This window comes from Scomber japonicus, chromosome 12, assembly GCF_027409825.1.
Source record: "Scomber japonicus isolate fScoJap1 chromosome 12, fScoJap1.pri, whole genome shotgun sequence".
Classification (NCBI taxonomy): Eukaryota; Metazoa; Chordata; class Actinopteri; order Scombriformes; family Scombridae; genus Scomber; species Scomber japonicus.
The window spans coordinates 5681489-5753577 of NC_070589.1; the positions used below are offsets into that span (position 1 = coordinate 5681489).

General features: G+C 38.2%; 3 protein-coding genes across 3 annotated transcripts in view; all 3 read left to right on the forward strand.

The window, feature by feature from the left end:
* The first annotated feature begins 35602 nt into the window (after positions 1 to 35602).
* On the forward strand, positions 35603 to 49279 carry c12h5orf22 (chromosome 12 C5orf22 homolog). Its single transcript, XM_053329943.1, has 10 exons — positions 35603 to 35779; positions 38909 to 39054; positions 39530 to 39679; positions 39767 to 39900; positions 43475 to 43815; positions 44778 to 44840; positions 45405 to 45526; positions 47437 to 47503; positions 48668 to 48807; positions 49060 to 49279. Exons 1-10 carry the CDS (start codon positions 35711 to 35713, stop codon positions 49214 to 49216), a joined length of 1389 nt encoding a protein of 462 aa, XP_053185918.1. The 5' UTR covers positions 35603 to 35710; the 3' UTR covers positions 49217 to 49279.
* A 5010-nt stretch (positions 49280 to 54289) lies between these two features.
* LOC128368915 (uncharacterized) lies at positions 54290 to 61154 on the forward strand. Its single transcript, XM_053329834.1, has 7 exons — positions 54290 to 54442; positions 56308 to 56452; positions 56559 to 56654; positions 57954 to 58098; positions 58225 to 58370; positions 59807 to 59946; positions 60346 to 61154. Exons 1-7 carry the CDS (start codon positions 54343 to 54345, stop codon positions 60492 to 60494), a joined length of 921 nt encoding a protein of 306 aa, XP_053185809.1. The 5' UTR covers positions 54290 to 54342; the 3' UTR covers positions 60495 to 61154.
* A 6198-nt stretch (positions 61155 to 67352) lies between these two features.
* The window catches only part of LOC128369237 (actin-related protein 2/3 complex subunit 5-like), a 6647-nt gene continuing 1910 nt past the window's right edge, over positions 67353 to 72089 (forward strand). Inside the window, exons 1-3 of the mRNA XM_053330242.1 lie at positions 67353 to 67602; positions 70382 to 70455; positions 70787 to 70963. Coding sequence (XP_053186217.1) covers positions 67464 to 67602; positions 70382 to 70455; positions 70787 to 70963 — 390 coding nt within the window. The 5' untranslated portion in view covers positions 67353 to 67463. The remainder of the gene's footprint in view (positions 67603 to 70381; positions 70456 to 70786; positions 70964 to 72089) is intronic.

Here is a 72089-nt window from a genome sequence, read left to right on the forward strand (position 1 = left end):
AGCATCTTTACCATATCTTTAAAAACTTTTTTAAAATCATTTATATTATCTTTTTTTTCTTTCTTACTTTTTTATACATGGCAGTGAGTCTGAACCCCTCAATTCTAAGGTCAAGCTTCATCATTGCCACAAGAACTATACATAATTTATTAGCCTTGATTTCATTCAAGCCAGGTACATTAGAGAAATCACATAATAGACTCAATCTAGGGCTCTTTGAACTTCTACTTATTCATTCTCAGAAAAAGAGAGGCAGGAGGGTTGGGGGGTAAATCAAATAATGAATACAATTTGGGTTTTTTAAAGCAAAAGTCTCACAAAAAGGGGGAATTAATGACAACAAATGTATTAAAAATAAAAAAAGAATCTAGGTGTCTGGGTATTTAAACACAGGTGTTGAAGAGAAAATATAAGTAGAAATTGAGAAAGAAATTATAGATTCAAGTCCACCAGGTCTGGACTTGAGAGACCACTAATGGTATCTGCTTTTAGATTCCCCAGTGGAGGACACACTGTTCTCCGCTGTGTGTGTGTGTGTCTGTGTGTGTGTGAGAGAGAGAGAGACACAGACGGCCTTTGAGGGTAGTGGCTTCCCCTCTTTCTGCACCTCTCTGAATTCTTCATTCCTCCTTACACTCCCTGTGCTCATGTTAAATTATAGATAGTAGCTGCTGCACTCACTGTTCCAACTCATTCTACAGCTGTGCATCACCACAACCATTCATTCCCATTCATGTCAAAGACCCCTCAACTGACACAAATGAGACAACAGATAATGTTTTTGCATTGAGCTGTTTTAAGTGTATAAAACTCATGACCAAAACAGTCATACATTTTGTCATTGTGTTACTTATTAATGGAATTATAGTGAAAATAAATGATTCCCCTTCTGGCTGGGGACCGCACTTTGAGAGCCACTGCGTTATGCACAATGTGTTGTGAAAACAGCTTGAGTGGTGCTGCTCTGGATCAGTGGATGGATCAGTTGAGATTGTGTGTTGTCATGACCAACCGGCCACTTTTCTGGCATTCAAGTTCACTGCTTTATTCACACTGCTGCTGCCACCTGCCTCCTCTTCCCCGTTTAACACCCAGCTATGAGCTGTGCTTCTTCACATTTGCTCAAGGGAAGCCAGTCTAATAAAAATAATGTTCATTTGCATGTCCTATATGGATCAGGTCATGGCGGATGGTTGGATGTATAAAACATAGAACTTTGACACAAGAAAGGAGGTTTTACAATCCCACTAAAACTCTTGGGTGAGATGGTTTGAGTTAAATGTTTAAAAAGTCAATGTTGACATGACAGGAACCATGAGAAAGAACACGCTGACTTTTTCAATATTGAACAAAACTGCAACCGCAAAAAAAACTACAACCTTTCCCCCTCACTAAGACCAAGAAAGTGGATCACGTCACTCCTGTTCTCAGATCTTTACACTGGCTTCCTGTCTGTCAAACAGTTGGTTTTTAAAATACTGCTGTTGGTTTAGAAAGTACTGACAGGTTTAGGGTCAGAATACATTTCTGATCTGCTGCTACATTATGAACCATCCAGACCTCTCAGGTGGTCTGGGACAGGTCTGCTTTCTGTCCACACAGTCAAAACTAAATATGGAGAAGCAGCTTTTAGTGTTTATGCTCCACATATCTGAGTAGACTCTCTGTTTCCTTTTTCTCTGCACTGTATCTGCATTGTTAATTGTCTTCTCCTGCCTTCATTTAGTTCATGTTCATCTTACATTGAACTCTTTTAACCCTTAATTACTCATTTATATAAAGACGAAAACACATCTGCAACATTTTAATTCACCAAAAGTTGTTTAGATTTCTCTCAATCCACTTTTCTGTACATCACAGATCCACTTCTGACCTGTAGCAGGCTGTTTCAGAAGCTATTAGCATTATGTTTGTACCATCATTAACCCTCCTGTTATCTTGCTGCCGACTGTGCAACTTTTGTCCTCTCGGGACAAAATTGACCCGGTTTGGTTTGCCTGTTTATAAAGCATAAGGTATAAATTCTGTGTTAGACCTTTTAAGCACACTTCATTTCAACTCATTACCACAGGTTTTATACATATTACAGAAATGAGGTACAGTAGGCCTCATTTAAATGAAATTATACCTAATTTTTTAGTTAAAAATAAGCAGAAATCATGAATTATTTGAACTAGATTTAAGATTAGAGGAAACATTTGTTTATGGATTGTCACAGACTGGTATATGTCAAAGTTGAATCATTTTACTGTTTTGAAACCATTTAAATTTTTTAATGGCAGCACATAATCTCACTTGGTGTCCTCCTGGGTCAAAATCAGTGGCATAAATAATAAATCGACGGTGCAACTGGTGCAGCTGCACCGGGGCCAGATCCCGTCAGGGGCCCATGAAGGAAGAAAAAAAAGCAGCTGTCCAAATAGCTCGGGGCGGGTCAGAAAGGTAGGCTAACGCTGAGTGGCTGGTATGGGAGGAGGAAATGGCAATTTGTCCAATCACCTTGATAGCTGTCAGTCATGATGAGTCGCAATGACGTGATGATGTAGTTGTTTCTCCTTTCAGCAGGAAAAGCAAGTTGACTAGAAAAGGTAGTATCATGTTGAACAAGCCCAAACAAAAAGAAGGGCACAAAAGAGAAAGGGAAGAAAGAAGCAGGATGAGAGTAAAGCTAAAATGACCAAATTAGACACGTTTTTTACTCAAACCCAGACAACCCAGGCAAAAGCTAGCATCCCGCCAGAGGCTAGCGGTAGCTTGCCAGCTAGCTCCATCAATGAAGCGGCATTGACCTTACCGCCATGTCCCACTTCTCCGGAATCAGTGGACTGGCTATACTCTCTATTGAGAACAGCAGAGCTTCTCTGGACCCAGTGGACTGGCTATACTCTCTATTGAGAACAGCAGAGCTTCTCTGGACTCAGTGGACTGGTTATACTCTCTATGAGAACAGCAGAGCTTCTCTGGACTCAGTGGACTGGCTATACTCTCTATTGAGAACAGCAGAGCTTCTCTGGACTCAGTGGACTGGCTATACTCTCTATTGAGAACAGCAGAGAGGACTTTGGACCTGAGCAGCGTCGTAAATGAGCTGCTGAGCAAGGCCCGTAAGATGAGCTTCTAATGAGTGAGTACAGCTTCATTTTGTTATGAAGTGTAGCTTTGTAAGTGTCGGCTATATTTGAATGTTTGATAGTTTGGAGACATCATCAGGATGTGGTAGTTTGAGCCCAGGTCAGGCCAGGCTGTTAGATAAGTGTTGATATGGAGCTTCCGCTGCTGTCCGTGGTGCTGAAAGGCTGGTTTGCAGGATGAGTGTGTGGCCAGTCACCTGTAACGTTAGCCTACATGGTGACAATAGCAGTTCTCTCGTGTGTGTGTACAGTACAAGCGTGCATGCGCTTGTGTTTAGGGCGGGGGTCGGGGCACAAAAAACATTTTTGCACCGGGGCCTATCACCATGATGTTATACTGCTGGTCAAAATTGACCCGAGGACAACTGGAGAGTTATTGACCACCTACTCCAGTTGGCTGGAGGTGTGGCTCCCACCTATACCCACAGCCAACTATATATATTATATTATACAACTTAATGAATAATGCAAGTTCCCTCACCTGCATGTTTACCTGGAGTAATGTCTGCAGCTAGAAAAGACAGCATGAAAAGACAGTCTATGAACTGGAGTCTGAAGAGAAATGAGATTTCAACAGGATGTTTGTGAACAGAAAGATCTTATTTCCTCACAGAGTGAAGTGAAATGCAAACTGCAATCAGAGATGTTACACTCAATCTAGGCTAGGTGGGAATTAGTTCATACTAAAGCTTCCTCCATATTTGCTTTGACTCTCTGGTGTGACATAGTAACGGGTAACCTCTTTAGTTAGCTCTCTGCCAACTGAAGTCTGGAGTCCCCAATATGAAAGGTTTAAGGTTTAAAGACTTTTGGATTGATTTGACATTGCAGGGTTTTTAAACCAATTGTTTCTACCCAGTTTTAGCAACAAATGCTGACAGATTGTCTTCAGTCTGTAGTTGAGTGAAACATTTAGAGGCTGACTTCTAACAATACCAGCCTTTTAATGCCTTTAATGCTTCATTTCAACTGTCTTGCTGTTGAAATAAACTTGCATTGTCTTACCTGATCTTTACAAAGTCAAAGCTGCCAAGCCTCACACTTTGACCGTGGGACTCACACAGTTGACATTGATCTCACAGTCTCACAACACACATGCCTTTTCTCTCATGCTAATTTTCATCTTCACTTTTAAGTGCAAAATTTCTGATTTTTATGCAAAAGAACAGATTGGGGTTTTTCAGACAGGTTCAGACAGGCTGAGGCAAAGAGTGTATCTAGGTTAATGCAGCATTTTTGACACACACACTGTCCATCATCTGTTTGAACTGAAACGGTACAACAACAAATCATTGCAATGTGATAATTGCAATGCAATAATTTATTCATATTTGTTTACTTGGATATACCTGAGAGACTACAGTGAGGAGTGTTGGATGATGAGAATCTTTATTTTGAAGAAAATGATGTGTAATGGGTTAGTTTTACCTAATAAACATGCTCACAATGTCAATGTCAACATGTTCATGTTTAAAAGGCACCCTATTTGCTATGTTAACCATCTTGGATAACATTAGATTTGCTAATTAGCACTAAACACAAAGACAACACAACAGAGACTAATGTTGCCTTTAAATGATATTTCTCAAAGAAAAATAGCAGAGAGCCTTGACATTGTGTGAGATGACTGATTAAACACTTTGTAGGATTATCAGTAGCCTGGTGAAGCACTGGAATGCAGCTGCTGGAGTCTCTGTTGTGTTGACATGAATGGAACAGAATTCTTAAATTGGGACTTAAGCTGGATTTACATATTTGTGTTTCTCTATTACAGAAGAAACTGTGAAGTAAATATGTTAGATGACTCCTGCTCTGATTTCTTTTTGTTTCCCATCCTACTCCTCTCTGCACACTTGTCTCCCTTTCCCTAATTGAGCCCCCTGCCCCTTTCACTTTAACCCCACAGCTTGTATACACCTGAAACTGGACTGATAATCTATGTGTCTGTGTTTCTGTGTTGTAGTATGTTACCTGTGTTATGGCCTGCAGCTGGTCACTGACCTGTCTTCCTGCCCCTATTATAGCACTTACTGTTTTCCTGTGTGGACTGCTGGCTCCTTGCTGACTATAAGCCTATTACTTGGCAGTACATTCATGCAAAGTCCCTCTTTTTCAACCTGCTTGCAGATTGTGTGTCTGCAGGGCGCAAAATCAGTTATGGAACCTCACTGACAGTCTTTTACACATCAATGGTTTATCTCTGTTTTTGTACTCAAGCAGCAGTTTTATTTGATACGACTGGAATGACTGAGTTATTTTTGAAAATGGTCTATTCCTATATTTAAATAGAATCATGATTGTCACATTCACCATCCTAACCAAGGTGTTAGGATGCTAATATTTTCTAAATAACATTTAAACCTTACATACTGTTCGGGTCAATTTTGACCTGTTTAGACCTTTAATGACTTTTCCCAAAATGCACCCGAATGAAAATACAGTATATTACAATGTTATACTTTTGTATCGGTGCTGCAAATGACCATTGAGACTGTTCTGGGTCAAATTATCTCTGTATCTATCGCCATGTGTAATAATAATAATAATCATAATAATAAGATAGTAGTTTTTATGATGTAGCAGTGAAGACTGATGGCTCTAATGGTTCTACAATAAACCCCACACTTCCATAAAGTTATGCTCATTTTACCTTTACATTAAATACATTTCCATCATTATTGCTATGTTATATTTTCATGTCTTAGGTCAAATAGGACATGATATTGTGTGATAGGAGATGTTTTTTCTCCTAGAAAATACACTCTCTGCTCTCTGAAACATGAATCAAGGTTTAATCACATTTATTGATCAGTCAGATCAACATTTGGTATAGACACTTTTTATGAGGGGATTCTTAGACTGGGTCAAAACTGAACCATAACATACTGTGAGGGTGTAGAATATGAACAGTATGTAAGAGTTAACACAAAGTACATAAAGTATAGACTGATGATTTTCAATATTTTTCTTATTGCCATTAAATCTCTTGTCCAGAGCCAAGTCAACAGTGATTCTACTTTAATTTATTGTGTGAATCCAAAGTTTTTGTAGAAGCTATTATTTTTAAAATTACTAGTTTAGATCCCCTCACTTTTACCATGTCAAAAACCATTTGCTTCAATATCAAATAAATCGCTCTGACTTATTGGAAAAAAAACTCCAAATCAATAAAATTCCATCCAATGTTTCACTGCTACCTTGCACCCAGGCAAATCACCATAAATTCTAATAATATTTTGGCTTCTATGTGTTGGATTTTAAGTTATTTGCTATTTGAAATGTTTGTAAATGTGTTTTTTAGCCAGAGAGTATATATCAGAGGCCTGTGCCACAAAGCTATTACAGTGTTATCCAGCTAACTTAATGCATTTGCTCGCACACACTCTTCAGACCTACACCACTTATGAATTCAAGACTATTGCTTTTCATAAGATGACGGTAGTGTTCTCAGTAGCAGGGTTATGTGTGTGTAAACAAAGCCAACAAGATAACTGTCTAACAACATAATGAAGCTTTAAAACACAAGCCTCAGGTCCTGCTGATTCTTCATAGTATAGAAATGATTGGAAGATGAATGTAGTTTATTGGAGAATGCATAGAGGCACTTTGATTACAGTTGTCCTCTCCACTTTACTCACTGACATGATCACATTAACAGAAATTGGAATTGCATGCAAGCGTAGAGAGATTCTCCTATTTAAATAAAACAATGGGTGCTTATCATTAAGGATGGTTCTGAATTAGTCACTGAATCAATTTCTGGACTTTTAGCTTTTTAATATCTTGTAAAGACAGAAGAAACTGTAGCTCCTAATGCAGGTATAGTTTAATGGGTATCAAGAGTGACATTTCAAGCCTCTTGCTGTTCTTCAGGCTCAAAAAATCTGCCTTCACAGATTTAGTTCATTGGTTGAGCACCTGGCTTTTTATTCCAGATGTGCATGTCTACCACACAATTTTTTCAGCTTTTTAATATTTTCAAATATGTGATGTGGAGCCAACTTTCCTCTGGATGAATTTACAAAATGTACCCATAATAGCTAGATAAAAGTATCAAACCTGTAAAAAGACTACAATAAAGGAAATGACATCTACTCTGTTAAAATGTTTCTTGGGGACAAGCCCCAGACTGGCGCACCCACATTTTCAGTGCTTCCTACACCCATAATCCAAAGCCTGATATCCTACTCCTCTATGCTGCAGACCTCCATTCTTACCCAGAAATGATGTAAACATATCAAAGAGCCACATCGCTGTACTGGGTGACATGTTCCTTCACCCCAAAGGCAATGGATGTGGTAGTTTGTTAGAAATGGCTCCAAAGACTAATAACGGCGATCGCATTTCCAGTCTCAAGAGAGTAGTTCTGTGTAAGGCAGATGCCGATGTGCATGTGCAGGAGCGCAGTAAAAGACTGGTGTACAATGTAGCACAAAGACAAGAGGTTGTGATATGTAGGACAACCCATTGAAGCTCTGTAAACATGTTGCCTGCCTTAGAACTACTCTCCTGAGACCGAAAATGTGAGTGGTGTCATTATTCTTTAGAGCCATTTCTAAATAAACTACTATAGCCATTACCTCCAGGGCAAACCAACATGTCACTCAGTGTAGCGAGGTTTCTATTTAACATGTTTTTAATACCACACGGAGAAATAAGGTATATCATGCTTTGGATTGAACACACAGTACTTGTAGAGTAGATCAGTTCATTGTTGGTTTGGCTCTGCGCATAAGATTTGTTGACAATGAGAAAAATGCTCATCAAGTCATCTTGAGGAGGACCATGTGCCAAATTTCATGTCAGTCTGTCTCAATAGTTCTCAAACTATTCCACAAAAGAAGCAAATGTCAAACACATGGTGGAATCAAGGGAAACATCATTGGGATGTATCATCCTACAACCAAGAATCCAACCAGCCATTGTTATAAATGTTGGCTGGAAGAGTAAGAATGATGACCTGCTGGTGGCTCTACATGAAGAGTCAAGATAAAGGTCACAAAGTGTTATTTTCGGATTTGTCTTGAGACTAAAACTCTGGATTCATCCTTCTCTTATAATGCTTGTGGTATGATTGCTAGAAGTGCAGTACTGGAGAGAAGAAATGTGCACAGTGTCTACAGTATCTTGTTTTCATGCAATCCAAGAGGAAATTGTGACCTTGAAATCCATATATTTCATCACAGCACAATGGGAAATAACCAATTCTGAAAGGTAGCATAAAACAAAACCATTAACTGCAATGTATTCCATTTGAGTTCTCCATTCAAGTAATCGATTATTTAATTTAACAGCGTGCAAACATGCTCCATCTGACAGGTTATTGCACCAACAACAAATGAATTTAATCTCCATCTAATGTTTTTCATTTCCTCTCTTCTTTCCCTTTTTTGGTTAACAACTAACACTCCCTTTTATCTGACCCCCTCACCTCACCACCCCCCCCCACCACCCCTTTCATGGGTTTCCATCTCCTCACTCAGGGATGTACAATAGTAGAATGAAGCAAAAAACTTGTTTTATAATTGGGTAAGAGTTGTATTGTGTGAAGATACATTGTAAGTGGGTAGTTTCAATCTATTTGCAGTTTTATGAGGTTTTTTAGGTTGAGGTTAAATCCTCAGGCTAAACTAAGTGTTCTGAATGAGTAGGATCTTTTTCTATTGATACTTATAACCTGAGCGTAAACTGAATGTCATGCTATAAATGATGTGCTTGTTGGATAATCCAGTGGTGTCTGAGGACATCATTTAGAACTTGTAGTACCATGCAATCTGTATCAGGATATTCTTTATGGATGAGGAAAAACTAAAGGTGTAAAAACATGCAGAATATTGTGATGGTAATGTGATCAGATAGATCAGACTATATCTCTAGGTGGTCAATCTCAACAGAAGGTTGTGTTGATCACTCCATATGGTCCGACAGGATTGCAACCAAGAGGGGCCATACTATCTTTTTTTTGTGATTTTGTAATATATATATACTGTTTTCTAATATTTATATACTGATGTTGGATGTCTTTGCTAAACATGGTCAAAGTTTCAGAACTTGAGGGTAACGTATGAAGAAACAGCCATCCATTCCATAGAAATGGTTGCTAAGGTCTCTAAGGGTTTTCCATGTGTTGTTTGATATTTCAGATTTTGTCTCAAATGTGTACAGATGTATTTGAAAAGTAAAGAAGGAGAAAAAGTAAAATCCTATTACTATATATTTCATAGTTTGTTAAGTGGCGAGAAGTTGGCCTTAAAACAGCCTCTGAGACAGGGAGTGTTAAAGAGACAGTAGTTAAAACGGCCTGGTTCAAACTGAGGCTGAATTGATGGGCTGCATAAAAACCCAGAATAAGAGAAAGATGAAAAAGGTTTTTGAACTGTAAATCATGCAAGTTATTTCAGTAGAGCCCTAGAATGTGAATACAGATGTGAAATGTTCTGATATGTTTTGAAACAAAGTTGCAATGACAATGCCGTACTGGTCAATTTTCATGGGGGCTGTAGTTTTTTTTGTATGGTCACAAAGTAAATGTTATTGAACTTTTTGAAACTTTTGATAGCAAGTGCTATAGTGGATATTGATTTGTTCTACAGTATAGAAAGTAAAACCCAAGAACACCTTTTTTCATAGAGTGACTGATGAGAAAGAAGACAATGCTTTGAATTACAGACACTAGCAGACTGGCCTGTACGTGACATCATGACATGGCATCTTGTTAGATGTCGGGTAAGGACAACGGCAGATGAGGGTACACAGAAAGTAGAAAGTTTGTTTTATCTATAGTTGATGAAACCCATCTATCTTGAGAGTTTTCTTTGTTGAAATCATTAACAAGGCTAGACAAATAAGAAATGCCTTCGTGCCAAGTGCATGTTTTGTGTTTTTTGCGAGCACTGGATGTGTTTTCTTTCAGTCCCGTTCTTGGTCCCCTAAGATCTGTGACAGCCTGTTGTCTGGCTAGGACTGCTGCTCTCTGATCCACTGGCTAAACACGTTCACACATCCAATGTGCTGTGTTCACAGCTGCTCTGGCGTGGCCACATAGAAAATTGGCTCTGATCAGCCAGGCCTGAAAAGGTTCAGAAGTTGAGATGTGTCCAAAAAAACGCAGGTCTCCTTGAGGCTGTCTGTCACCATCCAAGCCAAGCTTTTATTGATTTGTGGTATTATCTTTCATGCTTCACTTGACATTTGTGGGGCATGGTCAAGTGTAAAACAGAAAAAGTCAAACTGACAAATACACGTTCAAACACACACAAGTACACTAACCATTTAAGAGACTGTACACCCTATCCTCTCTTTTCATGCTTCTAAAATAAGTCAACAGACTAGATAAGGATGTTGCCCTCTGAGGTATATCAACACACACACACTCTCACACACATACTCAAACACACACACACACAACCTCATGTCAGACACTGCATAATATAAAGTCTTGACATTCTTATTGCCATGAGAGTGCACATTTGTTCACGCACAAACACTCCCCAACAGACACACCATATGCGCATATACACACACTTGCACACTCAAAACATCCACACACCAACCCACCCATTCACACTTCTCAGGAGCTGTTATGCCAGCCTTGTGTGGGCTGTGCAGCCCGGAGCTGTTTGTGCGTCTTCTTGCTCTTCAGTCCAATCCTCACAGCCTCTTCCTCCTGACTGCTGCATCCATCCAAAACACAGATAACCCAAACCTCCAAACTCAAAAATACAACAGTTGGAAAATTTACAGTAAAGTCTGAGTCAAAAATGTCACCGAGACATTTTTAAGTTTTTTTTTTATGGCATATCTGCATGAATAAAAGTTTGAGTTGACAAAATACTCAACTCAAACTATTTCTACTGTAGATCACCGAGGAAGTTATTATTGAAGTCTTTTAAGGAGGGAGAGGTACAGAGTTCTGTCTGGTTTAAGGAAGGAAAAAATCTGACAAACTATAATTTATTTGAGATGTTTGATTTTGCCTGACGCTTGGAAACAATGATTCCTCTGTGAAGCAGCATTTATGCTGTAGTGTTTATTTTTCACAGCTGGTCAGCACCACAGTGACGGAGTCCATCAGTATAGCTGCAGGTCACTCCCCATGCGTCACTGAGTGGTGCTCAGTCACTGTCCCCTGGTGAACCCACAACCTTCACGTTATACAAATCATAGCCACAATGTCACATCTGGAATGCTGTAAGAGAGGATGCTAGCAGAATTTGAGAGTGTACTTGATCTTAAATCAACCCAGTAAATATTATTCAACTATAGATTTGTCTGTGCAGCTTGAAGCCGGATGGCAGTAAAGTAAAGCCCAACAAGTTGTTTAGACTACATAGACATATTATCAGTTTGAAAAGTAGTTCCAGCAACTCTGTCGTTCATTAAATCAATCATCAATTAATCAAACAGTTTTTATCTACACCGATCAGCCAAAACATTAAAACTACTGACGGGCGAAGTGAATAACATTAATTATCTCGTTACAATGGCATCTGTCAAAAAGGTGGGATGTAAAAGGCAGCTTGTGAATAGTCGGTTCCTGAAATTGATGAGTTGAAAGCAGGAAAAATGTTAAAAGGAGAGTGAAAGGATCTGAACAAATTTGGGACTTTGACAAGGGGCTAACTTGTGATGGCAGGATGACAGTCAGAGCATGGTGGTGTTTGGTCTTATTGGTACACAGTGGTCACTACCTACCAAATGTAGTCCAAGGATGGACAATTGATGACCTTATGACAAACCTTGGGTCTGGGTATTCATGTGGGTGTTACTTTGACATGAACCACCAAAATATTGTTGCCAAAACGCACCCCTTCAAGGCAGCAGTATTACCATGAAGGGGTGTATGTATCTTTTGGAGTCTATGACGAGTCAGAGGTGTTTTGGTGGCATGAAGGGAGCCTACACAATATTAAGCAGGTGGTTTTAATGTAATCGCTGATCGGTGTATATTTAGCGCAGTCACATTGCAGGTCTAGACCATACTTAGGTCTGTCATAATAACTACTTTTGTTGGACGATAAATTGTCTCAGAAATAATCGTGATAAACAATATTATTGTTATTTGAAGAGACAGAGAGGAGAGAGACTTATAGTAACGACAACATTGTTAAATAATAATAGGAGGCCGAATAATGATATCAGCAGCAACACCTGTGAGTCTAGAGAGCACAACGAATTCTGGGGAGGAAGTTTAAGTTAGTGAGATGCATTAATGCTACATGAATGTAAATGGATGGAGAGGTCAAAGTTAATGAGAGTGGCGAGACTGAACCACAACAGTGAAATTGTTGGCTATAAAACCAAACCAATTAACTGAAAGATGCTAATTCTCAGGATTGGTCACCATAAGCTACTTTCCCACTATATATTGCCATTTGATCCATTATTAATATGAATATATTGATTAATGCAGCTTTAACTGGCTTGGAGAGGACTTTGCAATCAGAATCCACCCATCTCACATCCTGGAATTGACGCATTAGCCTCTAAATTAATTCCAGTCTTGATCTGACTCATTAATGTAAGACTTGCAACCTGACTCATACCCATAATCATCAATTTGTTGCTGGCATAGGTAGTACAGGCTACATCTTGGACATCATTGTACTGTAGAATCACTTAACAGCCCAGAGAATTAATGAAATGATTAAAAGACAACCCAAAGGTATGTACAGTTTGTAAAAGCGACTTCCTTGGTTATGCTCACTTACGATTCTGGCTGGTTGGTTCTGTTTTGTACTAACCAATCAGTGATGTGTGACTGAGAGCTCCAAAGTGTGCGAGTAAGTTTGACGAGCTACAAATCTTAACATTCAGCAAACTGAAAACATAATTATACACTACACCCACGCAAATGAGGTCTCAAGCAATCAGTCACACTAGATGATAACAATAATAACATAATAACCAGTAAGAGTGGATTGGAAAGTAATTAGTCCCTTTTCTCTAGACAGCTCCAGTCCATTTGACCCTATCTTGTTGAACTCACTACCTTATAATTGGATTGGGAAAACAATCCTATCGCAGCCAACATCATCCATCAGTGACAGTACAAACAGGAAGCACAAATGTACTGTCTGCCTTTTAGTGTGCAGTGGGAGGCTTGCACAGTTTCTTTTAAGTAGCTCGTAAGGAGTCACAGAAATATACATAGAATTGAAAGGTAGGGAATTTTCTATAATAATAGGAAACAAGCTTACAAGTTTATTCAAAGTAAACAGTGTTTAAACCCCTCTTTGTCCAGAGAGTTTGTTGTTTTGTTGAGTCTTGGATATGCAGAGATGCACAAACACGGTTAGTTCCAGTTAAAATGTTCAACAAACATTGTGTACAAAGCTTCCTGTTAAGACTAAATCACCACCCCTGCTTTCTCACGTCTTCCCAAATTTGAGTAATCTCCCTTAAATGATGACTTTAGTATTGTTATACCAAATAGTGTAACAGTTGTGTTAAAGTACCAGTGTGTGGGATTTTGTAGCATCTAGTAGTGAGGTTGCAGATGCTCTTCCTAGTGTGTTGGAGAAACTACTATTGACCTGCCAACACTATTGTTTTCCCAGGTTTCTATTGTACTGTCTGGAAACTCACTTAATTTGCATGACCCTCCACCTTTTATTATGAAAAATCGTCATACATGCGGAACCATGAGTTTCATATGTTTGTCTGATGTTGCCAGATCATCTTTGAAACACAGGCAACAACCAGCCAGTAGGTCCATGTGGGCCCCACATGGGTTACATGCAGGCTACGTGGGTACTGACTGGGCATGGGCTTGAACGGGGCAAATCGTGCAGGTCCCACATTGTTTCAGTAACATGGGTGACATGTGAAGCCCATGTGGGATGGCTAAATGGACCCCACTTAAGGTCTAGCCTGACTTAGACCCCATATGGGCAAACATATGGGACCTACATGGGTCTCACCCAGTTGGGCCCCACTTGAAACCCAGTCAGAACCCACTTAAAGCCCATATAGGCAAACACAGGTGGGGCCACCATGGAAACTTCAGACAAGACACATGGACATGCTGGCGGGGCAAGCACGATCCACACATTTTATACAATTTCAACTCATCTGTCACCACAACCCAATTCAAGTTAGTCTCTCTTCCCGTCCTCTGTCCTCCTTCCTCTGCTGCTGATTTTGGTTGTACAGCTGGTACAAAGGAGGGGCCTTCTCACCAAAAACCGATTGAGGGGTGCCACAATTGAGACCCTAGTGTTTGTCTTCTGGCTGGCAGGTGAGGCAACATACAGGGTGATCTCCAAAATGTTGCTCATTCCATTATCTACTGCATCATTCACAGAGTCACTAAGTAGGTGGTGGCCAATTGCCACAACATCATCCACCTCCCCAGACCGCAGAAGACCTGGAGGCAGCATCCAGTGGGTTTGCAGGGCTGGTAAAACTCAGAACCTACATGAAAGTAGCTTCACTGACACCTACATGATGATTCAAGAGTGCTCCACCACAGTCCATTGTAGGAATTCACTCTACCCTCCTCCAGGACATTTTATCTTCGCACCTGTGCCTCCAACACCCACTCCCCCTTGTAACTCCCTAAAAGAGGCCAGCACAAAGTGTGAAAGCCCAGCATATCAACAGCCATCATTGTAGGGCACACTCCATAACGGAGCATGCTTTTAGGATGATGGAGACCAGGTTGTAGACCATCTTACTGCAAGCACTGGAGGTGCACCAGATCTTTGTACCTCACATAAGTGATCACTCAACAGGATTTTTTTCCGAATACTGGAGTGCTTTTTACCATTTCAGTTTATAATAACATGTACCATCCTCTATAACATCTGCATTGGAGCTGGTGACATCATGGCCCCAGAGGATGAGCCTGATGGAGAGTTTGGCAGTGGCAGCGGATTAGGAGGGGAGAGTGGTTTGGAGACAGTCAGTGATTCCCCCTGACGTGACTAGAGGTGTCTGAGGTAGTCCCTGACCACCACTATGTTTAACAGGCAAGTAAAAGAATTGTAATTGTGCCTGTTGAACTATTTTGAGGTGGTCAAAATAAGGTTGTGAAGCAGTCTGTTATTCTTGCCCCTCTCTGAGAACAACCAATCGACATGACAGCCATCATTGATCGATTCAGCCCTGATAACCCAGCCGATTGACGATGTGGTTGATAGTGAAGAGATGGATACTCAAACACACTCTCGAAATGATGTCCCACTGACAGAAAGCAGCCCATCCAGGTCCAGCAGGACCACCAGGGACTCCCTGCTCATCTGAACGCATTTTCTGAGGCATGATATTTATAAAGAATTTAAGACTTTCTGAGGATCTGTTGACACCCTGCTTATCCACTTATGTACTTTATGTGTGTTGTAAATAGTTGTAAAGATTCTTCTAAATTGAATAAACAACATATTTACCAATTACTTTATTTTAATCCCTTAATTCAATATTTTATTTTTCAACTAGTCTCTCAATTAGAGAAGAGTCTGTCCATTCTCTGTCTCCTCTGCTTCTCTCTGCAACCTCATGTCTGAGCTGAGGACGCTCATCCTCCACCCCCACCCTCTCTCTCTCTTTCTCTTAAGTGGCTCTAGCTGGCTTTCCTCCTCCTCCTCCTCCTCATCCTGTCATCTTGTACTTGGCCCACTTGTGTCCTCAGGGATGGAGGCAATTAGGACAGGAGGTATGGTGGAATGCGTCTGTCTCAACATCTCAACCATGAGGACAAACTGCAGCCAAGTAGCAGCAGTGGGTTTACTCAGGCTCTCTCCTGACCCTGCACGTCTGCAGTCTTAAGGCAGAGGAAATGAATCATGGCTACAACAACAGTAGAAGAACAAATATCATTGAAAGTGTGATAATTTCAGGTGAAAATCACATGTACATACTTGTGCATGCAGGGAGACAAAGAAAACAAGAGAAAAGGGAAACACTTATCAATCACTGTTGCAAAGTTAGGAAGACTGGAAAAGGTGACACAACAGGATAGATACAAAGTCCCCCCAGAAATGATTTACTTGGAAGCTCTATTTTGAGTTAAAAAAGAATAAAGTGACAGCAAAGGTGGTATCACTGTGACAGCAAAAAAAACAACGAAGAACAGTGTATTGCCCAATTTACTGGTTGTCTTCTTATTATGGGCTTTGTATAGGATGAGGGGTAATTTAAAACCTTAAGTACAAGATGTTTAAATGGAGATGTTACAAATGAGCTATAGTTGCCTCACCTCCAAGCTACGCAAGCCCCATTGAAGAGATGATTGTTTTCCCTCTTCAGTTTAATAAAGTAAGCAGTCTGCTCTGTGCTCCCTAAAAACAAAATGAAATGTTAGAGCATTGGTGGGCAATTCATTTTCCAAAGGGGCCACAAGAGAAGCTGGGACTGTTGTGGACAGCAAACTCACATCACTTGTAAACACACATTACAGTGAAGGTGTGTATGCTTGCAGGTGCATGCAAACGCATGTAAATTGAAAAAACTGGCAGTTGCCTTCAAAATAAAAGTAATGCAGTTGTTTTGTGTGCATGATGTACACTTATTTATATTTGATTCCTGATTCCCCATTGACCTCATGCAGGTTACTCTGGGACCACCGAAGGGCTGGGTGTGGCCCCGGGGCCATACAATGCCCAGGTCTGTGTTAGAGTAACTTTTGCTTCACACCACCCAACAAAAGTAATTAAAATAGCACAATAATCAACTTCAGGTTAACTGTGTTATCAATTTCAACATTTGTACTGACTTTGAAAGTAATATTCAACTGTCTGAACACTAAACAAGGTTCACAACCTGTCTTAATGTGTTCACCTTGTTCTATTTATGTTCATGATATTAAGTATAAAGTATCTATAAAATCACCACAATCTAAGATATTAGTCAATCTTTGAAGCTCTGAAGTTTGAAAGTGGCTTTAAAGGCTTTACTTTCAAAGGCTGTATTTGAGGTCAGATGCAGGTAGCTGAGCTGCAGTCAGTCTGGAGGCTCAAAAAGTCATTCTATTTTTTTGGAACAAGTCCAAATATCACCAGTGCACAGTGGGTCTTGGGATATGTCAGCCAGCTGTTCCTCACATCTCTGAAAACATCAGAGCATACTGACCACATACTGGGAATCTAAACGCTTACTTTCTTGCCTGATTTTAAAACTTAATAAAGTGACATATTAACTGTTTTACTGCAAAAATGACATCAGCTTTCAGCCTGGCTTTAAATCTCTGCCACTCTGACACTTAGCTGTCTCCAAGGATCCAACCACTGAACCCTCTCAATTCCCGGAAAAGAAATCTGCATTTCTCGGCCACATTTAAAGGAGACTTTGAAATGTAACAGCCTTGGTTGCGCCGCTGTGACGCATTCGGTGTTCAAATGCAGCCTTTGAAGGATGGAGCCTGTGAATTGAGACACAGCTGTGGTGTTCATGTGGTAGTGTTGAAGTGAGTAACGCATGAAAAAGTATTAAACTGACCACAGATAACAGGATTGTGGATGAACAGTGTGTTAGGGTTCTGAAACCCAACATTTAGATTTAAACTGAGGCCAGGTTTTGGATTGGAGATTCGATTTACAATAGAAGTTACATTTAGATACAGAATGACACATTTATTTTATATTATAAACTACATTTAATATTGTCATTTAGCTTTAAACAACAATAAAATTGAATCCTGTAAAAAAGAGGATTCCAAGCAATAAAAAAACCCATTACTGACCCTTTACTGTGGATTGGCAAGTAAGTTCTTACAATTATTGTCAATATAAACAATGAGTTACAACATAATTCAATACAGCATCAACATAAACTGCTGCCTTGAAATGATAATATCAGCACTTTGCTTTCATTTGACTTTTGCATTGAATTACTATTCAGTCACTTCTTATCTTTACTGCTCTGAAATCTGTCTCAGAGCTATCAGTATATTCTATTTGCGCTCACAACCTTATGCTACCACTATATTATGATTCTTTGTGCTTCTATAAAATATGATAGATGTGTGAGACATAAAAAGAGATGTGGAAATAGAGTAAACAGAAACAGGGTGAAGAGATGGAAGAAGCTGAGAGAGACACTGAAAATAGATAAGACAGGACAAACAAGAGCGGGAAGAGCAAGACTGAAGAAAAGGAGAGAAAATAAGAAACAAAGAGAAAGATTGAACATGTCCCATAGCTCTAACAGCTTTATCTGATAAAAACAGGGCTGACATTATATACACACAGTGTTACTCCCAATCAATAACAATGACTGAAATGACAAGAGTTTGATATAAGACAGAGAATAGATTGTAAGCGGTTTTATTTTTATACATGACATATTTTGTTCATGTTAAAGTGAACATTTAAACAACCGTGGAGCTTTAAAATAATAAAATAAAGTAGTATAAGATGGATACATGTGTACACAGCAATTATGATTTTCATATCAGTACAATTAATCCCAAAATAGCTACAGTATATACTTAAAGGGACATACTTTAAACATTTACATGTCTATAAAATGTCATTCTGAGGCTCAGCTGGAGTGTCTTTTCAAGAGTTACAATTCAAAAAACGAATATAATAAGCCGTTTTACCTCCTGTCACTTTAAGAGTCAGGAGAGATGAGCCTCTGTTGTGATTGGTTGGATTCTGACTTGACACATGATCTTGAAATTGTTCAAACTGTGTTAAAAATGTTTTGTGCACACAGTATTATTTAATTATTATCAGGCCTGCATAAGTACCCCTATAGGGGCCCCTGGACACTTAAGCTCAACAACGTTTATTTTATTCTGATTGGATAACACTGCTGTCAGATGGAAACATTGTAATTCCATATATTTAGTTTTGGACATACTAGGTTTCTGACAGTGACCAGTGAAGATAATGGGTCAAGCCTTGGGTCGTATTTCTGTTTCTGTGTTTCTCCCATCATTGAGGGGCCCTTTTTGCTCATGGGCCCCTGGACAGTTGCCCAGATTGCCCATATAGTAGATCCGGCCATGGTTATTATGATCAGATGTAGTTAGTAATGTGTGCAAAACTGGAGGCATTCTTAATCTATAGATTATTATATTGGAGTGCTGATGCTCAGCTAATTACCCTAACCCCTAACCCCTAACCCTAACTTATTACAATATTTAGCTTTACACTTCATACATTCCTGCTGAGATTTACATGAGATTTGGTTGATTGTTTTAATGTTGTTTGAAGTGGTGTTTTACATGCTGTGATTAAAACTGTAATCTCAAAATTCTCAGCATCTTCCTCGCCATCTGTGTGTCCATGTTCATGTTTTCTTGCTGCTTTCTGCTCTATTACGAGTATCAACTGATTGCATTATTTCAGATTCCAGATTCCAGATCCTCATGGCTCCTTCAGGGCAGCCTTTCATAATATTCAGCAGTCAATGAGTGGGAACCCTGCTTCACATAGTTACGATTTTTTTTAAACTGTGTTGTCTTGCACATCAATCATCTCAATGGGACCACCAGATGACCGACAGCTGCTGCTTTGTAACAACCACAGGCGGTTTTCCAGGAGGCACTTGCGATTAGGTTGACCTTCATCTTCTTCAAATACTACCTTCTTAGAATTCACTTTGAAGATTGCTCATAAGCCTTTTAGTGGCTGGAAAGAAGACCAATAGATCAATTACACAACGGCAGCTGCTAATGAAGCTGTTCTGATTCACCAGCAGTAACGTCTCAGGACAGGATCAATGAACTTCTGGACGAAATAACTGAACAGGTACTTTACTAAAGTTGTGAAGTAACATAACTCTGACTTTACTCTTAGTACAAAATGTACTTTTTTTTAGTGTTTAGTTGCATTCTGTTTCAATTCAATGCAAGTGCTGCCTCCTAAAAAGTGAATGTTTGATTTCATTTAATTGAATCAAATGTGATCAAAAAACTGGTTTCAGTTTTGAGATGTGTGACACACACTGGACCAGATCCTATTTTTATTCAAAAGACAATATTGTCGTGGTATTTCTCTCTAACCAGAGGTGACAGCACAAACATTGCACCCGCATATGAAAAGTGAATCAGCCAAGGACTCCATTGAAATCAGTCCCTTTGAACTCTGATGCCTGATGTTATTTTGCAAGGGAAAAAAATGATTCAGGAATTTCCAAATCTATGTCGCTCCATTCACTTCCAATCTAATGCAATCAGCAAAGCCGAGCATATCCCTGCTTTCATCCTTTTGATCAGAAGGAAAAACAATTTACACTTTTTCATTTCGGAGGCAGTGTGAAATGAAAGCGGAATAAAGAAGAGTCGGTAGAAAGGGCAAAAGACAGAGCGAGATGGGAAACAGTGGGGTGGTAGCGAACAGATGAAAAGCACTGAGCAAATTTCATTAAAGTGATCCATCATAAACGTGCCCGGCACACACACACACACCCATACACACAGAATTACATGCCTCAAAGAGCCACTCTAGCTCCTGGAAGCTGATAACTATGTCGGTTTTCCTGTAGAGTACAATTGAATTTGGTCCACGGATTAAACACAAGCTTCAAACCAAGACAGGATGCGTAAGTATCATCACACCTATAACTCTGGCATAGTGGATATCCCCGCATTACTGCATCACCACAGAGCAGGAGGTCCCTATGGTATAAAGTCTAGCTTTTACACTCATATGATACAACCACATGTGGGCCATGTGGGCCCCATAAGGGTTCAATTTGAGCTGCAAATATTGGTCCCAAGTACGTTTGTCTGCAGTTTCCATGGTGGCTCCACCTGTGTTTGCCCGGATGGGCTTCAACTGGGTTCTGACTGGGTTTCAGATGGGGCCCATTTGGGTGAGACTCATGTTTGCCCATATGGGGTCTAAGGGGACCATTTAGCCAGCCCACATGGACTTCACATGTAGGGCCCATGTTACTGAAACCATGTGGGACCTGCAAAGTTTGCCCAGTTCAAGCCCATGCCCACTCAGTACCCACATAGCCCACTTTTAACCCATGTGGGGCCCACATGGACATGCTGACTGGGTATAAACTGCTATCTTATATGCAATCTGTAATTTTTAGCCAATCTGAATACCATATTATATATTACTGTAAACAAACTGCAGAGCAAACACAGCAGAAGAAAGGTTGATAGAGGGCTCAGCAAAACTCATAAGAAAGAATGGAAAGACCCTAACCACGCTCAGTTCAACCAACCAAAACACAAACCTGAATCTATTTTAACCTATTTTAATCTATTTTAATTTTATTTCCAATTTCACACTTTTAACCATATTTAAAGGTCTTTTTATTTTGCCATGTGTTACTTTTATACTCTTGATGATGTCTTGATGTGTTTTATATGTAAAGCACTTTGAATTGCCTTGCCTGAAAACAGGACTATGTGCAACCTCAAACTCAAATAGAATAGAATAGAATAAAATAAAATAAAATAAAATAAAATAAAATAAAACTTTATTGTCCACTATGGTGGAAAATTGTGTTTGGCTCACCAATAACAGACACACAGTAGACAGAATTACATTACTTACTTATTATCTTACTTACATAAGATCCATTGAATCCGTAAACTCCATAAAAATATGTACAGCATTAGATGCGAGATGGTCCATCTTTCCTCTCTGCCTTATCTTAAACCTTATGTTGTTGTTCTAATGTCCTCTGAGAGTTAAAGTCAGAATTGAAGCACCTGGTCTTCAGCAGACACATTTGTAGTATAGTTCAGAGTTGTATTGCTGACATTTTGGAAGCTGTCCAATACAACCAGAGATCAGATCTGCAGGTCACTGAGCAGCTCCACTAGAACAGTTGGGGTTGAAAGGGCCTTGTTTAATGAGGGGGGGGGCAAACACTGTTTTCCACTTTCCTTTCCCGGTCTGGGGGATTGAACTCATGACTGCTGATGACCACCAGCTTGATACTCTAACCTTTAGGTAACCACTGTGTGTCTCAGTCTGTTGACCTCTGGTTTTCCTACTCAGGACGTGCTCAGAGAAAACTTTAAAGTGATTTTTCTTTTCTTTGTAGACTTTAAGTATTTTTGCACTCACTGTGTTTTTGGACACTACAACTCGTTGAGTGTTTTGGGGTTGTCCTCCAGTTGTGCTTGTCCTCCAGACCACCTCAACTTTCTTTTGAGACATGCTGAAGGGAGTTGTAGTCAATAACTGGCAAAACAGACACAAATACACCGGACCCTCACCTCATTTCATACACTATAGTCACATTTAGAGCTTCAGTGTCAGCACACAGAGGGTCTGATTCACTAAAGGTCCGTGTGTGTAAAAATGTGTGCAAACTTGATATCACTTGCACAAAATACACGCTGTCTATATAGTACGTTTGCCATAATGAATATGTAATATGAGGGGTTTTAACCCCAGTGTGTAAAATACAGGGAGGAGAAAATGCAAATATGTTAATTTAGTGCACGTATTGTGATTTACCAAACATGAAGGTAATTTTGGTGACAATAACTGCGTCTATAAATAATAAGTTTGAAGAGAAGGTGTTAATTGGCTACACACAAAGATGACTGCTTTTTTCCACCTGTGTTAATATTTTTGGAATGGAATATTTTTTTTAATTTTTTTATGTAACTCAATATATTTATTGACCTCTTCTACTAGAACCTCTAATTTCATTTAGTGCTTGCAGCTTTCTGCTCATCCAAACTCTCCATTAAGACACAAACCCCTCATTTAAATCCTGCTGTCTGCACCTGTTGTTATTTATCTAGTTATTCTTAGTAGATCACCTGTTGTTATTTATCTAGTTATTATTAGTAGATCACCTGTTGTTATTTATCTAGTTATTCTTAGTAGATCACCTGTTGTTATTTACCTAGTTATTCTTAATAGATCACCTGTTGTTATTTATCTAGTTATTCTTAATAGATCACCTGTTGTTATTTATCTAGTTATTCTTAATAGATCACTTGTTGTTATTTATCTAGTTATTCTTAGTAGATCACCTGTTGTTATTTATCTAGTTATTCTTAATAGATCACCTGTTGTTATTTATCTAGTTATTCTTAATAGATCACCTGTTGTTATTTATCTAGTTATTCTTAGTAGATCACCTGTTGTTATTTATCTAGTTATTCTTAATAGATCACCTGTTGTTATTTATCTAGTTATTCTTAGTAGATCACCTGTTGTTATTTATCTAGTTATTCTTAATAGATCACCTGTTGTTATTTATCTAGTTATTCTTAGTAGATCACCTGTTGTTATTTATCTAGTTATTCTTAGTAGATCACCTGTTGTTATTTATCTAGTTATTCTTAGTAGATCACCTGTTGTTATTTATCTAGTTATTCTTAATAGATCACCTGTTGTTATTTATCTAGTTATTCTTAGTAGATCACCTGTTGTTATTTATCTAGTTATTCTTAATAGATCACCTGTTGTTATTTATCTAGTTATTCTTAGTAGATCACCTGTTGTTATTTATCTAGTTATTCTTAATAGATCACCTGTTGTTATTTATCTAGTTATTCTTAATAGATCACCTGTTGTTATTTATCTAGTTATTCTTAATAGATCACTTGTTGTTATTTATCTAGTTATTCTTAATAGATCACCAGAGGCCTGTACTACGAAGCTGGATTTTCTCTTATCGAGGTAACTTCAGGGTTAACCCTGGGTTTTCCGTACTACGAAGCTGGTTCACTTCTTACCGGGGTAAATCACCATGGTAACTGATGCTGAACGGCTAACCTGCTCCGGAGCAGGTTATGTTCTGGATAAGAGATCAATGAGTACAAAAGCACCACCTCCTGACCAATCAGTTCTCTTAGAAAATGACCTGCCCATTCTTAAAAGATCCTGTCAACACGCGGATCGCGAGAGGAGCGCTTAGGAGAGAAAGAGTTTTTAGTGATAGATGCAATTTTTTAATTGGCCAAAATATATATTTAAAAAATAATCATTGAGGCACGTGAGGGATATTATTCTGTAGGTTTGACATCCTGAGATCAAAGTGTCAGGGAGCATAATAACTGTATTTATTTATTGTAATTGTAAAAAATTGACGAAAACATATATTTGTAAAATAAGCCTTGTGGCACATGAGGGATATTATTCTGTATGTTATACAGTTGGTTTGAAATCATTCACTCAAATGGTTGAAGCGCATAATAGGTTTGTATTTTGAATGTTGAATATTAAACTAACTTAATGTCTCTATGAAAGGAAGGGCACTGAGGAAGCGATCTGCCCCAAACGTCTGTGCCGTAATAAAGTGGCATTGTGTGATCAGAGTGTCCGTTTATATTGTCTGATAAATTAATATTGTATGATCTCATGAATTTAAACATTAACAGAGTCGGCAATTTTCTGCCAGCATTCCTTCCTGGCTTTTGCTGCAGCAACAGTGTTGCTTTTGGCCTGGATGATGTGATTGAATTCTTCATATTGTTGAAGAATAATTGTCTGCTCCTCCATGGTAAAGTAGGCTGCTCTGCAGGGTTTCTCCATGTTTGTGATTGGTCAGACGCTGCAAACACCTCCCCTTTATGTGAGCGCGCAGAGATCCAGATTGGAAAACCCTGGGTTGATTTACCAAGTTGATAACCAGCTTCGTAGTACCGCTTATCCTGGACTGCGAATATCTGGATAAATCAATCCAGGTAACGGAGAGAGATCCTGGATAGGTTAATCCAGCTTCGTAGTACAGGCCTCTGTTGTTATTTATCTAGTTATTCTTAATAGATCACCTGTTGTTATTTATCTAGTTATTCTTAATAGATCACCTGTTGTTATTTACCTAGTTATTCTTAATAGATCACCTGTTGTTATTTATCTAGTTATTCTTAGTAGATCACCTACAAAACACACACTAACCAAACATGCACACACAATTTAATACTCTTTATCAGAGATCTTAGTAAATCAGACCCAGAGTAGCAATTACAACAACTAAGACCCATTTCCATGTATATACTCAGTACAACATTAGTAATGTTTTAAGACAGATATGGAAAAATCCAACCATACCTTAACATCTCATTATAGTCAATCTCAGAGCACACCAGAGGCCTGTACTGCGAAGCTGGATTTTCTGTCGAGGTAACTTCAGGGTTAACCCTGGGTTTTCCGTACTACGAAGCTGGTTCACTTCTTACCGGGGTAAATCACCATGGTAACTTATGCTGAACGGCTAACCTGCTCCGGAGCAGGTTATGTTCTGGATAAGAGATCATTGAGTATAAAAGCACCACCTCCTGACCAATCAGCTCTCTTAGAAAATGACCTGCTCATTCTTAAAAGATCCTGTCAACATTGGTGCGCGAGAGGAGCGCTTAGGAGAGAATGAGCTTTTAGGGATAGATGCAATTTTTTAATTGACCAAAATATATATTTAAAAAATAATCATTGAGGCACATGAGGGATATTATTCTGTATGTAATACAGCTGGTTTGACATCATTTACTCAAATGGTTGAAGCACATAATAAGTTTGTATTTTGAATGTTGGATATTAAACTAACTTAATGTCTCTATGAGAGGAAGGTCACTGAGGAAGCGATCTGCCCCAAATGTCTGTACCGTAATAAAGTGATATTGTGTGATCAGAGTGTCCGTTTATATTGTCTGATAAATTAATATTGTATGATCTCATGAATTTACACATTAACAGAGTCAGCAATTTTCTGCCAGCATTACTTCCTGGTTTTTGCTCTATCAGAGTTGCTTTTGGCCTGGATGATGTTTGAATTCTTCATATTTATGAAGAATAATTGTCTGCTCCTCCACGGTAAAGTAGGCTGCTCTGCAGAGTTTCTGCATGTTTGTGATTGGTCAGACGCTGCAAACACCTCCCCTTTATGTGAGCGCGCAGAGATCCAGATTGGAAAACCCTGGGTTGATTTACCGAGTTGATAACCAGCTTCGTAGTACCGCTTATCCTAGACTGCGAATGTCGGGGTAAGTCAACCCAGGTAACGGAGAGATATCTTGGATAGGTTAATCCAGCTTCGTAGTACAGGCCTCTGCTGTCATTAACCTGTATTTTGGTTCATTTTGTTAGATGTTCATAAAATAATGATTTTAATTGTATTCAGCTTTGTAATGGCTTCTGCTTAACAAGGAGTATTCATGAGACTTTAACGCCATATCCACCATCTGACAACAGAAACAGAAAAATATGTAAATATATGTAGAAGAAGAGAAGAACTATATTGTGAATTTTGTTGCATTAAGTAACTCTCTCTCTCCCTAATTACAAACTAAATTAGATTAAAAAGTAGTTATTCTGTGTATGTGTTAAGACAAAGTCAGCAACAAATTAAATGCATAATTAAACATTCAATTAACAGTCAAAAGAAGCATTTATACACATTCAAAAGTGAATTTCACACTTCAGAGACCCAAGTAAGTCTGGCAACTATAGGCCTGATGTGTTAAGATTGCTGAGTGATAAAAAAAGAGGCAGGTTTGATCCACACACACACACACACACACACACACACACACACACACACACACACACACACTGGCTGGAACAGCAGTAGATCATCTCTGGCCATAATGGAGCGAGGTTCTGTGGAAATTGAGGGTTATATCCTGCAGACTCGGTCAGTTCAGGTCGTCTCTCGCTGCCAATCACAGAGGACAAAAGCAAACAAAAAAACAACTTCAAAAGAAGGTGAAGAGAACGCACATAGCACAGGTGATTTAGAATGTGGCACAAGTTAAAGTCTAGTGATTTTTTTGTTGTCATTCCTAAAGAAAAGCTTGTGACAAAATGATTGCGATTAGACGAAATAATCGATGGTAAACAACAAATAAACCCTCAGAAGTGTCCATATTATATATTGGGGATTGGAGTTAATGCAGGCCTTTGTTGTCTCATCAACAAAATAGCAGGCCTTGGTTGAGATGAAGCTGGTTGTAGGCAGTCATCTTACAACATGTTCATTCCCTCTCTGCTCAGGCATATGACTGCTAGTGTGTGTTTGTCCTCTCTAAAGGGATATTTTATCTCCAATAGTAGTCTGTAGCACCCAGCAGTCCATCTGGAGAAGCACCACTCCTTACAAACTCCAGCCTTGTAATGTGTTGACTGTCTGCTTCACCCTTCAAGGACTGCTGGCCAATGCAGCGATTTAAAAGTGATGTAATGCCTTCAAAGTGGCTCTAAACTGATTGGCTGTGAGGTGCCTTTTTTTCCTCGGGACTCAGGCAAGTGTTGGAGCCATTACCGACACTTTGTGGTGACTTTCTTCATCCGAGGATTATACCACCGTGAGGGTCGATGCGTGTCCTCAGAGTGTAGCTCAGATAACAATAGTGTGGCAGGTTTCTATCGCGGGAGCTCAGAGTCAGTTGGGGCCAAAATTGTGGGTGGCAAAAATGGTCAAGTCTATGTCCTGGAGGACCATCTGTTATCACCAGAGTGGAAACTTTTCTGTGTGTGTGTGTGTGTGTGTGTGCGTGTGTCGGTGCATGCGTGTGTGTGTGTGTGTGTGTGTGTGTGTGTGTCGGTGCGTGCTCGTGTTAGTGTGTGTGTGTGTTTGTGTATGTGTGTGTGTGTGTGTCTGTGTGCATGCTTATGTGTGTGTCGGTGCGTGCTTGTGTTAGTGTGTGTGTGGGTGCGTGCTTGTGTGTTTGTGTTAGAGTGTGTGTGTGTGTGTGTGCGTGCGTATGTGTGCGTTGGTGCATGCTTGTGTTCGTGTGTGTGTGTGTGCTTGCGTGTGTGTGTACGTGCATGTGCACGTGCATGCTTGTGTTAGTGTGTGTGTGTGCGTGCATGTGTTAGTGTGTGTGTGTGTGTGTGTGTGTGTGTGGATCTCTCTCTCTCTATCTCTCTGGTGAACCTGCTGTGGTAGCTCTGTGTAATGGGCTGCAGGTGATCTTCCCTGATTGGCTGATTGTGAGTGAATAATTGTGTAACCGAGTGTGTGTTTCAGGGAGCTGATTGGTTCCAGTTTGGTTTATGTGGAGAACAGCTTCCCCTAGATCCTGTGCACTTTCCTCTTTCCACTTCTAGCAGTATACACACACATATGTATGTATGCATGTGTGTGTGTGTGTGTGTGTGTGTGTGTGTGTGTGTGTGTGTGTGTGTGTGTGTGTGTGTGTGTGTGTGTGTGTGTGTGCATAGGCTCTTTTTTCTCCTGCTTCTTAAGTTAAGTTAGGTTAGATTAGGTCAGTGATCTGTTTTGTTCCTTTCTGTTTAAATTGGTAATTTTAGGTTGATTAGTTTTCATTCCCTTTTGTTTGTTGTTTTTCTATTAATCCACCCTGAAGCCAAAAGTATGAAATAAACATTAAAAGGAAAACAAAATCTCTTGTTTACTTGGTGATTCCTGGGAGTTGAGAAGAGAAGAGTCTCATTTTTCATGTAGCACCATGTTTCCCCCGAGGCCAGGTCATAAAATCCTCACAGACTATGGATTTTACACCGAGCTTGATATGTATTGTGCACACAGAGGTAAAGTTGTAGTTTAACAGATTCACAAATAATTAGTTAAACAAAGAACCAATACTACTGCTTTTACTTTACTATGTGCATTATGTCTTTAGTACCCCCTAACACCTCTTGAAAATTAACATGAAGATGATGACACTCTCATTTTAAATCATCGATTCATACGGCTTCATTTTCTGGGCTTCTACCTGAGCCGACGATGGTAATTTGACCATGTATGAATTCCATCCAAAAAAATTCAACTGCATGGCAGTCAAATCCTTTCAATAGCAGGGCCTGACGAAAGCATCTCAGGGTTGTGAGGCCATGCAAGTTATACAGCAATTTTCATGTGGAATAAACCAGTGTTAGGAGATATGTAGTGATGTAAAAAAAAAGTGTTTTCTCAGTGTTTAAAGGGATAGTTCAGGTTTTTTTGACATGAAGTTGTATGACATCCAACACCAAAAGCTGCTCTGCTCACAGGACGCATTGGGAGAAAAGTCACTGCTGATGCACGACACTGATGGTGAGGATGTATAACTTCATGTCAGAAAACCCAAACTATCCCTTTAGACAACAGTTGAAGAGGTAAGACATATATGTGATAAAGTATTCTTCTACAGTTCTTATTCATGTGTAGAAGAGGACTTTTGTTCATTGTGCCATCTGTATACTATTAATGTCTGTGTAAAGTAAGAATAAATATGTTGTTAAGTTTGACATACCACAGAAAAGTGTGTTGTTAACCACCCTGCCAAATTTGAATTAAAAAAATCGCCAAATATATGAAATTAAGCTTCAAAGTTGTGTAAAACTCAGCCTTTTTCTCTGCTATCAAAAGCTGTGGGCGTGCCCGTCGAGTCCGCTGAAACCCCGCCCCCTACCAAGTGTCACCTGTCAATCAAAGTCACCATCTCTACCCGAAACATGGACGCTACTTCTGTTGCTAACTCAGCTGCTAGCCCGGCGGCTAGCTCGGCAGCTAACTCTGCAGCTAAATCAGCTAACTGGCTAACGGTAGACTATAATAGTAGTGTGCGCTGAATGTATTTATACCTCTACAGCAGCAGGGGCGGGTTTATGATTTTCAGACCCGCCCACTAAATCCTGAACACAGAAATGTTGAAACACAGTTTGTGAAGCCTAGCTCCACAATTCAAATCTAAATGGTTGAAATGCTTTTTACACCTTTTTTAGAAATACATTTATGACCTATTTAATGTGTTTAGAAGAAAATGTCTGAATTCACTTTACACGGTCTCTAAAGAGTAACTACACTCAAATTCTGCTTGCTCTCTCCCTGCCACCATACTTCAGATTGCAGCAGAGGATTGGTTGGTAGTGACTGTAGGAGGTGTGGCCTTGTGGCTACATAGTGTGTGATGCAGGAGGTCAGAGGACACTGACTGACCACTGCTCAGTGTAGCATGAATAGCGATGTAGAGCTGACCGGCCACGAGCAGCTGCTGTCAGACTCTCCACTGTAGTCCTCTGGAGCTTTGACAGTCACTAGAAGCTCATTCATGGACCTTTTGTAAAAGCCTCTGTGTGGAACCTGTGTTGTAACTGAGCTGGCGGCTTTACTACAAGAGGCTCTTCAGTGTTTGTGTGTGTGTGTGTGTGTGTGTGTGTGTGTGTGTGTGTGTGTTGGATGGGGGGGGTCAGTATGAAGCTATATCCCTACTAATTATCATGTTAACCCTGTGTGAGAGGCACAAACTGAAGCTACAGTTAGCCAGAGTTTTGATATATATACTTAATTATTTGATAAACTTGGTGTGGCAGCTGATATATGAAATAAGCTTTGGAGTCTTGCCATATTTCATCAGAATTAGGGAAGGACATAGAATTGGCTGAATTTTCAAATGTAAGCAGACAGAAATAATTTTGAATTATGAGCAGAAAAAAGCTGTTTTACAAACTTTATGTATTGCTGGAAACATTGTAGAAGAACATCATATGCCAACATAAGCCTACGTGATTTTGTACGCTTTAGATTTAGTGCGTAGTTACCCTTTAAGGCTAGCCTTGGCATTTGAAGAAGCCACTGAGCTTATTGTTCCTATAAAAATCAATTCATATCCAAATTCTGTGAAATCACAAAGTGTTCTTTTCTCTATCTGATGAGAGAGATATTACTTCTTCTTCATTAAACTGACTGCATGGCAGCTAATTTTTTGATTGCTGTAGTTATTATTGTTGTGTGTACTGTAAGCAAAAAACCCCAACGGTGGAGGTTATTAAATAAAAATAATTACACACAAAGAAGAAAGAATTTAATATTTCATAACCAATTGACCCAAATTCCCCTCAGAGAACAAATAAAGTAATAACTGAATGGATATTTTTTTACTGAACTTTTACAGAATTGTATTATTTATTTATTTATCTATTTATTTTTATTCCAGCTGGTGCACCACTTGAATGATTTTCTTTTAGTACAAAAACACAAAGTACATTATTAGCACAGACAAATGAGTGCAAATTATTCTATCAATGAATCTGTTGTTTATTGTTTTAAATAGTCAGTTGTTTAATCTATAAAACATGAAGTGAAAGTTCTTTTAAAGATGTATTCCACACAAAAGAATGTGACCTTTTCTTTTACACATGTGCGTCTTTGTCAGAAGTGAGGTTGTATGAATGTATTTACTTGAGCTCATCATTACCGGCAAGCTTCCTTTGATTTTGACTCATTTGCTCTTGTTTGTCTGAAGCTTTCACTCTACTCTGTGATTGTCTGTGCACACTTTGTCATGTGCTATAATGCTTTTTTTAACTTTATCCTGATACATAATACATTTGAAGAAAATGAGCAGACCGCCTGATGCAACGGATCCTCTCGCTAATGCAAATACAGCAGCATGGTTAGCATGTGAATAAAAATGCATATAGAGGGATGAATCATTTGATGAATCATGCAGCACTGAGAGAAGATAGGACACACTTGAGGTTGTGGAAGGTTGATATTTTAACCCTTACTTTAACCGTAATCCTTTCAAAGACACTTTCTACCTCTTCATAAAATATGTGGCATATTCCAGATTTGCAGGTTCATTTTACATCCCTTTAAAAAAAATATTATTAATTACATTAAACTTTCATTAATAATAATTCTTGATGCATATTTTAGGCACAATTTATATATAAAATATTAACTGAATTACTCTCACCCCACAAATTATTGACTTACTCGACTCCTGATTCATACATTCAACTTGAGTTAACATGAAATAATTGGTAATTACTCTATCAACTATTTAGAATAGCTATCTGCCTGTATATAGAATATCAGAAATATATTTTGTGTCTGTCTCAATGTTACCGCTGTCATAAAACTACATAAAAATCTGCAAACACATGTGACCCGCACCAAGTGATGTCACTTCCTTTGGTGGGAAACTTCTGAAATGCAGTCAGATAAGGGAGCCGCTTCCTTTCATTTCATTTTACACAAAATGTTTAGAATACACAGACAGTAGATGAAGTATGGGTTTAAATTTGTTTTTGTGATATTACAGCAAATCTTTCATTCAATTTTAAAAATGATAATAAAAGGAAAATAAATGAAATTGTGTTTTTTTTTTGGCATGTCATGTGGTATCTGGTGTGAGGTTACAACATGGAGTTAAAGCATACAATGGTTTCATTATGGATTCAGATTTATTATGGATCCAGTTTTCATCAGCCAGCTTGTTATTAATATGGATAAAACACAAAACACATTATGATCTTTAAGCCAGTTTCGGCCCGTCTGTTGAAACTGTGATTAACTTGAAGTATCTTGGCACAGTTCCAGACTCTCTGATGAGTTTCTGTATAAATAAAAATATTCTTTAAAAAACGTTCACGACCACTCTATGTTGTGAGAAAGATCTCTCTATTAGAAGTTGTGTAGAAGAGTCTTGTAGAGAGAGTTGTAACCTTTCATCTCTCAGCCTGCTACGCTCATCTAAGAACAAACTCTCTAAGATAGTAGTCTTAGCCAGTAAAGTAGCTGCTTCACCTCAAACCTCTTTGAACCAGCTGTTCACTGAGAGGATGAGGAAGAAAGAGAGGAACATTGGAGCTGACATCTCTCATTCTCTCTTTCCCAAGTGCAATTCATATTTTAAACACTTTCAAGTGATCAATATGTAATACACACACAGGAACTGATAAGCACTTAAAGCACTACAGCACTTTTTATTTTTAAGGATGATTTTATGAGTTTATGGATTCTATGGATTTCTGTCTATTGTATGTCTGTTATTGGTGAGCCAAAGACAATTTTTCACCATGGTGGACAATAAAGTTTTATTCTATTCTATTTCTACTGACGATTAATCCTTATAAAAACTTTTGACAGTGTTTTCTGTGAATTTTCAACATAATGAGGACATTGGTCTCTAAAATGTTCTTTGTTTATGTTCATATCATCATATTCATTGTCTTCAAATTGTCTTCATGTTGTTCTCGGTCTACACTTGTTCTGTCTTATAATCAGCTTGTCAATCAACTGTGAAATATGCTATTTGAATAAGGTTTAATTGATTGAATGATGGATTGGTTGTTTCTGAAAAGAGTTGCTACCACTAAAGCTGCAAGCATCATAAATAAAATGACATTCATATTTACATGTAATGAGGTGAAGGCAGAAAAAGTCAAAATGTGGACAATTAAAATAACCTGTAAGGATACCACCACATGTAGATGTATTTGGTGTCATTTGGGTGAACTGACCCTTTAAAGAAAAGCCAAAGAATGTAAAATTGAAGCTACACTGTGAGCAGCAAATGTACAAATACCTAAACACATATAGTTAGTATTACTTCTACCAGACCTTTACTAGCAGAGCTTTTTTTTTCTTCCATTCTCCATTTTTTTTCGATTTGCTCCCATTACTCTCATCCTTTCATCTCCAGCAGATCTCCCGCTGTGTTTTTGTTCATCTTATTTCCGTCTTCACACCCCGTCGTCCACCCACCACCCACCACCCACCTCCGTCCTCCACCTCCCTCCCCTCCGTACACCTAGTATGCTGCTATACTTTTAATCTTGCTCGTCTTCCCTCCTTTCTTTCTTCCTCGCTCCACTCATCCCTCTTCTGACTGTGTTGCTACCTCCACTCACCGCCCTGCTGTCATCTCCTATGGGCCGCGGTCCAAACCAGAAAAGGAAGAGAGATCAAAGCTTCCCATTGCTCTCAGAGGCCACCAAGATCAAAGAGTGGATATATAAGCAGGATATCTCTCTCTCTCACACACACACACACACACACACACACACACACACACACACATATATATATACTGGATAAATCCCATCACACATCTATACGGGAGTAGTGGTCCCACTGATAAGAGTTGGTAGAATTTCCATTTGTGTGTACTTGTGTGTTGTTGTTTTTTTTTTTGTATGTACATGATGAGTTATTGATTACACCAGCTGATGGAAAACTTTTTCTCTTTATGATGTCTTTCTCTGTGTGTTTTCTCCCCTTTTTCCATGACCAATTCTTCCAGCACTGCTGTGGTTATCACTACCAATACAAATTCCAACCAATTCCCTCTGTGTTGGCTTGAAGAGGGTTCGTCTCCTTCCATATGCCATCAAATTGCCTCACTTGTTGTTGTAAAAAAAAAAAAAAAAAAAAAAAAAAAAAGGTAATTTCCTATTCATGGGCAATGGTAATTCTGGCATTTACTGTAGATGATTTAACTTTTAAACATAACTGGTTAGGATAAAATAATCTCAGTAACCTACAGTCTTCTGGTTAAGTTTGCAATCACTACTCACATATTAACAAAACAGTTGCCTATTTATATATAGATATATATACAGATATGAAGCACCATAGTGTTCTATAGTGTTTGTGTCCACCTGATGACTATAAGTGCAATATTCCCTCTCATTATTATAATCATTAGCTCTGTTTTTGTCTTAAACAAATCAGCAGTGGCTAAATGCTCCTCTCTGTTCACCAGATAGCGTAGCAGCCATTAACCATTAATTAATAATGACCAAAAACGGAATAACGGCCGATAACGTAATCATTTTGGTAAGGTACACTTAGAAAACCCTGAGTAGAGGATAAGGGCTATGTATAGTATGGAGAGGGTCAGTCATCATAAGAACAGAGAGATGTTTTATCCTCTTTCAGCTCATTGTTTTGTTTTTCCAGTTTGTGACTTTACTGTGTTGGTTCAGTCTCACGGCTCTCATTAACCTTACTTCCAGCTGCAGCAGGCTGATAAACCTGCGGTTAGTGACTGTAGCAGCCAATAACGTAATAACAACCGATAACGTTGTAACAGGCGATAACATAATTATCTTTCCAGTTTTAAATGTAATAAAGCGAATAACATAATAAACAGCCAATGACGTAATAACATTTCTGAACCAATAACTTGATAACATTCAGCCAATAACGTAATAAGTTCATACTTACATTGTTAATATGAAAATATTGTGCAACTTAAAATTTCAGCAAATATTGTGACCGCTTAAAAAAATTATTTTCAGAGCAGTAAGTTCACTAAGTTTATCATTTTCAGACTTATATAGAAAAGTAATAACACTAATAAAAATGGTTATAAAGTAATTAACCTATAAGACTGTTTTACAGTGTTTAGTGACCTTACACTCAATCTAAGTTACTAGTTTAATAACTTGTGATATATATATTCAGTATTGTATATTTAAAATAAATAAAGCCTATATCATATTGTAACATCCTGTTTTTTCCATGTTTTATTTGTTTATGACAATAGGGAGTGGTTGACTTGTGTTGTCATTATTCTCTAAATAAAGTTCAGGTGAGTAGTTTGGTAACACAGACGGTAATGCACTCATTAAAACTGTTTATTCCGGTCAATGTTTGGATTTTTTTTTTTAAATCTAATATATATTAAAATGGTAACACACCTAATTTTGTCTGATTATTTATTTAATACTTCACAAGCATCCAGGTCTAATTAGTCGTCATTTTTGTAAATTTTACAACGTTATCTCATCACTCTTTATCTCATTTTATTACAGAATGTAGTCAGTGTAACAACATAGGAACTCCTTTCATCTTGACTTGTTTCTATCCGAGCATAAAAACAAAGCGCGGTGTCCGTTCCGTTGGCTCTTAAATGTTAGCCGGTTGAAAGGTTCCAGCAGGTTCAGCCAGCTCTAAATATCAAACATGAGACATGACTAAACATTATTTAGAGTCGGAGTAAACGCAAGTTAGCTGCTGTTATCATGAGTTGTGTCCCGCAGAAGAGAGTTTATAAGGAGCTGCCGGTGTGTATAGTGGAGGACCACCACGATGTAAGCCTGCTTTCTGTATCTATATTTACCTATGATATTTACCCCAATACTTCATTTAATGTCCAGAGCTCGACATAGAGTCAACGAAGAGACTCTGCATGCTTCCGGAGAGAGCTAATATTAGCTAGAGTTAAATATAGCCCCCAGTTTAATTACCACTAAACACAACCAAGTTAGTGCTCTTTACGCAGAGAGAATGCTTTATTTACGTATTTAAGGTAACAGTTCATTCATGTTAAATGTTGCTAACTTAATAAATTTTGTTTTTATAGTGACAATTTATCTTTTTCTCTCCATAAATTCAATATTTTGTTGTAATATCGTAGTGACTTATTTTAACTAACAGTGTTATTCCATGACAATTTTGGTGCTCGCTCATCATTCAGCCAATCAGATGTTTACTTCCAGCTTTTGTCACCGAGCACCAATCAGACAACACCTTACAATATAACACAACATTAAAGGACAGGTTCACAATTTTTCAAGCGTGTCTTAAATAGACCCCGTTTTATATATAATCCTCAATCGATATTATGAGCCAATATTGACCTATCATAGATATATTAGTATCGGCGGATATGCTGTTTAATATGTGCAGTATTTTTTTTTAAAGCTGTGTCAACATTTTATGTAAACATCATTTTTTTTCATTCAAGTTTGATATATATCTACATGTTGGTTTTTTCCATAGCTAATTATAATTATACATTCCCAGTGAATTAACTGTTTTAGTGCACTTATGTTATTTTATAATTTTACACAATAACGTTTATTGTTAAGCTGTAAAATGTCCTGCCTCCATTACATATCTTTGTCACAAATGTTTGATGACCACATTTGAGGGATCATGGCTAAATAAAAATGTGTTTATGTTTATATTCTGTATATATATCATTATCAGCCAATATGTCATTATCAGAATTTTTTTTAATCAGCACCTGAAATCCAGTATTAGTTAGGCCCTAGTCTTTAACCAGCAGTCAGGTGTCCATATTAGAAGTGAAAGAGGTTTTCCTCTCTGTAATCATTCCTTCTGTTCACACTGACTATTAAAAGATCTCCTTCAAATGTGCTTTCAGTGTAAAGTGATGGAGGACTAAATCCACAGTGCAGTTCCCTCTTAGTGTTTCCTGTTGATCTGTGGTGGAAGTATAGTAACAAAAAGACTTTGGCACTAAAAACACTGTAACATTGAGATTGAGATGAAGATTTGACTCATTTGGACGCTGAAGCTCCATATTAGCGTCAGATCAACTTTTAAATACATAGAAGAAGCATAAAAGGAATACTGTGGATAACATAGTAAGTGCACTATGAAGGGATCTTCTAATGTTCAGTATGAACAGGAGGAATGATTACAACAAGAAAAGCAGGTTTTAGTGTTCATTTATGCACCTGACTGTTGTTATAATTCAGACTTGAAAAATTGTGAACCTGTCCTTTAAAGTGTTGCTGATGACAGATTTAAAAAGCCTGTGGTGAAAAAGTTCAGTTGTTTTCCAAACTTAGTTCTCTTCAGTCCCACTTTGAACACACACATTATATATTGCTTTACAGCCAGGCTCATATAACATGAGTTCCAAAATCCTGAGCAGGCTGGAAAAGTAATTTCCTTCTTCTAACCACGAGCATATTACAACAGTAGAAAATAATGATGCCTCACACACTACATGAATATTATTGAGATTATGTTGCCTGAGGGAGCCACACATACATTACACACACCCACACAAACACACACACACACACACACACACATTTTACATCTTTCACTCATCCAGCATCATTTGTCTCTCACCTCTTCTCTTTGTCCACACTGATCATGCCTATTTCTTCCACATTTGTCCACTAATCTGTCCTTAGTCTCAGCTGTCACTCAAATCTATAGGCTAAAATACAGCAGCTTGTCTGCCTACAGTCCTGCTTTCTTTCCTGGATACTTTTCTGTCTCATTGGTCTTCATGGTTTAACTGATGCACATTTGTTACTATGAAGATATTTGCAAATATCACACACATTTGGATTGATTGATGAGCTAATGAGCTTGCCAGCAGTTAAGGAGGCATCAGATTTGACTTTATGTGTAATGTTTAATATATGGTTAACATGGGTACCAGTTTAGACCCTACATTTAGCATTGTCTGTAAACAAATGTCTTAATCTGTTTATATTTTTAGGGTTATAACTAATTAAATATTTTCAACCATCAGTTTTTCTCAATTAATGGATCAGTTGTTTGATCCATAGTGTCATTCACAGTTTCATAAAGCCCAACTTGATGTCCTCAAATATCTTCTTTTGTTCCTGCTTTCCACAATTTAAATATATATTCAGTGTATTATCATAGAGGACTAAAGAAAGAGACTGGAATCAGAGAATCTGGATTTGTTTTCTTAAAGGATCAAAATGATTTATTTATATTCTGTTGATGGACTCATCCATTATTTGACTAATAGATGCAGCTCCAGACATTTCACTGTGTTTCTTTCTGTAACTGTTGTGCTAATAGTGTTGCTGTTACCTCTGCACCACGAGTCATTATGAAGGTGTGATTTTCACACAGTTCTCATGCCCTGCCTCCTGACTTACAGTACAGCTCCTCATTAATGAAGAAAATTCAAATTAAGAATTATTTCTAGTCTTTTTATTCTCTGTTTATTGTATTCATTTTGATGGTTTAAAAATGTATTTTACTTAATTTTGTTATTTTATTATTATTATTTTATAATTTTTATAATCTTATTTTTATTTGCTTTTATTAAACTTCTTAACTTAACATGTTTTATTTTAGTTGACTTTTGTTTTGTCTTTTTAATTCGTTTTAATTAACTAACAACTTTTTCTCTTATTCTCCTATTTTTCTATTAATTTTTTTATTTTATATTTTTATTACAAATTGTGATTTTTAAGTGTTTTAATTGTATTTATTTATTTTACATTTTTATCATTATTATTTTCTCTCATGTGATTTGGTCTCATTTTTGTCTTTGTCATTTTTTCTTTATTTTTCTTCCTTCTCTTCATGTTTGTCATGATTGAGTGATTTTAGTCTTAAAAGTGTTAATGAATGAGTCCATGCTTCATCAGTCCAATAGCCTAAAAATTCTCCTTCCTGTGTCTCTCCACTAGGTGGTGTGTCACATCTATCGGGCCATTGCATCAAGACATCTCCCAATGAAGAACATCAAGATGGTTCATCTAGACTCTCATCCTGATCTCCTCATCCCTGTCAACATGTGTGCTGACACCGTGTTTGATAAAGACAAACTATTCAGGTATGTTACAAACTCAACTTGACTCATTCTAAGCTTCAGAATCAAATTTATTGCAAAGTAGGTTTACAAATGCAATGAATTTGCCTTGGTGTTGTCATGCATAACAATAAAAGATATATATGCATGAATTAATATAGTGGGAGCAACTTCACGTCCCATAATTACTTAGCAACATGAACACCTGTCTTGTGCTCCCAAACAAATGTGCAAAAGTGCAGTTAGGACTGTCAGGAGCTGTCAATCAAACTCAGACACACAACAGGAAAAGGAGCATTTCTGATATTTCCTCAAAGACGTTATTTCCCTTCCAATATAATCATATTCACATTTGTTTTTGCAGAGTGTTCTTCTTGCCTAATGTATTTTGGCATGTGCTCCAATCCCCTGCATCTCTGCATAAGATAAGCAGGTATAGATAATAGATTATATAGACTGTCACATAATAATCATTTCTATGTATCTTGTTTTCTTCCAGTGAGCTGAGTATAGAAAACTGGATCATGCCCATGGTGTACGCTGGTCACATGTCCTGTGTGGCCTGGCTGCATCCATACTGGGCTCAGCAGATCAAAGAGGGGGAGCACAGGATGAGTGTAGGTAGAGACTCATCCACCACCACCATCAGGTAGGTTATATACACAAAGGCTCAGTCATACCACCTCTTGCTATATTAAAGGTATATCTTCTCTTCTCTGTATGTCTTTCTTCACAGAGTGACCAGTAAAGACCACTACTTCCTCAGTGATGGTCTGTACGTTCCTGAGAGGCAGCTGGAGAACAGTAAAGCCCTCCGCCTGGACGTGGTTAAAGTCGATCCTGTTAAACCCAGTCAGCAGTCATTCACAGGTTTGTACTTTGACTATAGAGAGCAGGAATAAACCCCATTAGGACAGGATTCATTTCTCTAGCGGAGGCTGGGGGTGATTTGAACATTAACTGCCGGTCAGTGATTTTAATCAGTTATAATTTCACCCCTACCCCCTGTAATAATTACAGCTGCAATTACATACTGTTTTTCCGGTGAACCCATCGCCCCCTTCCTGCAATTTAAATCCCGTCCACGTCTTATATTATAAGGTGTTTTTCTTCTGCTTTTCCTTCTACTTTTTTTATCAGCTCAGTGTAAAAGTTGACTTGTGTGAAAAGGAGTAAACAAAGAGATGCTTGTGTACAAACTACATACTATATTAAGAGCAGGAACACAACAACAGGAAGCTATAATCTAGTTCGGACACTCTACTTTCTTTCTTTCTAAAAATGAAGGAGTGTAGAAAAGTTTATGCCACTCTGATAGATGGAAACAGCAACATATAATAATAATAATTCTTATATGGGAAATAATGTGACAACAGAAGAAATGAAACCATCAGGAGAGCAAGAAGCTATAAAAGCTCATCAAGAAGGTACTGCTATTCTCTTTCAGACTAGGGCTGGGAAATAAATCGATATTTTATTATGATATTTTATAGATATTGTCTTAGATTTTGAATATCATAAAATGGTGATATGGATAAGTGTGGTCTTTTCCTGTTTTTAAAGAATGCATTACAGACAAAAGTATCATTTTCTGCCTTTATTCACTTACTCATTATGTCCACATTACTGATGATTATATATCAAACATCTCATTGCGTGAATATTATGTGATCCAAACAAGTCATCCAAACAATATTGTCAAAACATCCATATCAAGATATTTGGTCAAAATGATTGTGATATTTGATTCTGCCCATATCTCCCAATCCTATTTCAGACCCATTTTTACTCGGCATATTGAAGCTGTTCAGAGTAAGCCAAATGGCCTGTTAGCAGCTTTGCAGTGTAGCCACAGATGTATAGACAGCTATCTATCACTGGATTTCTTGGATATTGAAGAAAAGTTAAAAATATGGTGATTCTTAGGCTAGTTCTGAAGCCTCTTATTTTTCCTATGATTTCTACAGTAAGTAGGTTTATGGAGGTTTATTGGTGATAGATGACTCTTCTTACATTTACATAGTATCTTTGCCTCATCTTTAACTTTCCAGCTTCTGGTTTTGTCCTGCTGGATGTCCATGTCCATTACAAGCATGATCCTGATGATTAATATACTATCTGGAACAATAGGTTAAAATAACAGAGGAGCACAAAGATTGTTCAAATCCTCACTTCCCCCTGTGAAGTTCATCCTGTCTGAATCGCCCATTAGTGACATCTGTGCTTGGATATCTTTGATATCTTACCAGAAATGTATTGTATCGTAGTTACATGCGCTCAGAGTGTAGTAAGCAGCAGTATAGGTGAGATCTCACACAAAAGTCCCTTTAGAAGAGTTTCTAATTTGCTAATACATCTATGGTGAACCTCTCACATTGCCAGGCGCCATTCATAAAGGCCTAAAGGTGCGTTCCATTTACCTTGTGTGGGAATGACGTCACACCTGAGTTTGAATTGTTCCAGTTTAGAAGTTAGAAAACCAGTTCTAGCCAGGTTGATAGCAATACCAGTTACTAAAGATGCATTTCGCTGTATTTTTCTCATACAAACAGCATAGCAACATGTCCACACATAGAAGATGGACAGAAGTGCTAATAAACAGGATGTTACTACAGCTTTAATAATGTTGTAGCCATCTTGAATTTTGAGGTCTGGTGAGGTTCTTCCAGTCTTCCAAGTTGGAAATTCCGAGGGAGGGGCTTAAGGGTGGCGGAGGGAGGGGCTAGAGGGTGGTGGGGTGGGGAGGATAATTTAGATGACCAACATTTTGATTGTATCTGCCTATTGTCAAGGAAAAAAATCAATAAAGCGCTCTATCAAGTTGGAAATTCCACTTCAGGGGACATTCCAGTTAAGATTTCTGTCTGCGATTTCAGAACTTCAACTTCTGAGTACAAATTTCTTCCCAATACTTCTTTAAGCCAAATGAAATGGTTGAAGAGCTATGAGCACACACATGCTTTGACTCTTCTGCCTAATTGGAAATAAGGGCACTTCAGTGGAACCCTTAAAAAAGCATCACTGTCTATCTGGAGCATTTTGATCCAGACAGACAGACTCGCACCACAACATGAAGAGGAAACATGAACCTGAAGGAGCACTCGAGCTTTTGTCAGGTTTCTTTCAAGCTCTCCAATGTGTTTGTTTGTGGCTGAAAATAGCCGCTTTTGATCGTTAGCACTAACGCTGACACAGAGATGATTGACTCGTGTCTGGCTGCCAAAACAACACAGCGGTGTCACGGGGATCAGAGCTGCATGGGAGAACACTGCAGAGAGCCCTGCTTTTAAGGCTCCCACTCTGCTCACCAATAAAAAGAAATGTTGATTTTTTTTTTTTTTTGGTGATTCAGAACTTGTTTTCTTTTACATGTTTAATTCTTCAGTGAGCCAATCCAGGCCTCAGCATGAAAGAGAAATATCTAAAAAATTATCGTTTCTGCTGGAAACATTTCCTTACCCCATAAAACATTTGGAATCTTTTCAAACAGCAGCTTTTAGACTTCTTCTTCACTTTAAAGGACTGGGACACACTTTTTTTCACATCTATCTCAATGCAGTGCCTCCATGTCCATATGTATGAAGCTGAAACATGAAATATTATAGTTTCTGTAGGGATGACACAGCTGGTGCTTTTATAAACTTAGTTATTCTGTACATTTCTTATCATCCTTTAATGCTCTTGGTCATCTTCTCTGAATTAGTGGTTTCCCTGACCAAAGCTAACTTAAAAAATGCTTTGTTTTATAATAACAGCAGATATGTCAAATATTCATGGGAACAAACTAATGAGAAGTTACTCAGCTCTAACAGTCTCACTGGTCGAGTGATTTTTGTTAAGAGTTGCAGTTTTAAAAAGTTTCTCCTCTTTGAATATATATTTAACAGTAGAGTGTAACTTAATACTAAAGCCTAAAATCAACAATATTATATTGATGTTTGTTTTGTTGACCTCATCCACTGTAGTTAACTCTACCAGTCCAAATGATGGAATATTCTACCTAAAGCTATAAGAGATGTGAACTGTGAAAGCATTTTTAAATAACAGCTGGTAACATCTGGCTTTTAATTAATGCAATTAGAATTTATGTCTAATTTTTACAAATTGTCTAATTTTGTTATTTTATTTTTTTGATTGGTTGTTGTTTTGTTGGATTGTATTTTTATTGTTCTCTGTAAAGCACCTTGAGCTACAAATACGGTTTATTAGTATTACAAACATATCATTTACTGACTAACTGTTATTTCTTCATCTTAAACTTTAATTTGCTACTTTATTAATGTATTACTTTTTATAAGTTATGTATTTTTAATATCTTTTCATGGTTTAAATGGACTGCTCTTTGCCTTCATGTTATATCCTATAATAAAGACTGCTTCATTAACCCTGTTTAAAGAGCTCGCACTGTTTTAATCTTCTCTGTCTCAATGTGTTTTAATCTCAGGACAGAAAACGGAGGAAGATACAAAGAGACGGTTCACTAAGAGAGCCAGATCAGACTGTTCAGAAGGAGGAGAGACCAGCAGCTCCACAACGCTCCTAACAACCAGTGACACCCTGCAACCAGCAGAGGGCAGCAACACCTGCAACACAGCCAGAGAGGAAGAGCAGAGCAGGAATGGCACAGGCCTGACAGAGAACACTGAGGATGAGGATGAGGAAGGATCCACCAGTTATGTTGTGAAGAGGATATCTTCATTTCTAAGTGAGACTGAGCCGTACGTGTTGGACATTGATCTGGATTTCTTCACCTGTAAGAATCCATTCAAGGAATTATACACTCAGGTACATCTGTCTCATATCATAAACATTCTTATCATATACATATAGATTATAAACCTTCTGTTTCTGTAGCTGCTTCCTTCATCTCATTTGTTTTCAATCTTCTTTCAACCGTAACAAACCACTTCATCAAATAGCTTCATCATATCATGCTACTTTGTAACACAACACATTTAAAATAGCCAATGAAATGTATATTTTACATTCAATGAAATAGATATTTTAAATAAAAGTATTATTAAATTAAATTGATATTTTAAATAAAATTGTATTGATATTTAAACAAAAGAATAATTTAATTGATGTTTGAAGATATATTTAAATTCAATTAACATTTTAAATTAAATTTAATTGATATTTTAAACAAAAGTATAAATACATTAAATTGATATTTTAAATGAGTGCTACAGTTAATATAGAGCTCATGGCATATTTCACTATCATGTTTCAACAGGAAATCCATTCTCACTAGTTTTGCTACCACATCAAATTCAAAACCCAGCACAGAAAGCTTTCTCTCATTGTGTCTCATGCAAAGACATTTTCATACTCTTCTCTTGAATCTTGCTTTTCTTTCTGTGAGGCTTATTCATACAAGAGTGTTCCATGTCAGATTGGCTGAACTTTTAATTTCATCATTAACATGATTGAAATTGCCATATAAGGCGACCTTTCCTGATCACCAATCAATTTACACACATAAGTTGTATAGTGGACCATGATTGGCTTCCAAACTAGCTGAGCTGCACAGTGAAGCTCAAACGTCCAACTAAAGGAACAATCAGCAAAACTCTTAGACTTTAATATGGAACTTTTATCTGTATTTGACACTGATGCTGTTTGATGCACTATTTTCTTCTTTTCTTTAAAAGGAGCCTGAAGCAACCTCTACATGTAAAATATCATTTCTCTGTCACTGAAAATGTTGCCTACTAAACATGTTGTCTTATTATCTCTGTGTTAAGGAAGAATACAGCATCCTGCAGGAGCTCTACAGCTTCAGAGGACCCAGACCTGATGCTGATGAGGTCACACTTCTAGCTTTTTTAAATGGCTTTCAAAAACCAAAGATTACTTCCAGCCATCACCTTTATACACACACACACACACACACACACTCACACTCACACACACTCAGTATAGTCATTGGGAAAATATGCTAATCGGTTTCCATGATTAATGTTAAAAGAACAGAAGCAGTAGTAGAATGTGATTTATCAAAATTAACTGAACAAGAGCAAGTTTAGAGTTTTACAAAACTCTCTAAAACTTGCTCTGTTTTATTTAAGTGTCACTGAATTATTCAACATTGTGTCTGACTTTACTTGTAATCTTGTGCTGAAGAAACACATTTATTCTCCTCTTTATACATAGTTGTTTTATAACAGCGTGCACTCACAGTGTTTCCATTATGTACGAGCACAAACACTGTTGTATTCATTGATCCTGTGGAGGATTCAGCATCGACTCTATCATATATTATTTGCTGCTCTGTTGTAGCCATATCATGACAATCAATGCACAGGCAGTTGTAGAATAAATGTTGATGTGTTTTGATCGATAACATTTGACGCGCATGTGTGTGTGTCCAGGAGGAGATTGATGAGTGTGTGGATCGCCGCATACGTCAGTTAGAGGATTTGGAAGCTGCCTTTGCTGATCTGCTGGAGGACGATGGAGAAGAGAGCATCACACGCTGGGCCAACAACCCTGGGTATACTTTCTGCAGTGAAACACAATGACTTATTGAGGTGGTGAAGTTCCAACTAATGTCATAAGTGAACTCATCACTGGATGTACTACTCAGCCTGTCAGAGCAGTTGTATAATATTTCTGGAGTAGAGTGTTCATTGCTGAGAGTATAACAGTGTCCTAAATCCATACTACATACTCATCACACTATACTATTTTTGCAGTTAGAATAAAAAAAATGAAGCCCACTGAGCAAAAAGGACAGAAAACCTCTCAGAACACACGTCACCTGTCTGTTTTGATGCTCCACACTTAGAATGAGCCTTTTCCACAGCATATATATATTTTGACTTGTCATAACAGAAAAGCCCAGGTGTTACTAATAACATTAACGATGGCTCACTTCTATTCTGGGGTCGCAGTAAGTCATGACAGTGTGACAGTGATCCAGCATGCATAATACCAGGACCCTGAAGCAGCTAAATGGAATCCAGCAAACATTCATCTTGTCATTTAAAATCTGCGCTTCTCACACTGTGACAAAAAGCCTAAAAAAACAGACATCTGTCAACAAGCCCCGCTCACAGCAGACGTTTGGATGCATCTCTGCAGGAAAAAGCACATTTGGAGCTAATGAAATGAGCGATGTTCCTGTTCCAGTGTGAGAGTGTAGAATAGAGTGCAGTCATTATCGATGCTGTTAATTATACAGTTTTACTGCTGTGATATGTGGAAATGTCATGTGTCAAATAATTATGTTACAAAACTGCAACAAAACTTAAGAGTGAAAACCATGTTTATAGTGGGTCACAACTAGAGGTAGAAAGAGTACTGACATATTCTACTCAAGTAAAAGTACTACTACTTTGATGACATGTTTACTTAAGTACAAGTAAACTTACTGGTGTAAAAATGTACTCAAGTAAAAATCAAAAGTAGCTTTTTAGTATGCAGCAGTTTCAGCCTCCTGTATAAGTTTATGTTCTGTTGCTATGAGAGCTAGCTGCCAGGTTGTAATAGGCTGCAATACAATGTTAAGTTATTGCATTATGCTAGTTAATGCTTCTGTATGATCCCTTTTGCTTTTTTTCCTTCTCAGTGAGGTATGTCATTTAAAATGTAGCAAAGTACAATACTTAAACAAAACATAAAAAGTAAAAGTAAAATTACAGATTTTTAAAACAAAACACAAACAAACTCCTCAATTACAGTAAGATGATTACATGTAATTTGTTACTTTCCACCTCTGGTCACAATATGGTGGGTTACAGCTAATGACTGAATGATGTGAAAGGAGTTGTTTGTAGTGACAGTTATAACCCAGCTCTGCTCTACAAAGCTCATTGTTTTACTCTTAATTCAATTCACTTCAATTAAGTCTTTATTTATATAGCACCACATAACAACAGAAGTTATCTCAAGACACTTTACACATAAAGCAGGTCTAAACTGTACTCTTTCATTTAATTTAATTCCCAACATTCCCACATGAGCAGCGCTTAGCAACAGCAGCAAGGAAAAACTCTGTTTATAAGAAGAAACCTCCGTCTGCCTTTACAGGTAGGGTTGAGAGAGAAAGAGAGAGAGAGGTGGATACACACACACACACACACACACACACACACACACACAGAGGCACAGCAACAACACTGTAAATAGTGATTAAAATAAATAGGCTTTTCTCATTTAATAATTCAGATTGTATAATGTGGGTTTTAGTTGTTACTTCTCTTCTTTTTAGTGCTCACATGACTAACTTTCACATCTGTAAACTCCATCACATTGCACTGTTGGATTATGTGTCCATGACAACCATGCTACTTTTTTTTGAGTTTTTGAGTGTATTTTATAGTGAATACATTAAGTTAAATATGATGCATTATATAATAAATACAGGTGATTATTTCATCTTTTTTTATCATGTGTTTTCAGCATGGCTTCATTAACCCAACTGGTTTCCAGTCTGAAGATGAGAAATGCATCCCCAGATTATGAAATGGTAAGAATGATGTTAACTCTGAACCACTACTACAATCATCATAACATATAGTAATAATAGCTACAGTATTATTATGCTATTGTACAACATAACCATGCATTTACATGTTTTTAATTTACGTATATGATTTTGGTATGATGAGTGTTTGGAGTCATTGTTTGTATATGTGAGTGTATATAATGAAGACATTGAAGTTCAAAGCACAGCATCAAAACTAGGAATGTGTTTCTGCTGCCAGCTCCATTTTGGATCTGGCTCCTGGTCAGCAACATACTTGAGCTACAATGCTGATGGATTGATCTTTAATAGTAATCATTTTTCTTTATAGAGGGCTTTTTAAAGTACTCAAAGATGCTTTACAAAAGTCAGCTGCACTTACATTTATTCTGTAATGGCTCAAACAAAAACTTAGTCTGTTCCATGGTTAATGTTCTCTCTGCAGCTGCTGTCTGTATAAAGGTTTGTGAGTGTGTGTAACACCACTGTATGATCACCAGTGGACTGTTTGTTTCTTCCATAGAGAAGTGATCAGCTGATCTCCTCACATCACTTAAAGAATCTCCTAGTTGAACTGTGATTCATATCAGCTGTTAACTGAATGTGTCACATACATATGATTAATATTTCATGTATTATTAGCTCATTTTCAAGCTGTGAACATTTATCAGGTCGTCATGTTGGTGCTGTCCATCAATAAAATGATCACATATCCTTAAGCTGTAGTTTTAGTTACTTCTAAAATGAATTTCAATAGGATTCAGATTCACTACTGGACTCAATAATATACTATCACAATTTGGCACACATTTGTAAGATGAATTTGAATCATTTGATAATCCCTTTATTATTCTACCAACACTGGCCTAACTTGTGTAATATTGAAGTTAATAACCAAATACCTTCCCAAAAATATTTCATTTTGACCTCAAAGCAGCGCTGTGCACCTCATAGAAGTCTAGTCTTGTTCCTTTATAAATATATACATATTAATATGGACAACAGCCAATAAAAGCTGCAGTAAAACAGAGCAATAGGGTGATTTTTTTTAATTCTCTCTTCCTCTGCTGTCCTTTCCGCCTCACTTCATCTCACCTTTTCATCTCCCATCTTCCTGCTTTCAACCCTCCTCCTCCTCCCCCTCTTCACCCATCTGCTCTCTCTCAGGTCCATCAGGCAGGTTTAACCTGTGACACTGTAGAGCTGCCTCACCATATCAGCCCTGATGAGGAGATCGACAGACTCATCACAGCTGTACAGCTGTTTCTGAAGCGTCTGCCCAAACCTACACTGGTGACTATGTCCAGGTGATATTATATTACTCTTACTCTATTAAGCCTATCTCATATAAAAATGTAGTAGATACACAGAGAAAGAGAGGTCTGCATGGATGTGTTTGTTAATGTGTGTGTGTGTGTGTGTGTGTGTGTGTGTGTGTGTGTGTGTGTGTGTGCGTGCGTGCGTGCGTGCGTGCGTGCGTGCGTGCGTGCGTGCGTGCGTGCGTGCGTGCGTGCGTGCGTGCGTGCGTGCGTGCGTGCGTGTGTGTGTGTGTGTTTCAGGTCCAGTCTGGATGAATACTGTCCAGCAGAGCAGGTGGATTCAGTACAGAACAGAGTACTGGCTGTGCTGGAGAGCCTGTACGGACCATTGGATATACAAAAGGACTATGAAAGCACCAGCACAGAGACTCAGAACTGTCAACCACAGGCTTCTTGACACATCCACACACTTTCTCACAAGTTTGATAAAGAAAAATATACACACCTTAAAAACCAACAGGATCACACATGTTCAGAAACATTGCTTTTTGTAGATGGTGTTGCTCCACAGCTGGTACCCAATTTGAGGTGCAGAATACTGTGTGACATGTGCAACTTTTAAATTGGCCAAAAGAAGCTCTGGTTAAAGGAAAAGTCTGGTTTTAGTCTACATTTTCTATTCTCATCAAATCCCATGAAACCAACAAGGAATTATTGTGTGTGTATCAGAGCCTAATAAGATATTGTTCCTCTGTGTCATAGAGCACCATTGTTGTCCAAACTCTATTAAAAACCCTCAATGAGACACTGTTACACTGGGTGACATGTTCCTTCATCACCATGAACACACACTGTAGTTTATTTTGTCTCAATCCCACACACACCATCCAGAAATACTTATCAGAACATTACATGTGGATTCATACGCGACTGAAAGTAGTCCCCAACAAGTGCACTGTTTACTGTTTTTGGAAACTGATGTAGGATATTGCCAGCCTTATTTTTTAAGGCAGAATGTATTTATATTTTCTGCAATAGTTTGATCATTAAAGCTGCTGTAATCAATATTTATATATTAATAATTCCCCATTTAGCTCTTTTGTTGCCTTTTAGCTTGGTTATACTGTAGTGGTGATTTGTGATCTCTGGTGCCTGCCTACCTATAGAAATAGATTCACCCTATGTGCCCAAGCTTAAAAAAAAGCATTAACCAGAACTCTAATAATCACTAAAATGATACTAATATCATAAAATAATTCAGCTATATTCTTCACAACAAATAAATAAATAAATAAATGTTTAATGACTAAATCTAACAAGAACAATAAATAGAGCTTTTAAAGCTGGATGCATAAATAGGTAGCAGTTTGATAACATATTCTCTATATCAACTTAAAATGTGATCATATGTCTGTGTTGTGTTTACAGCATATCTCTGCTGCCCCCAAGTGGCTGTTAATACAAATTGAACGGTTAGTTAGTGAGTGACAGGTTTTTCCTCACCAGTACTTGAATGGTACTGGTGTGACAGTGCTGCCGATGGCAAAATGAGATGCAGCGTGTGCACGTTTGAAACATATAATCACTCTGCTGTTAAGTTGTTTGAAATTACTGTGGTTAGTGTTTTCCACATTTCTGTTTATAACAGAAAGATGAATGCAGTTTTGTTCAGTAGAAGTCTCACTGTGGATTGAATTATTTTGGAGACTGCGTTGCCTCGGCTACAGTAATGATCATTCCTTTCATCCTGCTACACTTGCTGCCATAGCGCTACGCTCCCTGCGCTGGCTCTTTGTGATGCTAATGAATGGAGGATCTAAGGATAGCGGGTGCTGTATGTGGTACAGATTATAAAGCCCCCTTAAGGCAAATCTTTGATTTTTGAGTTATATAAATAAAACTGACTTGACAAACGCAGGCATAAAAAAAAATCCAATTGAGGGAGTGTTTTTCCCCAAAACTCTGGGTTCTCTAGTAAAAATGATTCTGTGTTAACCAGATTTTCCTTAATGATAAGTGAACGTGAGAAATAATGAATGTATTGTAACACAACTAGTGTCTTTACACACACTTTTCTGGATCCTTCTATTAATCCTGCTCTAAATTGACAACAGATGAGAGAAATGCTTAAGACTGCCATTGAAGTGAAATAATCCCTCATTCCTTGCAGCTGTGACAGTCAGCCACACATCAGCTCCCACTACAGCAGGGTGAAGAAGAGCAAGAAGAAATCTTTTAAGGACTGTCTATTCAAGTGATGATGACTTCAGTGCACTTATGTAACAACTGGATGGAGCTGAAACAGCCATATAGATAGGAGTGTCATCTGCAAAGTTACACTTAGGGATTGTGGAAACAGCAAATTAGCCTCGACTACATGCACCAAGTCATACTTCATTATAACTGACAGCTGCCAAGCACCTATACATTATACAGGAAGACCTGATATTTACCCATTTATTAATTGAGGCTGCCACTGTGTTAACTAAATTACTCCTCTGTGGAGAAATCCAACCACTTTATCAAATGTGAGGCTTATTTTCTCATGGTTACTTTGGTTCCTAGTTTTTAGTCATATGTCTCCACTTAAAAGCAGGTGCTTTCCCTCACAGATTGAGTTCCCATGTGTTAGTTTAAAAGACTGAAAACATGAGTAGGTGTGCACAGTAGCTTACAAAGCGGATGATCCATTGTTGGTCCATCTCACTGCCTGCTAATACCCAGTGTAATAGTCACAGTGGCAACAGCTGGTTTAAGTCCCTGAGATATTAACAGAACAGTATAGATATATTTCATTTGAAAATCTTATATCTTCTAAGTCTAGGTATTTGTCTTTTAAGGGTCTGTGTTTTTAAGGGTCCTTGTATAAACTAAACAGGAGAGACCCCAGATTCGACCCTTGGACCCCTGGAACACCACGTGTCATTTTTATTTACTCAGTAATTAACAATCAAATCTAGTCTCTGCTCTTTAAAACTGATGTTTAATCCATTCAGGACTCTGTCACACAGCCCAGCCCAGTATTTCAGTCTGTCTTATAATATACTCCAGTCAATCACTGTTATTACAGCACAAAAATCCACTAATACCAAAACTGACATGTTTAAAGGAATGTCATTTAAACATTTTAAAAGGTTTCTGTGATATGTATGAAATCAAAACTGTAATATGAAATCTCTAGAGTATCAAGGTTGCAGATGGAAGATGCTAGATACAGCAGCTTTATAGTTAAGATGATCAAAGACAGATGCCTGACATGGAAGCACTGATGATGTCTGCTCGTCATAGTTTTGGCAGTATAAAAGAGAGGAAAAAGTCACAACTTGACACTGTAAAGAAGGAGGTCAGCGTATACTGATGCTGGAGTGTTAGTCAGTCTGTCAGCAGTGGCATATAAGGGAATACCACAATACTTTACTGTGTGTGTTTATTGTGCTTTCTCATTAGAAAACGACTGGATAAAGTGGAAGATGAGGTTGCAATAATCCATTTTTTTTCTATTAACAATGGATCAAATTACTATGTGAGAGGAGTCGCTCACACATCAGCCCACAGAGGACTATCAGCAGCTCTGCAGGTGGCTCTCTTTTTTTTTGCCTCTGATAAAGTAGTTCTCTGTTGTGTTGTTTTGGTGTGCAAACAGCAGGCAGCTGTCAGCAGTCTTTTGCTTCAGCAAACAAGCTCTGATAAAAAACCCCACTGCACACTACCTGCTCTGCACCAAACAGCACACACACACGCACACGCACACACACCGTTAACAGCTGGCTGGTCAACAAGTGGAGTATTTAACAGCTCAGGAGTTGAGGCAGACCAAACAACAGTTAAAAGGTGAGTGAATCTTGCACTTCTATTAATCAGCATGACAGAAGTGTGGCTCCAGATGAATGCAGATGTTAGAACAGGCAGTACTTTTTCTGACACTGTTCACCATAACAACTTTATAAGGCGATGATATGTTAGCTGTTTAGTTTTCAGCTTGTTCTGCCGCCCTCCAAGTGGCCAAAAAATTGCAGCTAAAATGTCTATTTAATTTTCTGTAAATGAATCATCACCAATCAACAGAAAAATGCAGTTAAAGGTCCATTTAGTAGCTGCTCCATCTAGGTGTTTTTGATCATCTGATCTTCATTAGCAGATGGAGTTTGCTATGTCTATTTGTGATTACTTTCCTGTTTTAATTTTAACATTATAAATACTTCTATAGTGAATGCAAGCTCTTCAGCATGTCTCACATTGAATTCTGCAATTAGAGATTTTCAGTGGGGTGTTAATGGCAGTCTATAAGGAATATGATATTAAAAATACTTTTCTTTTTCAATATTAAATTCTTCCCCTTTGAAAAATATGTGTGCATGAGTCACATTCACAGAAGAAAAAGAAAGAAAAAAAATCCATTACCTCTAAAGCAAATCCTGACATTTGTTTATTATCAATATTTTGAGTGCACATCATATACCACATGAGACTGGAAATACATTGCTTGCAGGATTAACTAACTGTCCATTAAATATTTCTTTAAATGTATCTGATTCTTAATTATATAAGAAAGATTAGATTAAATTGAATTGTACAATAACAATAAAGATGTCTAATCCAAAATAATCTATCAATCAAACATCTTTGTTATATATTTAAGATTCAGATACATTCAAAGGAAAATTTGACAGTAAGTCCATCCTGCAAGTATTGATTTCCAATCCCCTGTGGTATGATGCACAAAAAACTCCATATTGAACTAAATTTCCTTTCACTGCCACTCAAAATAACTGTAGGAGGTCCTGTTTGTACAAAAATGTGTTAAAAAGTTGATCATATGAAGCTTCAGCCATCCACGAGTCAAATTATGTAGATATGTTACAGTGTTTTTAGTAGCAAAGTCTTTTTGTTACTATACTTCCACCACAGCTCAACAGGAAACACTAAGAGGGAATTTGATGGTAAACAGACTGTAAATGTGTCAGATATCACTTGATATGACTAACTCACACTGATGAAGCTCAATAGAAGCTGATCATCTACTTTTAAATGACTGTGTGGACACACTGTGGATTTAGTCCTCCATCACTTTACATTGAAAGCACATTTGAAGGAGATCTTTTAATAGTCAGTATGAACAGGAGGAATGAGAGAAAAACCTCTTTCACTGCTAATATGGACACCTGACTGCTGGTTTAAGACAGACTTTTAAAAAATGTGACCTTGTCCTTTAATGCAGAAATTTTTGTGTGGAGCCTAAGAAAAGCCTTAAGCTGTGTTTATGGCTTTATTCCAATTTCCCTCGTTCAAATCAGTTTTGTAAGTCTCTTTTTCATGCTGATATGGACGAAAATTGTGTCTAAAATTATTTTTTTAACGAGAATTCTTTCGTATTGCGTAAAGAAGGCACATTGCTTAAACATTGCTGGTGTTTGACTCATATAGCTCTTTGATGTAAGGCAGTGGGCGTGTACTTAGAGCACGTGAACGTATCATCGGGTAAACGTGTGTTTGTGTTTGTGTCTCCGCCCTGACGGTGCTGACAGTGAACACAACCCATAGCACACACACACACGAGGAGCTTTGAGTTAGCTAAACACCAACATGAAGGCGAACAGCGTTTCCAGAATTTTTGTAATAATTTTGTGTGCGGTGGTTTATGTCGCCGTTTTGGTCATTAACGGTCTGGCTGGAGCGGGAAGAGGTGAGTGAAAATAACGTCGATAATAAAGCTTTTCACTGTGCTGCTGTTAACGCTAACTTCTCATATCCTTCCGATAGTCGCGCATTTATACTATTTTCCATATATTTAAGTCGATATAACTGACCTATTACGACACATGGGATTCATTGTCTTCCTCCGCTGGTTATGAAACTGTGCTTTTACTTAACGTTAGAGGGAGACTCCCACTTAACGATTCACTGCTGGCAGCTCGTTATGTTGTTACCGTTGTTACACAAAACAATGAGGAGTTATTTCCATGAGTCTGCCTGTAGAGCTAGCTCACCGGTTATATAATTATCTTGTTACCTAACGTTAACTATTATACATATATAAACAGAGATGCTACAAATGCTACTTTTCACTGAAATAGATCCTTGTTTAGTTTAAATAAGTATGTTATTATAGAGCTGACAGACGCTATTTGAACTGAATTAAAGGGCCAGTTCACCCAAATTACCACACTAAAACTAAATAAAAACACTTTCCACTTTGGTCTGTGGGTTAACTAGCTATGTAGAGTAGTTTGGGTTTCTTTTGGTTTCACTGGGGACACATAAGAGATTTCTAACTCAGTTGTGGGAACTGAATTTGTGCAGCTCACAGCAATGGAAAGTTACCAGAAATCCAGAAGAAACATCAGTCTACAGAGTTCATGATGAATAGTTTTAATTGCATCTTATGTAATAAAATATATAAAATCCTCCGGTGCTCCATATGTCTAGTTATGTTCTTAGATGGGAAAATAAGTTTTCCAGAAATGGAAAAAAATCTGTCCTCATGTATGGGTGGGGTTTGGCGAAAATTGCATTTATTTCCAGGCGTTCTTTTCTTCCTCAGTATGTCTCAACTGAGCAAAACAAAAAGTTAGAATGTCAACAGATGAGCGATAGAGGAAGAGAACCAGTCTGTCCTCTCCAAGCTCTCCACACTTCCACTTAATGTTTGTTGTTATCCTCTACTGTAAGTGACAACTGTGGTTAAGTCTCGTGATTGTTTTGCATCATTTACTGTCCCTACATATTTATAGTCTTGTGTAACTTCAGTACATTCACCATTTACAGCAACTTGTTGGACTGACTTTTGAAATGATTCCTTTAGTTTTTGTTCCATTTATTTGATGAGAACCCAGAATTCATCCTGAGTGATCAACACAACAGTTACTGTGTCATCAACTGATTTAATATTGAAAACATCAGATGATTTTGTTTTGTTTTCATTTGCATTAAGTGTAAATAGAACTGGATAGATAGTTGTCCCATATGGAGGTGGTAATCATAGGAGGGTGAATCTACACTAACATACTGTGATCCATCAGTCTAAAAGGACTCCACCCTTTTTTTAAATGTACTATTTGTAAAAAGGCTTCTACTTATGGAATGAAATGGTCTTGTTAAAGGTTTTTAACAGATAACTTGTGCACAAGTTATTCAAAAAATGTTTAGCTTTTACTCCTGAGACTTTTATAATGAAATAAAAACTTGCTGATTTAGGATGTTCCACATGTTCATAAAGGTGTCATAAATCCAGTTGAAGTAGCCCAGTTTTTCTAGTAAGACACCTCTGTCCATGTACCTTTGTCTGCTTAAGGGTGGGGTTATTTATCATCATTTGGGCGAGGCGAGGAAACCTTAATGATACTCTGACTATTTCTTTTACAATAGCGTTCCTCCAACCTTGCCGTTGGGGGAAGGCCTTTTCCTGTTTCAACATCACAATGTTCCTGTACACTCAGCCAGGCCCATTATTAAATGTTATTCCCAGCCTGCTGGGGAGGAACTGGACTGGCCTGCACTGTGCACTTTTGGGATGAACTAGAATGCTGACTGTCTCTGTTGTTTTTCCAGGTGTCTTCCATTCCTCTACAGGCAATGTGTCGGCCCGCTATGAGACGGACATCACTCCAGCTGATTGGACCTTCTCTATCTGGGGTGTTATCTACACCTGGCTCACCCTGATGGTCATATACATCACGTTATATGCTTTCAGAGGGTAAACTAAGCTCAGAATGTATTCATGTAAAATATTTACTCATGCAGTCTGGTTGGACTTAGACCAATGTGCAGATGAAAACTGATATTTCTCTTTCTGTGAATAGGTCTTGGGCTCAGTGTCTGCTGCCCTACGCCTTCTATTTTTGCTGGCTATCCAACATGGTGATGAACATGATATGGCTAGTGCTGTGGGACAGAGAGTATGTATGCTGTTTCTATCTATTTATTAGTTAGCACAGAAAAACACACACAAAAATCATATTGAAAACAGAAAAAAATGAAATGGTTAGTATGATGTGTGTGTATAAATTATAATATTAAGATATAACTGATAAGCAGAGCAGCCATTGAGGAGTGTAGAATAACAAGAATAGCAAACACCCTCAGACAAACCACAAATTAATGTAAACATTAAAGGACCAGTTTGTAGAATTTAGTGGCATCTAGTGGTGACATTGCAGAAAACCCCTCCCTCTCCATGTCCAAGCATGTAGGAGTCCCTGTGATGGCCATGAAACTCACAAAAACTTGAGAGGCTAGTGTTTGGTTTGTCTGTTCTGGGCTACTGTAGAAACATGGCAGGCTCTGTGGAAGAGGACCCGCTCACTATGTAGATATAAAGAGCTCATTCTAAGGTAACAAAAACACAATGAGTCTTGTTTCATGGGATAACATACTAATTAAAACATACTTATGAATATTATATTCCATTTCTGCCAAGTCCTTTATACTAGATACCTCTAAATTCTACACACTGCACATTTAAAGGCAGCAATATACTACCATTGAGGAGAGTCTGTTTAAGATTTTAATGAATTATATTTTATTTATAAGGATCAGTTCACTCAAATTACAAAATAAATGTGCATAGTGTGAATACAGTTGTGTTATGCAATGTGTTTTGGATTAACTTGTCCAGGTTTGAGATATAATGGAAATGAATAGAATTTAATTTTTGGTGCTTCCACTGTTAAAAAAAATACATTTGAACACATATTTTAAAAATTCAACATCTGAAATTGTATTATGTACCTGAACACATAGTTCCAATAAAACCAGATGGCAGTGTGTTCTCTTAATTATCAGAATAACATAGACATAGATTATGGGATAACATATTGCTGTTGAATTTTTCAGTGTTATTTTTCAATGATTCAAGCACTGCAAACAAAACTTCATTGATCTTTTATTGAACCAATTAGGAAATGTAGTTACATCTTTGTTTCCCCCGTGAATAAGAGAAGCTATGTTTGTGCTGTAGGTTGATTACATTTGTATTACATGAAAAAGAATAGGTTTAGGTTATGTGGTAAAACAGTTGTTGATATAAATACAAAATAACAGTGGCTCAAAATAGGAGCTATGAGGAACTCCTTGCAGGACTTGTTTTATGTATTATTAGGGAATCCATGAGAATAGAGTTTATTAAGTGGTGCTTGGATATTTAAAAAAATCAGCTTATATGATGCATTTATGGTCCCTCTCTTTCTCTCTTCCAGGTTGATGCTGGCAGCTATGGTTATATTAATCCTGATAGTCATCACCAACTACTGCGCCTTGTTCTTCTGTTGCTTTGCCACAGATTACTATGGAATGTGGTTACAGACTTACTATCCCAAAGACCTGGCCTGTCTCAGAATACTGGTAGGCTATAGTATGTGCATGGACAGATATTACACTTTATTACTTACCATTTAAAATGGATTTGGTACCTGCTCATCGTCCCCTCTGAATAATGTCATTTGTATCTATGGATGTTGATGTGTTCAGGTCCAGAACGGTTTGGCTCTCTACACCACATGGACATCCATCGCTTCTCTGATCAACTTCTCATTGGTTCTCCACCTGTGGGGTGTGGTCAAGAGCACAGCAGCATCAGCCTCTCTTTGCATCCTGTTTGCTGAGCTGATGGGATGGTAAGCTTTGATGGGAGGAGGTTGAATGAGGGGAAGGAATACCAGAAGATTATTTTGTTAATCATGAAACCATACAGGTCATGTAATTGAAGTTGTTCTATTAGCTTTTGCAATAGACACAAAACACACAGTATAATACTATTAGGTTAAATCAATGAAGAACAAAATGAAATCAAATATCTGGGGACCAAATATCATATGACAGACCAATAAAGTGGCAAAAATAGAAACCAAAGGGAGGGGGGGGGCAAGTGTGACATAAATACAACAAATTCAGTGTTCTAAAAATGCTTATTTTTATACACCCAAAAATGAGACTGACTTGATACAGTGTCCTTCTGTAATTATTAGTCCTTATGAGCAAAGATTCAGGATTCAATGTCTGTCATCAATTTGAGCCATTTAGCCAAATCAGACTTTGTTGGACTCTTTCAATGACAGAGAACAATCCATGAATCCATTAAAGCCTAGTACACAAGTCCAAATTTGGATTTCAGTGGTGTTGGGAAAGACCTTTCTCCTAACAAGTACAGCTGGGGAGATTCTGGCAGTGGTTTATGCAATATATCTAATACTTTCACACACTAAGAGTCTGACTTAACACTTCATATTGTAGCTGCCGAATACGCAGTCTGAGAATCTGTCTTTTGTCATATTGTAATATAAAAGGCTTGTATGCAACTGTAAATATACAAGGGAAAAAGTGATATGTTTTGTGGTATAAAGATGTGATTAAAACTGTGGTAAAATATATATATATATATATATATAGGTATTTATTTTTTGGCATGAAACTGGAAGAATGAATCAGTCTTCCTTTTGTTACTTTCTACACATGTGATCTGTATCTGTATATTTACCTGCAATCCCAACGTAATTGAATGAGCCTGACCACACCTGGAGACGGTCCAGAACACTTCATGTCACAACTTTCTCAGCAAAGGAGAGATAAGTGGAGTCCACACAGTAGCACTTCAACAGACCAATACAGCTTGTAAGAGGAGGGTCGTGTGACAGAAGGGTGTAGCCAAGGTAGTTCTACTCATAGCAAGTCTACATTGGTTACAGAAAATAAGTCTACATGCCTTAGACTGCCCTGTCTGACACAGCTGGCCTCATATTGCTCAGTGTAACAATCCCTGGAGAATATATTGCATCAGTTATCCTGAACTAGGTCTAAGCCTCAAGGAAAAGACAGTCGTTACTGATAAAAACAGACTATCAGGCTCATTTATGAGTCCATAGTTCAGCTGTATCATCTGCTGTGGCCTCAGAATAATGCCTTTGTTTTGACTTTCTGTCTCGACTGGTGCTCGACAATTAATGTTGCACAACCCGACGACCAGTTGCAGTGAGGCAGCAGTGTTTGTCCGGCATTGATCTCTTGCTTTGCAGTAGCGAACAGAGCTGTGATTGCTTTGTCTCAATGTGTGCAGGTTCATCCTGGAGAACTGGGTGCTGGACCGCTGGGTGCGTAACATTCTGACCGTCTACCCCGTGGTGATTGTGGCTCTGATTGGAAACGTCTTCAAACATTTTAACCCAGCTGACCCCACTCCAAATTCTATCTTCATGGGTGAGTTTAACAGAACTACTGCAGTTGGATTCACACCAAACACTGACTTCACCAACACCTGCCCTTAACTATGGATGTGATATAAGATTTACAAAAATAATAGAAAGAGTCCTTAATTCACAGTTGCAGTTAACAGTTTTATAGACATCTTTTATAATGGTGATCTATGGGGAAAACATTCTTTGGGCTGCAATAACACAAATGACCACTGGGAAGAATTGGAGGCTAGGCTGAGTGGTGGCACCATATCCAGATCTTATTATACGGATATCCTATACTATCTTTCTACTTTAACAAGCTAAGTGACTTCTTTCCATGTGACAACAAAATGTTGCTTTACTATATTCCCCATAATGATTTTTTTCCCCATTTTTTACTCTTCTTTTCTTATCCTGTCAGTTGTACTGCTGGTTGTAGCATGTGTCCTGTTGGTGTTCCGCATCTGTACCGTCATCTGGAGAAACATGAGGCGACCCCTCTACTCTCCAGGCTCAGCGCGGTTGCTGGTGTCACCCCTCGATGGCAGCAAATTCAGGATCCTTTCTTAAACAGTAGGAATGTGTACATTATCTCCTGTCCCTGCTGGACACACTCACCTAACTCACTGCTAGGTTCAGGGGGAAAATCTGCCACTTTTATTATGAAGTTTTACACTAGTAAGGTGTTGAAGTTGTAATAGATTCTTTTAATATGAAGTTTTACACAAGGTATGGTGTTCAAGTTGTAATGGGTTCTTTAATTATGGAGTTTTACACAAGTTACGTTCATTGCCGACACAACATGTATGAAAACTGCATTTCTCTCGATGGACAGTTTGAGATTTGATTGGACAAAGGAAAGAACAGGGAAGTGTTTCCAGATTGTAATGGAAGGCAGTAAGATGATGCAACACTGACACATCTGAAACACTGTTATTAAAATGAAAATGATCAAATGACCACTCATTTTGTTATTGTCTATATGTAAAGTACTTTAGATACAAAGATTGATTTGACTACCATTTTTCTGTATTAGTTTTTTTTAAGCAGTTATTGTTGTTTTTTTTGGGCTTATTTTGTATTCATATAGTGGCAAAAGACTATACACACTATCAATATGTGTTAGCACTTTGACAGTATAATTTGATTAAGTAAACAGCAATTTTTTGTCAAGTGCCTTGAGCTTTGTTTGATTCACTCTCATTTACTAATAAAATTTCTCACATCTAATCTCTGTCTGGCAGTCTGAATATTTGTGAAATCTTACCCAAAAGATTGTGCATGAGTAGATTTACATGAAATGAAAAGATTAGTTGGGTGGAGACCTTGTGTTACTTTCTAAAACTGTGAATGGGGCACAGTCTAGAACACTCGATATCCCACATAACGATATGCACACTGGTCCTGACAGTCAGATGCTCATATTAAACAGTTGAGTCAATGCAAACGTACTGGACTGGGCTCATTTGGAGGGTAACGCTGTGTGATGTCCTACAGTCTAGCAAAGTCCAAGTTCTTTTTTGCTATCAGTGTGGTCTGTGAATGACAATTTTGGTCTTTAGTTCACACTGAAATATTTTAATAGTCAATTTGTTTATTGTCGCTAAATTCCCCACTGTGTCATCATCTTTTCTCTGTAAATTGTTTCAGTTCCTCACAACAGATAGAAAGCTTTGGTCAAAACAAACTGTTGCTACTCTGTGTTCACTTGCTGATTTGCAGTAAATTTGTCAATGCTTGCATTTCACCGCAATGTAAAACTTTACTGTGAAAGAGGAACCAGGAAATGTATTCATATATATATATATTCATATTCATAATTTTCAGGTTAGGCTTCATTCCAGAAAGGAGGAACTTGAACTTCAACTGCCAGTATGTTTGAAAGGAAGAATAAGATAGAATGGAAAACACATGGTAAACTTAACACTATGGCACAGTGGCAAGTTGGATAATAGTATATGCATTCAAATTCTTTCAACATTTCCTACTGTTTGGCCCATAGGCTGTATAAAAGAAATGGACGTAACATCCATGACGTCACCCATTGGTTTGTGGACTGCTGCTCGGAAGCCAATAGTTTCGAATCTAGGCAGCGCCATCTTGAAAATTTCAGGTGCATGCTGGGAAAAATAAAAAACACAGATTCTCAAAACAGTCGCCCCCTGGTGGCGAATGCAGATCTAAGTTACTTCCGCGTTGGCCTCATTTCAGAGGACTGGAACTCCCCGGTTTGGCCTCACTCATCATAAACCACCAGTGGCATAAGTGATGGAATGGTCAAAATCTGCAGCTTTAAACAAAGGACTTTACGATCCTGACATGAACAGTGTACTATGATCGTGAAATATTGCAATGGAGAAGTTGCCAACCAGTCGAACATTAGATTTTTTGAATTAAATAGATGTTGACAGGTGCAGCATACACAAACAATATAAAAACATGAAGTGCAATTGACTTTTAACGACTTAAAGCCAGTTTATGTAACCTTAGCTGAACAGCAACCATCATGGTCAGTGACAATTATGGGAAAAAAACACTAGTGTCAGTGGAGAAAAGTCATAAAGGTGGTGAACTGACTCAAAAATGTTATGTAAATGTTATATCTATTGAAGTGTGCTAAAATTATCTAGCATTAGCCACCACAAGCTAGTCGTCATACCAGCACATGAAGGCTGAAGTGTGTTAACATTAACTAGCATTAGCCACCATAAGCTAGTGGTCACACCAGAATGAGAAGGCTATAGCTGACAAACTTACTAGTGTGAAAATATACTAGGGTCAGTGGAAAAAAGTCATAAAGGTAGTGAACTGACTCAAAAATGTCAGTAATATCTTCTGACGTGTGCTAACATTAACTAGCATTAGCCATCATATGCCACTGGTCATACCACAACTAAAAGGCTGTAGTTGCCAAACATAATTGTGTGAAAACATACTAGTGTTAGTGGAGAAAAGTCTTGAAGGTGGTGAACGGACTCAAAAATGTCAGCAAAGTGTGCTAACATTAGCTAGCATAAGACACAATTAGCTAGCAGTCATATCAGAACAAGAAGGCTGTAACCGCCAAACCCCCAAATGAAGAGAACAGAGTGTGTTTATTACTAATGAATATAGCTTCTATTTTCTAATCCCTCATGCTGGTTAAGTTTTCAGTGTTTTTTTCAAAACTTCTTGTTGGGTGTCAGGACATGAAAGTGGAAGTGAGGGAACAGACTAATTGTTGGCAAGAAGAGGGACTAAAAGGCCAGATTTATATGTGAAAGTAGACTCTATTCTTAGATGCAGTCTGGACTTGAGACCGTAACAGAAGTAGAACACATTTTTGTCTCTGCTTTCACTTTATGATTTAGTTTATTTCTTATTTGCTTCTGGCACTAGACACCAAATGCACAATATATTGAATTAAAAATGTTTAGTCTGTTTAGTCTGTTGAGTTCATGTCTTATTGTTTTTGCACTAATGAAAGAAGGAAATAGAAGCAGTGAATCGGGCAAACACACACAGGGGGACAGGCTTACTGAAGACAGGTTGTGTGGGATGAATTAAGTCTACTGATATTAACAGAAGCACAAACAGATCAGGTTGACGAAATTACAGCCCGTGTCCGTGTGACTTTCATACAGACAGCTTCAGTATCCAGGCAAACAACCTACAATACATTATCTCTTTGCTGCACAATTTAGAAAATAAATACACACAGCAATATCTGACTCTCACAGTTTGACATCTGTCTTTGCGTAGATGTCAGTCAGGCTGATATATCATGTTTGACCACCCACAATGTGGACAATAACCAGAGTATAAATCAGAGGGGTGTTGTTTCACACACACAATGAAAATTGAGGAGGATATAGCAGCAACAAAGACATAGGTTTCTATAATAGGCCCTGCATTCTAGGGGGGCCACAGGGGGTCCAGGTTTGTTGCTATAAGGGCATTGGACCACGCCAAGAACCACCACAGAACCACAGCAGGTAGACAGATAAATCAGTCAGGCCGATTACATCTTCTGTGTTCAACATATGTAGAAAAAGAGGTTGTGGTTTAACAAGCAGCCAGTCTGCAGTTTGGAAGTAGATTAACATGACTGAAGTCCCATCCTCAAAATCTGCAATTCTGAACTAAACCAGCTAATTCCTGAATGCAGCCAACATGTGAGTAAGACAACTTGGGAGTTACAGTATCTGGAGTGTTTTGGTGGAGGCAAAACCGCATCCACCTCCAGAGACTGCACCAACCCAGCAGGTATCAGACCAACAGATATCAACTCCCACACAGTGATCAGTATGATGTAAATACTGACTGTCAAATGTGAAGCCTCACACTGCTGTTACTGAGAAAGTACTCGCATAACTGTGCACGTGTCAAAGTAATGTGTTATTACCCAACACTGATGTTGACCAATAAGTAGCAAGAAATTGTGCAGTGGTGCAACTGAAATAGTTTATCCACCAGAGAGTATTTCATCTGTAAAATGTCCCAATTAGTATCTTAGTCTTAGGCAGCTCAGTAATCTATATTGCCAAAGCAGTACAGAAGATTGACAGATGATTACAATAAATATACAATATGTAAATATCAATAAATATCAAGTATAATATAGTAAAAGGCTTTTCACAGATGTAATCACAGAAACATGTATCACAGAATGAATGAATCAGGACCGTTTCTTAGGGTTGGAAAGTGGTCAATATGTCCTCATCGTATATTTTTAAACACACAAATATCAACACAACTATCGGCTTCAAAAATCCAGTATCAGTCAAACATAATTTTTAGTTTCAAAGTTATTCCCAAGGAGAGTGTTTCATATGAGTTCATATGGTTTTGTCCAAGTTTCCATTCCCAAACTAGTGAGATGTTGTAATTGACATAAACAGACAAAACAGTGGCGACCCTTGAGAGAGGAGGGGATGTGAAAGAATGAAAGATGAGAAAGAACAGAAATATGTGTACACAAGAGGATATCATGCAGAAGTGGTTGGGACTGTGAGGCAGGAATGAAAGCTTGGGTAGGAGTGAGAGGGTGGAGGATGTGTTTTGTATACTGTAAATAGGATTATTTACAGTATACAGCGTGTTCTAGTGGAGTATTTGATTGTTGGTTATAATAGTGTCATGTAACGTTTGTATCAGTTGCCAGATTAACTCCACTTATGTGTCCTTAAAGTGAATTTTGTGTTCTGAAATAATGTGTTTTTGTAGTTTGTGGAGGGCTTATAGTGAGGATATTTTTATTGATTTGTAATGTATCCAACCAGCACACATGGGATGCCACAAATGACTGCGATACAGATCTAGACTGTCTTTTTAATCTTTGTTCACTTTCAGTACCTAACTGATATCTCATTTGAAATGTGAATGATCACTTATGTTGTCATTTCACGTGCATTTAAAGCTGTTTCTGTCATCAACACTGAATCAGATAACTGTAATGTACAAGTGTTGTCTGATAGTCAATGTCATGGGATCTGTTGCTGGGAGTTTTGGTTTGCTTTACACTCCTGCCATCTAGTGGTAAAAAAAGAGGCTTAGTAGATTTAATCACTTGTATTTGTATCATCAAAGTTCACTGACTTAACAGAGCTTTAAAGCGCAATTCATTGAGCAGAATGAAGATTGTCAGATGTGGTTAAATGTTGAGTTAAGAGCATTTTGTCAGAAAGTAGAAATTAATTAATGGATTATTTGTAAGACTCTTAAGAAACAGAGGAGATGACGCAACTGTAACGGGATGTGAGGTACAGATAGGTAGTGAAGATACTGAATACTAAATACTCTCTTAATACTCTCTTTGTTTCACTAAGTAAACCTGAGGTCAAAACTCTTCACAGGTTTTGCTATACTGGGTTTTAGTAGCCGAGTATGCAGCATACATAGAATGTGTCTTGGTGTTTGCTCTCACAAACACAACAGAGAAGAATGAGTGTAATGAGTGAAAGGTAATAGTCAATAATGAAACAAAATAATATTACGATTAGATTTGAACATTTAAAATAGTACTATGTTCATACTCCTGTTCATACTGGATATTAAAAGGTCCAGGAGTGGAGCTATGAGAGTTTTCTCAAAAGCCTTGAATCTGTTAAAAAAACAACCTCTTTTTTTGAACAGTGACTTCAACCAGCGACTGACTGAATCTGAGTCAGTTTATTATTTATATTATTTATAGTATCATCCAACATCCAATATTCAACATGCCAATATACCAAAAATCTGGGAGTAGTTTTTGACCTCAACTTTAACCAACACACTAAGAACCCTTACTCAATCATGTTATTTACAAATCAGAAATATTGCCAAGATTAAACCAATGCTCCTGAAAAATATAATTGAACAACTCATTGACATCCTCATTTTCTCCCGTCTGGACTACTGCAATTCACTATTCACATGTCTTAATGATGCAGCAGTGTCTCGTCTACATTTAATACAGAATGCAGCAGCAAGGCTCCACACTAACACTCGTCAAAGAGACATATTACTCCTGTCCTTGCAGAATTATATTGGCTCCCCGTGTTTGTCAGAATCCAATTAAAAATGTTATTAATAACCTTCAAATCCATACATGGTCTGTCTCCACTGTACATTTCTGAACTTGTTAAACCCCTTTACACACCAAGATCCCTAAGATCTGAAATTAGATGTTCTTACATGTTCCAAGGTCCAGGAGACCACGCTTTTACTGTTGTTGCCCCAACACTGTGGAAACCCCCCAAAGTATCAAGTCAGCTGAGTCGGTGCCTTGTTTTAAAAAGCTTTTAAAGCGTAGTTATACAGACAGGCATTTTTACAATATTGTATAATTGCTTTGTTGTTTTATTTATTATTTAATGTTTCATCTATTTATGCTTGATTATCGTTTTATTGTGTTTTGTGTATGTTATCCTATTAATATTGATTTATGTGAAGCACCTTGTGACTTCGGTTTTGAAAGGTGCTATAGAAATAAAGTTTATTATTATTATTGTTATTATTATTATTATTATTCATTGTAATTAAGAGTGAAGCTTCTAAAGACAATTAAGTTGAGGCAGTGTTACTGAGTGAAATGTAATTGTAATTAAAAATGAGTGTATTTTTCCCCCCTTTTGATCCCTATTCTTATTTATTTATTTCTATATGCATTGTTTTTGGAAAATGTTGATAAGGACCTAAATAAATCACTTCCACTACTACTACTACTATTATTACTACTACTCAAAGTCTGCATAAATAATAAAATTACAGAAAACTGGCCATGGCTCCTGGCTAAACCCACGATTTGGTCAACTCATAAGGCCGCCCCTGAAAAGCTCCCTCTGTAGGTTTCAAGCAGTTTCAAGTGTCTTTACTACACACACAGTCCAGTAGGCGGCAGTAGTGCGCCTATACACTGATTTACCAACCTCCAACAAATCTAAAGACGAAGAAGAAGAACAGCACAGTAAGGAAGTAAGGAAGTAAGGAAGTAGGTTCACCGGAGACAGCGCGACTGACAATATCCGCTGTTCATAACGCCTGTTTTAACATTAACCAGCTGTTAATAACGCGTCCAGAATGGCTAAAAACACAGTCTCCAACCAGTTCAGGAAAGTAGACGTAGATGAATACGACGAGAACAAGTTTGTGGACGAGGAAGACGGAGGAGAGAACCAGTGTGGACCCGACGAGTCAGAAGTGGACGGTCTGCTCAGACAATATCCTTCCGTGTTTCTTCTATTCTACGTTAATGCTGCATTATAGACATGAACGCTGCTCTGTATACATGAACGCTCCTCTGTAGACATGAATGCTGCTCTGTAGACATGAACGCTCCTCTGCAGGTAGGAACATGAACGCTCCTCCGCAGGCAGGGGTGCGACCCTGCTCGTTACACCGGTATGTCAGTCAGAGCTGCTGTGCACTGTCTCTACTGTTATTATGTAGCTGGAAGCTAAAAGAAGGGCAGACGTAATGACTCGAAGCTTCAGGTTAACATTAGCCATATTAAATTATATATCTCTATTGAATTTCAATCATTACCGTTGGACATATGTGACAGTTATGTGGAAGAATGTGTAGTAGGCTAGTAGTTTCCGGGTGTCAGTCAGCAGGAGGGTGTGGTCCCGCGCAGATATGTGCAGTGATAGAAGTTGATTAGAATAGTTTAAACACTGCCTAATGTTATGTCTATTTGTCATAGTGCTAATGAGTGTGCTTTGTTTGCTACTGAGTGCTGCTAGCTTTACTAGAGTTCATGTGTGAAGAGCAGTGGGAACAGAAAGCTATTTATACGATAACGCCTCAGAGGGAAATGTGCTTGAACTTGTTCTCCATCACTACTATTTGACAGCTGTAGCAACTTTGTCGACTTTGTATTACAACATACAGTACCAGTCAAAAGTTTGGACATACTTTCTCATTGATGTGAATGGGAAAGTGTGTCCAAACTTTTGACTGGTACTGTATAACAAGCCTATGAAATAGGATGCATTGTTATACATTAAAGGACAGGTTCACAACTTTTGAACTCTTAAAACAACAGTGAGGATATTTAAAATAAAAAGAGACCAGCACCAATCCATGTATCCTTAAAGTGATACTGATATCAACTGACTTTACATTTAACTTGACATTAAAAAAATGGCACCGCTCCTCCACATCTAAATGATTTGATTTTTACATAAATGTATTCTGAAAGTCTTTAAATTGTTAATATGTATTCATCAAAGAATGCTTGCATTGATTGGCTGTGAGTAAATAACAAATAGTCATATTTTCTAGCTCTAGGTGCAAAAGGATCGATTGCAGGTATAGTTTGATGGAAGACCTTTCCATACTACTTGATATCAATTTATTTCAGTCATTACCTTAAAGCAGAAGTGTCAAACTCATTTTAGATCATGGGGCATTTCAACAATATTAGGTGTGTGGTTTTTGTTCCAGATTATTTTGCACAGAAGGTGCTGATGTTCTGATTGACAACATTTTGCATAATGTTTAATATATGATATATAAATATGACCACGATATGTATTCATTGTTTTTTCAGAGAATTGTATTCTGGTCAGAGTGGAAAAAACTTACAAACTTTGCAAAGTTCTCCAGTGGGCCACATTAGACCATTTAGTGGGCTGTTTCTGGCCCACAGGGCTTAGGTTTGACATCCCTGCTTTAATGGTATGGAGTACTGATTAGTCAGTCCTAGTGAACACTGAAACCTGTTGTTCTTGCTGTAATCATTCCTCCTGTTCATACTGACCATTAGAAGATCCATTCATAATGTACTTACAATGGAAGTGTATGGCCCTCCACCATCCTCATCCTCCTCATCCTGTAGTTTGTGGCCTTCAGCTCTGTCTTTAACACCATCACTCCGGGCCTGCTGCACACACTTGACTCCACCTGCTGATACATCATCAACTTCCTGTCTGACAGGAAGCAGCATGTCTTTGGTTTCCCTCCTTTCTCCACTTCTCTTCTTGCCATATACCATGCAATGCATCAAGCTCCTGATGTTTACAGACAACATCAGCTTCATTGGACTCATATACAGATGGGAGATTGAACATCTGATGTGCTGGTGCAGCCAAAACAACTTGGAGCTCAACACTAAAGACAGTGGAGATAATTTGGGACTACATAAAGACCCAGCCCCACCTGCCTCCATCACCCTGTGTGACTCCTCCTGCTTCCTGGGAAAGTTAATGACAGGGCATTTCCACACTGCTATCACTGAGTCCATCACTAGCTGATACACTGCTGTCACTGCTAAGAACAAAGGCAGACTGCAACACATCATTAGCTCTGCTGAGAGCACGATTGGCTGCAACCTGCTGTTCCTCCAGGACACTGAGGCGATCATAGCTGACCCCTCCCACCCCCAAAATAAACTTTTTCACTCCCTGTCATCAAGAGGAGGAAGTCTATCTTGACCAAAACCTCACAGTAACAGTTTCTTTCTGACTGCAACCGGCCTCATTAACAGGACCCGAGACCCTCACTGAAGGAGATCTTTTAATAGTCAGTATGAACAGGAGGAATGAGTGAGGAAAACATCTTTCACTGTTCATATGGACACCTGACTGCTGGTTTAATACACATTTGAATAATTGTGAACTTGTCCTTTTAAACTAACAAAAAGTCCTGGTATGTAAAGTTAAAATTAGCTTCACCTCAACCAGCGACATTTGAATGCAGCAGCAGTAAGAATAATACAACATGCCTCTGAAAGGAGTCACTCAGCATAAAAACCTCATTACATCAATAAATAAAAGCACATGAATCGTTATTTGTGTGAACAGGAAGAAGCAGCAACTGTTCTCATGACATTGAGGAAAAGTGACAAATGCATATTTCTGAAGCAGCAGTGCACTGTGGTTATTTTGGTGTGTGTGTGTGTGTGTGTGTGTGTGTGTGTGTGTGTGAGAAATTGAGAAAAAAGTGTGTGTATTTCTATTCTGTGGAGGTGTGTTGTCCTTGACTGTTGCTTTTCAAGGGGAACATGAACGCAGCTCTCCAAGCCGTGCTGAAGAACCCTCCAATCAACTCCAAGAACCAGAACGTCAAGGTATCAGTATTTGTTAAGTACATCATTACTCACATTTCACAGGCTGTGTACACAGAGTCTTTAAAGATTGAGCCATTATAATACCTGAAAGAGAGTCCGATCATGTGTCTGACCCATGAATGAACATCTTGTATTTCTTACACTGTTTAAGCTGCATGTACTGATGAATCCAGTGTGTGTACAGACTGTAAAAACAGCTCTAGTTTAATACTGTAAATAAAGTCAGGTACTGTAAATAAGACATTCACCTTGACCCTGTGTGTGTGTCTGTCTGTGTCTGTCTGTGTGTCTGTGTGTGTGTGTGTGTGTGTGTGTGTGTGTGTGCGTGTAGGACCGAGCAGAGCTGCTGGTGGTCAGAGTGCTGAGCAGTTTTAAGAGCAGTGACATTGAGAAGGCGGTGGGCTCCCTGGATAAAGCTGGAGTGGACCTGCTCATGAAGTACATCTACAGAGGCTTCGAGAAACCCACCGACAACAGCAGCGCCGTGCTGCTGCTGTGGCACGAAAAGGTAGAGAGCTACCGTTCATCCAAATCACACAGTCACCAGTTTTATTCTCAGATATTTTAACTGTTCTGGTCAATAATAATAACTTTCTAGAGCACTTTTCAAAAATATTTAACAAAGTGCTTTCAATAAAATAAACATAGAAAGAGCTAAATGTATAGTTCTGACATGGAAAACAAAGCAGCAATTGATAAGAAGTACAGAAAATCAAGATTTCACAATAAGATCATCACAAACCAGTAAAACCAACAGACTGAACTACAGATCAAATATATATACTCAGGTAGTGTTGAGGGTCATAGGGCAGCAGCATATTCATAAATAAAGCCATGGTCATGTATTCTTAACACATCAGCAGATTATTTGCCTAAATTTGGCATCACAGACCAGAGCTGATTTAAGGACACCTGTAGTTGGTTACTGGTGGGCCGGCTCTCCTTCAGCAGCTACTTTATCAGAAGTACAGCAGAGGAGCAGCTGGACTCTCAGCTGTTTACACAGCAGCTAAACACACTTGACTTGTTGTAATGCAGAAGTTAATAGTAATTGTAACCACAGTCTGATTTCGTGAGAGGACTTTTCTACACAGTAAGCTGGTGATGTTCACTGTAGCTGCTCCTCACTGTTCCTTCATCAGCTTGTGAAAGTGAAACTGACACTCACAGAGTCACAGCTCTGAGAAGTGACTGTGGCCAGGTCTAACCTCTGTGACTAGCACACTGAACTTCTTGTTTCTATTTTAATAATAATGAAACAGCAGAAGTAGTGACTTGATACAACTGTGATCTATAAAGAGAGCAAACAGGAAGCAGTGAGGCCCATATCAGTGAGGTGATTCATTTGTAATCCCTCATGTTAAGGTGAGCAGTCTGAATCCAGTGTGAGAACGGTAGACACACACACACACACACACACACACACACACACACACACACACACACACACACACACACAGTATTTCACTGTGGAGGCAGTAAAATGTCATGTTCCTGTGTTATCAGTCAGTTGGGTGACATTTGTAATAAAAGCTGTCAAGAAGTGAAGTAGATATGATGATGGTGTAAGTCAGGGGTCAGCAGCTAGGTTCAACCAGGATGATTTATAGCAACACTGTTAACCAGTGCAGTGG

What these genes read in the sequence shown, in the direction of transcription:
- LOC128368915 (XM_053329834.1), top strand. Translation starts at nt 54,343, where the DNA reads ATGAAGGCGAACAGCGTTTCCAGAATTTTTGTAATAATTTTGTGTGCG. An exon ending in TCTGGCTGGAGCGGGAAGAG is followed by an intron (nt 54,443 to 56,307) that starts GTGAGTGAAAAT and finishes TTGTTTTTCCAG; the next exon opens with GTGTCTTCCATTCCTCTACA. An exon ending in TCCAAATTCTATCTTCATGG is followed by an intron (nt 59,947 to 60,345) that starts GTGAGTTTAACA and finishes TTATCCTGTCAG; the next exon opens with TTGTACTGCTGGTTGTAGCA.
- c12h5orf22 (XM_053329943.1), top strand. Translation starts at nt 35,711, where the DNA reads ATGAGTTGTGTCCCGCAGAAGAGAGTTTATAAGGAGCTGCCGGTGTGT. An exon ending in TAGTGGAGGACCACCACGAT is followed by an intron (nt 35,780 to 38,908) that starts GTAAGCCTGCTT and finishes TCTCTCCACTAG; the next exon opens with GTGGTGTGTCACATCTATCG. An exon ending in CCAGACCTGATGCTGATGAG is followed by an intron (nt 44,841 to 45,404) that starts GTCACACTTCTA and finishes GTGTGTGTCCAG; the next exon opens with GAGGAGATTGATGAGTGTGT.